A 53,679-nucleotide genomic window follows, 5' to 3' on the forward strand; every position below is an offset into this window, starting at 1 on the left:
GTCTTGCTTTGTCCACAACTCAAATATATTCAATTTACTGTCACAGAGGAGTAAAGAAACTATTCAGAAAATATTCACATTCAAGAAGCTGGAATCAGAGAACTCAAACTTATAAGTCGATTATCAAAATAGCTGGCAATTAAATAAATAGTTGAGAACTAATCGATTAATTGTTGTAGCTCTATCCATGTTTTAATCATCAGTGTCATCACACACGTACAGAGGATTGAAATCAAATGCACATAACAAAGGCTGGTTTACCAGGGAGGATTCTGGGAAAAGTTTTGTTTCATTACTCTCAAGTTTCTGTAAAACTAAATAGAAAGAAAAAAAGGCTATAGGCCTGTAGTTTCTGTTAATAAAAAGGGAACAGAAGGCTTCAACAGAATGATGATTGTGTTGAAGTCAAACTTCAATTCAATTTCAATCCAAAATCCTTTTGTCATTTTTGATCTGTTGGAGTGGTCGTACCGCTGGTTTAACAGTAAAGCATGCTGATGAAACCTTCACTAACACACAGATGACGAAGATTGTTTCCTTGTTTTACTATAATTGTCTAGAATGAATGAGTTTCGGACGCGTGATGCACGTCTGCTAATGAAATGGGACAAGAGAAACGGAGCATATGGGCGAAATGTTCTCCAGCAGAGTGGGATGGAAGTTGAGGTCACCGAGGGGAATAAAAGAGTTTGGAGAAAATGAAAACTAAATGAAAAATACAATGGCTGTGTTTGCCTTCGGGGACGTGTATGCGTGCTTGTTTCAAAATGGGATGTTTATGAAATGCTGTGTGTGTTTCCGTGTGTGTGTGTGTGTTTCTGTGTGTGTGTGTGTGTAGGAGTATAGATTAGATGCACTAAGCCTCTTATGTGCTGGTTGTCCTTAATTTGTGTCTGCTCTGGGTCCTAGTGCGTCCAAACTACCAGCAGTCCTTCAGCACGGAATAATTTCCACACGAACAACACAAAACATCACATGTCGTGCAACGATAAAATAGTGCATTAATATATAGGACTTACTCTATCTCAGGCCATGCGTATATATAATTATGCATATGCTCATATAAAAAAAATAAAAACAAGATTAAACTTTTCTAACTAAATTACTTGGAGGGGTCAAATTTCCTCTTGGGACAATAAAGAATATTATCTGATAAATAAAACTAGACAACCAATGTCTTTAATCTGTTAGACAAATTACTGTTTTATGAGAAATCATGAATGCAGAGTTGCTGATCATTCATTATAGGTGATATAAACCAAAGATTAAACAAACTAATGAATACTTTCTATACAATCTCTATATGAATTTACAGTGTGTGACTGTTTAGTGCTCATTCTACTTCCTGTAACAGTACCATTATGGGAATTTAGAGTGTAATTTAGAGTGTTACTTTTTCGGCCTACCATTATCAGAATCAGATTTATTTGCAAAGTATATACAGTGCATACAAGAAATTTAACAACAGCTGTCAGTGTGTCAGTGTGCTGACTTGACTATGACTTGCCCCAAACTGCATGTGATTATCATAAAGTGGGCATGTCTGTAAAGGGGAGACTCGTGGGTACCCATAGAACCCATTTTCATTCACATATCTTGAGGTCAGAGGTGAAAAGGACCTCTTTGAAAATGGCCACACCAGTTTTTCCACGCCAAAATTGAGCGCAAGTTGGCGTTATTTAACCTCCTTCGTGAGCTTAGGTTTCCTAGTTTCATATGATGCCAGTATCTTCTTCCAGCTTTAAAACTGAGCCCGCTACAACCTTTAAAAGATCGATTAAAAGAAGTTAGTGGCGTTAAAATGAATTTGCGTAAACGTATAATTATTACGTTAACTTTGACAGCCATAAGAAAAAGTAAACACGTCAATTGGGCCTAGCCTGTTTTTAGCTTTATTTAATAATAGGCTACAAGAACAGTAGGCCTAATACAAGACACTAAAAGATAATATATAGACTTGTATACAGACATTTTATTTTATTCCTTATTGTCGGTCATTGCTGCTTTTTATATATATGTATATTAGGGCTGTCAGAGGTCAGGGGATAATAATGCGTTCACAAAAACGCTAGAGTGAAGATGCTGGCATCGTATGAAACTAAAAAACCTAAAGAATCCACTGGTACCAACCATGTTATACTAGCTCGTTGCGAAGGAGGTTGAATAACACTCCAAACTTGTGCTAAATTTTGGCGAGGAAAAACTGTCATGGCCATTTCAACGGGGTCCCTCTGACCTCAAGATATGTGAATGGAAATGGGGTCTATGGGTACCCATGAGTCTCCCCTTTAAAGACATGCACACTTTATGATAATTAATAATTATTATTAGAATTAAGTTTGGGGCAAGTCATAGTCAAGTCAGCACACTGATACACTGACAGCTGTTGTTGCCTGTTGGGCTGCAGTTTGCCATGCTATGATTTGAGACATACATTTGCATAAAGCAGCATATTTGCCCACTCCCATGTTGATAAGAGTATTAAATACTTGACAAATCTCCCTTTAAAGGGACTGTTTGTAACTTCTTACAAGTATAAATCTACCGGGTCGGGATCCCATACGCGCTCGCATATGCGTGCTCGCATATGCGTGCTCGCATATGCGCGCTCACGTGTGGCTGGAGTCTCTGCTCCTCTGCCTGCTTGCCTTCAGTCACACACTGCGCTTGTTCTCGCTGTCTCGCTCCACCTCACGTGCATGCACGGACACTACACACTGCCGAAGACTTCGTAGCTCTGAGAATATCTAGTGAATGTACAGTGGACGTTTGTGCAGAAATAAATGCTGCAGCTCCTCCAGACCAACAGAGGTTTCCCGTGTCTTGTGAAGTGACGGAGCTCCGCAACGAGTTACGTTATCGTCTCCGACCGGGTGCCGGTGTATATCTCCCTCCGGCCGCGGTCGGGAGGCTGAAGCAGGAAAAGCCAACACTAGGATCAGCAGTGATTCATGGAGATACCTTCGTCTGGTCAGCTAACATTACTGCCAAGCAGCTGAAATACAGAGTGATATTGTGCTTTTAGCTGACGTGTGTCGCCTCACTGTTTTGAGCGATGCTCGTTCATGTCTAGGTAGAGCGAGCACAAGCTTGAGCCCAACGCTGACTTTCGTTGACTTAACGGCCACAGGTGTCGCTGTTAACAAGCATTTCTGATTCTTACAAACAGTCCCTTTAATTTATCGTGATTAAAGATTTGAATCAATTGACAGCCCTGTTTTTTATGCTAGTCTTTTAATAGCATTTAAAAAAAAATAGCACAAAACTATTAACATTGTGTGCGTGAAAATGGAGGCTGCAAAATGCTTCAGTCTGAGGGAAGCAGGTGCACGATGAAGTGTGCGCGTGCACAGCAGTGGTGCGCGCAGTGTGTCGCGCGCTCTGAGGCAGATCTGAGGTCTCTTTTTTTCCCTCTTTCTGTCAGATGGAGGTCTCGAGACTCCCCACAGTTATAGCTCCAGCATCTGTCCTGCTGTCGGATAGTTTAGCTCAAACTACAACAACAAACAAACAAACAAACAAACAAAGCATACCTGTGAGAGCAGCAGCTGAAGCGTCCAGGTATCCAAACGCACACAGGCCTCCTCATCTCCAGCAGCTCCTCACACTCACCTGAGCAGGTGAAGACAACTGTTATTGGACATTTAGAGGTTGAAACACGCCGGTAAAGTGTCTCTGTCGCTCTGTGTGTGTCTTTATATCTCCGCTTTGGCTTTACACAGCTAGATAAACCCCTTATACAGTTTGGGCTGTAGCTACATGGGTCTGTGTGTGTGTGTGTGTGTGTGTGTGTGCGTGTGTGTGTGTGTGGATTTTAAACTATAAGAAATCCGATTCAATTAACAAGCGCAGAGAATCGGCTTTGGACACTGTGAAATTGTCCTGCAGCAGTAGCAGCAGAGGAGAGAGGATGGCACAGAGCTGTGACCAATAGACAGAGAGAGGACTCTAGTGTGGATATATATACTGTATATATAGGTTATATACAACAACTAAAACACGAGGACTCTGCGAGAATATTCCCTATAGAAAGAGAGAAATTAATAAAACGAAATTACCTTTATAAATATATATGACTGCAGAGCTGTAAGGCTCAGATTCAAAATATTTTTTAGATTTTTTTTTCAATGTATTTTTAACAAATAAAACCTATATTTGTGTCCTCTCCTGCCTTAAATCATACAAAATAATTGAATTATTTAACATATTATTTTACTGGACTATTGGTTCACATGTTGCGTGTTCTATTTCAAGTACAAAACATTATGTATTATCTTTAATTCTATTTTAATGTATTTTTATTTTATTTTATCTAGTTTAAAGTAGTAGTAGAGGTATATCTTTAATTCTATTTTACTGTATTTCTTTATTCCTTTTATATAGTTCTTTTATCTAGTTTAAAGTAGTGGTAGATGTATATCTTTAAATCTATTTTACTGTATTTTTTTATTTATTTTATTTAGTTTAAAGTAGTAGTTGGTATGTTAGAGATTTGTAAATACAGTGTTTTTTGTACTTACCTCGTGTCTTTTGTGTGACTGATGCACGTTTTTGTGATGTATGTAATTTGCTGCTGTAACACCTCGATTTCCCCAAATCAATCAATCAAATCAGTAAATTATTAATGTAGGCTATATTGTCCTGTAAAACACATATAACTTGTAGCCTAAGTTTACGTTTAAATATCTATAACCTACATTTATAACAAGCGTCTTTGAGATCTATAAAAGCGCTTTATAAGTTGAATTTATTATTATTATTATTATTTATGTCAAGAATATCCACCAACAAGTTATGTAAAATAATAATAATAATAAATAAATAAAATAATAAGAAGAAATAAAACAAAGTATTATTATTATTATTATAATTATAATTATTATTATTATTATTATTATTGACTGCATTGAATGAATGGATGAATGGGCCGGAGGGAGCATGTTGGGGATCAGAAGGGGATTTAATAGCAGAACAACGAGCTCTTTGTGCTCTTAATCCGGCCTGTACCCCCTTCTCCTCCGCCTCCCGGCTGCTCTGCCTCTGCCTCCACACTCACAGGGTCGCACAATTATTCTAGGAGGCCAATTTCACAAAATGGTTCATAACAATAAAACGTCCCTTTTGGAGAAGACTCGAAAAGCCTAAAGATGGTTATTGTGGTTAAATCTGAATATTCACCATATTTGTATGAGGTGGGCCTAAACTTGCCAAGTGTCTTTATGAACTCGAAAATGTAATTATGTCTTAATTTCTTCCTTTTTTAAATTTGTTTTTAATTCATCTTCAGCTTACTAATTATATGTAGGCTATCGACAGGGTTCAGTGCTGTTTGGATCAGAGCCTGCACGTTTCAACTAATTTAAATAAAAGAGACAAATCAAATATAGCTTATCCTTTATATTGTAAGATAAGACTTATTTTATACAGTATACATATTATAGTTCCAGATCTAACTTAAGGAGCAGAATACAATATGTATACTGTATAAAATAAGTCTTTATAAAAATAAATCTAACCTTACAATATTTAGTACAACAGGCCCAACATGAATACATAATGACAGAATGTGTGTGTGTGTGTGTGTGTGTGTGTGTGTGTGTGTGTGTGTGTCTGTTTGTGTGTGTGCGTGCGTGTGTGTGCGCGTGTGTGTGTGTGTGTGTGTGAGCCCAAGAAAGAGAGAGAGAGAGAGGAGGAGAGAGAGATGGAGAGAGGAGGAGGAGAGAGAGAGAAAGAGAGGAGGAGGAGGAGGAGGAGGAGGAGAGAGAGAGAGAGAGAGAGAGAGAGAGAGGGAGGTCTCTGGGTGTCTACTTGGTAAGAAGTTACTTCTAATTAGCCAGCCTCTTCTTGCTCGCCTCACTTGTCCACCGTGCAGATCCAGATCCTCTCCTCAGAGACCAGAGACCAGGTACCTGCAGAGGTACCACGACACTTTTCAGCAACAACCCATCAGACCCAGCAGACTTTTTGTGCGAATTGCTGCTTTTGGCACCTCTCACCTGGAGACGTCTGTGCCCAATTACGCACGACTTGGATGGAAAAACTGCATCATAGCGCAGGGGATTTTTTAAGTTATCCTTTATCATATCATAATTTTTTCAATGTGGTGTCATAATTGATAGTCTTGGGTTGATTTTAGTTGTTGTTCTTCTTATTTAAGTAGAGGAAGCATCAAATAGACTCTACAATCAGCGGTTTTTACGCATCAGGTTAAAACAGGTGTAACGTTACATCTACAGTTGGAACAGCAGGTGCCTGGTTCGATAGCTCTAAGTCAGACTAACATGTAACTTTGTGACAACTAAGTGACAAGCAACCCAGGGTCTTGACCGCAGACTTTTTGTGGGAACTGCTGCTTTTGGCACCTCTCACCTGGAGACGTCTGTGCGTAATTACGCACGACTTGGATGGTTTTTACGCATCAGGTTAAAGTTAAAGTTACATCTACAGTTGGAACCACAGGTGTCTGGTTCGACTGTAAGTCAGAGTACACACAAAGGCAGTAAAGGACAACAAGAAAAACAACAACCAAGTGACAAACAACCCAGGGTGAAAGAAAAACAGAGAGGGAGGGAGTGACAGAAAAAACAGAGAGAGAAAGAGAGAGAGAGAAAGAGAGAGAGAGAGACTCCCCCTGGAGACTAGCTAGGAGACCCAGCCCCTGGTCTGAGAGAAGGAGAGAGAGAGTGAGGTAGTGAGGGAGTGTTTTTAAAGCCAGCAGGAGGCATGATGTCCTACATTAAACAACCACATTACGCAGTGAACGGGTTAACTCTGTCTGGCCCAGGGATGGATCTGCTCCACTCTGCTGTTGGATACCCCAGTAAGTATATTTACTACTTATGTTGTTTCTAATACTGTAAATCTGTCGTTTAATTGTTGTTTCAAGTGAAAAAAAATGTTTTTGTAATGAAAGAATTTACAGAAAAATGTGTGTAAAATTGGGGTTAAAAAGACATAGGCAAGACAAGGCAATTTTATTCGAACATTTAGAATACAAAAAATAAAATAAAATAAAAAATAAAGAAAAAGAATGGTCATACCAACAAGTGGACAGTCAGAATCAGGTTTATTTCCCCATTTATACAGCTACATACAGGGGATTTAACTCCAGTTTTATGCAGCTCTCTCAATTCATTTCATTTCATTTCATTTCAAAATTTATTTTGAACATGTAGAATACCAAAAAATAAAATAAAATAAAAAATAAAGAAAAAGAGCACAGCAGAGTGTATTTGTAGATAAGGCAAGGCTAGGCAGCTTTATTTGTACTTCATCTCAGCAACAGGGCAATTCAAAGTGCTTTACATAAACATTCAAGAACATTAAGACATAATTAAAACAGTTATAAAAACATTAAAGATTAGAAAATAAAAACAAGCTAAAAATAAAAGCTATAGGATAGAAGCTAAAATAGAGTATAACACACAAGAGTAAAAGCTGTAATGCAGTATAAGATCATTATCTGGTTTAATACAAGGCAGCAGCAAACAGGAAATATTTAAGCTTTGATTTAAAAGAGTTGGAGTTGGTCCTGCAGGTTTCTGGGAGCTTGTTCCAGATATTTGGTGAATAAAAACTGATTCTGCATGTTTAGCTGTGACTCTGGGGACACTAAGCAGACCTGATCCAGATGACCTGAGAGGTCTGGATGGTTCAGAACATAGCAGAAGATCAGAAATGTATTTTGGCATTAAACCATTTCGTGCTTTGTAAACCAGCAGCAGCATTATTTAAATTTAACAGTATATTATGAGTATGCATAGGTATTCTCTGATTCTTCATCCATCACAACATGTGTTCACTTGACCTATAAGTTCAGAGGATTATAGAGTCAAAAAACAATAAAATATCCTGTGTGAATGGAAATGCAGCCTGTTCTCACACAGACTTAAACTCCAATCTGTTGCTCTTATAGTGTAACCTATTTTACTAAATGAAACTCATTGTGTTTTATTTTGTGTCATTCTTATATTGTTTTAGATGATCAGCATCTGTCATCCTGGAGAGGAGAGTATGAATGAAATGATGCTGAAGGTTTTGTTGGTTACGAAGCGTGGCCTTCTTGTAGCAGATTAGTGTTAAGACTCTTTTTAATATAATATTCAGATTAGTTTGGAGTTACTTTCGTTTCTTTCCTTTGTATATTTCGATTCAAACAGTCTCAGTTATGAAAGATAAACACCAGAAGAGCAGTTATATAATTTTATTCGATCCGATAAAAACATCAAGACATTATTTTACTCATCACCACATGACACTAGAGGCCAATAGAACCGATGAAAATTACCGACTAAAATGTATTAAACTTCATCATTTTGCAGTATATGTTCAGTAAAAACAATATATAGGCCTGTACTATTAAAATCATCATTATAGGGCAGTTTATAAAATGTAGAAGTAAAGTTTTATTATTTGCAATTTCAAGAGAAAGAGCTCAAATAATAAGCAATCATTGAGATTTTATTTTGGGAATTTCCTTAGGCTATTAAAACAACTAACTGACTAACTTAATAATGTATTAACTGATAATTTAGAGTAGAATTAAGTGCTATTTCCAATATGTTGAATTATGAAGGTTTTGGAAAATGTAGCAGTAAAGTTTTATTATTTGCAATTTCAAGAGAAAGAACTCAAACTTGATTCATAAGCAATCATTGAGATTTTATTTTGTAGATTTCATTTGACTATTAAAATAGCCTCGCTTAATAATGTATTAACTGATAATTCAGAGTAGAATTTAGTGCTATTTCCAATCTGTTGAATTGTGACGTTTTTTTTTATCAAGAGTTAAATGTTTAATAGTCTTTACAGCTATAGACCATTTGGTAATGCAATTTTAGTGCAGAATCTTTTTAAATACCAACATAAAAATGCAATAATAATAATAATAATATCGACTTTTTTTTCTACTGTTAAAATCGTCATTTTTGGACAGTTTATATAATGTAGAATCGTGGTGAAGTAAAGTTTTATTATTTGCAATTTCAAGAGAAAGAACTCAAATAATTTACTCTATTCAATCATTGAGATTTTATTTTGGGGATTTCATTTGGCTATCAAAATAGCCTTAAAATAATGTATCAAAGGATAATTTAGAGTAGAATTTAGATACATAGTCTTTACAACTGAATTTCGGTGCAGAATCTTTTTAAATACAAACATAAAAATGCAATAATAATAATAATATATATTTTTTTTCTTCCTTATAGACACTCCGCGTAAACAGCGTCGGGAGCGCACAACCTTCACGCGCGCACAGCTGGACATCCTCGAGGCTCTGTTTGCCAAAACGCGCTACCCAGACATCTTCATGAGGGAGGAGGTGGCTCTCAAGATCAACCTGCCGGAGTCACGAGTCCAGGTAACACACATCACTAACAAGTATACACAGTATTGATTTAGAGTTATATTGTATAATACACTATTAAGAATTTCCCAATAAAATAACAGTAAAGAACTGGCAGCAGGGTTGCCTTCATGTTACTGTAAAATTAACATTATTATACTATCGCTGAAATTTACAGCTTTGTCCTGTTAATGAAAAATACTGTTTTTTTAATTAATTTCACAGTATTTTACAGTTAATTTACTGTTTATAGATACATTATATAGCTGTATTTCACCTTTCTTTTACATTATCTTACTGATTTGTTTTAATGCACTATTTAGGTTGTATTTTTTACATACATTTTAATAAACATTATTTTTTGCCTAGATGAATAGACTTAGCAGGTTACAGACATAGGAATAGTCACACTAAATACAATTAAAGGCACTTGTTAGGAAAAAGGCTATAATAGACTTGTTGACACTTTCCCAAAATGTCTGTCTATAGCTGCTTACAAGCACAGAATGCAAACCAGAACAACATGTGAGTGAAGAACAATAAAGCTAATTCACTGATTTTACAATCATGCACAATGTACAAGCCTCACATGTGCAGATCAGGTCCCAGAATTAAAAAAATACTGCATGAAACTGTTACTGATGATACTTTAGACAGTTGATCAGCAGTAAAGTGCTGTTTTTTAAGAATGCATTATAGTTCAGTTAAAGTAATTTAACAGGTTTTCTTTTGTATTAACAGTAAAGCACTGTTTTTATCAATAACAGGTTAATACTGTTGAAATCCTGCTGTAAATTAACAGCAATTGTTCACAGTGTACAAAATTAATTTTGATACCAAAAAAAATCACTATTGGCTCACTGAAAGAAAGAAATGTGTGAGAGCTTTTACAGTTTGACTATTTGTCTTAAGCACTGGATTTGATAATGAAGTAGTAGTGGTAAAGTGTCCTTGAGTACTATAAAAAGTGCTCTATAAATGTATTTAACCTTTATTTAACCAGTCAATTAAGAACAATTCTTATTTATAGTGGTTGCCTGGCAAAAGGCAAATCCTCTTGAGGGAAAGAAATACCAAAAGCTAAATAAAATGAATTATTATTGATTATATAATGAACCTCCTCTCTCCTCCATCCTCCAGGTCTGGTTCAAGAACCGTCGTGCCAAGTGCCGCCAGCAGCAGCAGCAGAGCACGGGCCAGTCCAAACCTCGGCCCCCTAAGAAGAAGGCGTCCCCTGCTCGGGATGCCAACTCTGAGGCCAGTGTCAACCAAACCAATGGACCCTACAGCCCTCAGCCACCTCCTCCAGGCACCTCCATCACCCCCAGCTCCAGCGCTGCCAGTGCCACGGTGTCCATCTGGAGCCCGGCCTCCATCTCCCCACTGCCAGACCCCCTGTCTGTCTCTTCCACCCCCTGCATGCAGAGGGCCTCCGCCTACCCCATGACCTACACCCAGGCCCCGGCCTACAGCCAGAGCTACGCAGGCTCCTCGTCCTACTTCACGGGCCTGGACTGCAGCTCCTACCTGTCCCCAATGCACCCACAGCTGTCGGGCACCGGAGGCGCCCTGAGCCCCATCACGGCCTCCTCGATGGGCGGGCCCCTCAGCCAGTCCCCGGCCTCGCTCGCCTCCCAGGGCTACACGGCCGCCTCGCTGGGCTTCGGAGCCGTCGACTGTCTAGACTACAAGGACCAAGCTGCCTGGAAGCTCAATTTCAATGCCACTGACTGTCTGGACTACAAGGACCAGAACTCCTGGAAGTTCCAGGTCTTGTAAATAACAAGAAGTGGGAGACGGGGAGGGAAGGGGATAGGGATAGAGGGGGAGAAATCAAAGTAGGGTGTTTTAGAAGAAGGAGGAGACCTTGGGACACTAATCAATAATCATATCAGTTGAAGAAGCTGAAATAAAGTCTTCATTTTTGGCTGTTTCATAAAAAATATGTGTGGAAGTAAACTGATCTGTTGATGCTTGTAACAAAGAGATGACAGTAGTGATGCTCCTAAGTTAAAACAACATAGAAATCAGCCTTGAAATCAATCAATGACTGGCTGAGCAAAAGGAAAACAAGATATCTGTACAATAAAATCAAATTAGAGAGAAAGAACAACAACTTTATATCTTGGTATTAGGGCTGGAATTGTCGTGATTTAAACACAGTATTAATATATTACTGATGATGAGAATTTAAAGTGAAAATGCATAAACAAAGGCGTCCACTTGTCACATGCTGAATGCATCATTTTGATGGCTGACTCAGTGGTTTTGGTTTATAGAAACTTACTGCTCGACTGGCCTCCACTTGGACCAGCAGAGCTTCACACAGCACAACAGTTTTAGTGACGTTTCCTGCATAGACAGCCTTGAAATCGACTGGAACTGACTAGAGCCCAAGCTCATGTTTATTTCTTCCTTCTAGACTTTGTCTTGTATTTTCTGTGATGTATTTCTTTTTTTAAAAAAAGCTGCTTTTCATCAGCGAGCTGACTCAAAAAGCAACTCAACTATCTGACATCTTTAATAAGTAAGGTGTCTGTCTTTACAGGGTGGCCACTAATTAAATATGTTAAAAAATGTTTAGCAGCTGATGATTCCCAGTAGCCTTGTGTGATACTGACCCTCTGCAGCCTGTGTGTGTGATACAAGCGGAGGGGGTCGAGTTGAAGTGACTGCAGTACAAACCTGTTGCCTTTGAGCATGGTTGAAATCATTAGCAGAGTGGCTCGTGCATTGTTAGTTTTAATAGGATCACTTCCAGACAATTTGTGCAACAATGGTCACATTGTGAGTACCTAACCCCCCTCCTCCCCACTCCATCTCACAGTGTTTGCATGAGGTTAGCGGATTGTTCAAGCAGTTCTCGAATCAAATGACTTTATTATAAAACTGCTCCAGTGAGGCGTTTTGATGGGAGAGAAGACTGCACCAGAGAAAGGGAAGGGACTGGGCCGCCACGCAGCAGCCCCCCTTTGCACAGAGAGCTGGGTGCCTCTCTCAACTCTGACCTGTAAAGATGTGATGGGTACCACTTTATGTGTTTGATGTATCGTTTGATTTTGTATTAGACTTAAACATGTTTCTTTTAAAAAAAAAAAATTGTGAATTCGTCGAAGTAAAAATTGTGGTAATTTGTTTATTATTATCAGTATTATTTACTATCATTAATATTATGTCTTCAGCTGACATGGACACTGCTAATATACTTCTTTGTTGTTCTTTTGTAAATATTAAAACTTGAAAAATGCAATCAAGTCTGGTATCAGCGATGAGTTGTTACGCAGGCGCTCCACCCAACAGAATCTCTCTTTCTTAATTTCTAGAAAACTGCCAACTTTTTATTTTTTTCTGTTTATATTTTCTGGTTTCTTCTTCTTTTTTTTCAAACTCAGGGGTTTATCCAATAAAAGTAGCAGTAATAGGATACAATGCTGTTTATGCTTCTTAATCATTTACTGTACTTTTATCTTTTGCATGACTATAATCTTCTCTGCTTATTTTTCTGACATGAACTATTTTGTATATTTCATTTGTCTCCTGTGTTCGAACCAGTCTCACCACTACCATGCTAGATAGCGATGATGTTTCTGAGACATTAAACAACTTCATTAAAACTCTGGCGCCAGTGTGTTCTGTAAGTCATTGGATTGTTTAAAGGGCGGGTCCATTATTTTGTTTTTTTTCCCAGTGGTGTTCCTTATGTACTCAAATCCAAACATTCAAATTTTGGTCAAAGTGTGTATGTTTTAGCATCAAAATGCTATTTTCCATTGAATTTTCCCACATGACCTGACGTAGGTTTCTGCATGATGACTCTACATGTACAGTATATAATATACGTCAGTGTATTAACGTTACATACAGTAACGTAGATGGCGGTTGGCATGCTCCCAGTTTAGTGAAGTAGACAGAAGTACCGGCACTGTACTGCTGTGTGGACCACACGTTAGTTCGGATTCACCAAAGTCACACAATAACACAAACAAACTAGCCGATCGATGCAGCAGTAGACCAGCGACTCCCGCCTTCTGCAATGTAAAATTACTGCTTTTCTGAATGGAGTCTGGTGGCTTTGAAGACAGCGATATAACGGATTCAGTTCCCCGTTGGAAAGGGCTGTCTGACGGCGAGGTAAAGCTGTGAAAATATTCTAAATATAGCGTACACTTATACTGAAATCGATTTTCTTAAGGTGGCTAAAATAAGTTTTTCTGCTGCTCCCGTCCACAGCCGCTTAACCTCGCTGTCAGACAGCCCTTTCTGAACTGAAGCTGTTATATCTCTCTCTTTAAAGCCACCAGACTACATTCTCAAAAACAGTAATTTTACCTCGCAGAACACAGGAGTATACGTACAACCCCACTTCAAAAAATTCCAAACTAACCCTTTCATTTATTTCCCAACTTAGCTAACTTTGACTGAGCTAGTACTAACGTTCACATTATTTATAACCTTGTTGAGTGCTGCAGGAATGAATCCTAAAACCTGAAAGTCAATGGAATTTTTTTAATCAGTTTTTAGTTAGATGTCTAAAATAAGGTATGTGGTTAACACAAGCTGAAGAGATTTTAACGTTTTGTTCTACGACATAAAATACGTCAGTAATTATCCCACTTATGAATTTTCTGATGATTGTATTTACGCTTCAAAAATCATAGGTGTTCATTTTGTGAAGATTATCTTGGTGAGCAAAACGTGTAAGTATCATAAATGTTTGTTTGCCACAGAGTTTATTTTTTTGCAATAATCCAAAACCCAATGGAAAAATCCCATCCGCTGTTTGTCAAGGGAACCAGGGTGATGCTAACTTCCTGGTTGGCATACGAAAATACGTCATCCCTGTAGCACACTATTGATTAGCTTACTTTGGTAACAAAAAACACCTACACCTATGACATGTGTTATCCTTCCCTTTGGGGCTCCAATAGGAGAGAAAAGGGAGTGTGGGACATCCAGAGAGGGGAGATTGGGAATCAGTTTCTGGGAGCGTCCCACTAATCCATACAAGAGGTTGAGTGGGTATAAGGCAGAGATGAGAGGGAGCCGGGCAGAGAGCACAGAAAACAGATTAGAACTAACAATAATACTGAGTCCCAAACTGAAGTACCAGAGTCGGGCAGATTATTTCGGATTGCTAAATGTTTCTGTGTTCCTGCCACCGGTAGGGCCAGAGGGTCAGCACCACGGGGGTTGTGAGGAGTGCACTGGATGAAAGGTTTTAGGGATGTTATTAGCTCATGGTGTGTTGAGATGTTTGACATCTTGAATAAAAAGGCTCAAATCACAATGATACAATACACCTGTTAGAAGAAAATGTGTCTTAATCATGATGAATGGTTCATCCCAACATGTAGCCTAATACTCGCTGCTGTCAACTGATGCTGTTATTTTTAGCCACAGTAGCAGCATGGCTCTAGGGATGTCAGCCCACCACTTTACATCTATATTTCACTATTGGATGGGTTGCCATTAACTTTTGCACAAACAATAATGTTCCCCAGAGGATGAATCTTCCTCTGGCACCATCATCAGCTCAAAATTTGAATTTGTCCAATATTTTGGTTTATGATTAAATACGAAGCGGCAACCTCCGGGTCTGAAAAGTGAAGCCAATGTTGAAGTGCCTTAAACTTGCATTCTTTCTAATAGCCAGCAGGGGGCGATTCCTCTGGTTGCAAAAAGAAGTCTGATTGTATAGAAGTCTATGAGAAAATGAGCCTACTTCTCACTTGATGTATTACCTCAGTAAACATTGTAAACATGAGTTTATGGTCTCAATCACTAGTTTCAAGTCTTCTTCAATACAGCATGATGTTCATTTAGTAAATTATGGTCCCATTTAGAGTCAAATAGACCATAAAGCAAGGTATACTCTAGGACGTGGCTACCTTGTGATTGACAGGTCGCTACCACGGAGTTGTCCGTTCTGGGAGTTGTCCGTGTTTTCGTCTTAGAACTTTAACCCTTTCAGAGTGTTTTCAGTTCATGAACGTTAATTGTAATATTTTGGTCGCCTAAAAATTTCTTATTCAGCATTCGGTTGTACTTAGCTCCACCCTCTCGTGTCACTTCTGGTTGCAAAAAAACAAGATGGCGACAACCAAAATGACGAACTCGAGGCTTTAAAACGGCAGTCCACAAACCAATGGGTGACGTCACGGTGACTACGTCCACGTCTTATATACAGTCTTTGCTAAATACCTACAAAATGAATGGCATTCCCATTAGCCTCAGTTGTACTTTTAGCAAATGCTAACATGCTAAACTGAGATGGTGAACATGGAGAACATCTTACGTGCTTAGTATCAACATGATACAGGAGCGTTGTCATTGTGTGCATGTTATCATGCTAGTACCAGCATTTAGCTCAAAGCACCGCAGAGTCGCTAGCGGCAACTGATTCGACTGTTATCAGGCTGTTAAATAGCCGTTATCGGTCGCTATAAGTACCATAGATGTGGGTCGATAGGGGCCTATTAAGCCTACTACATTGTAAAACTGAATGAAAGGTTATGTTTTGAACATGACAAAAATGCTTCTTTAGGTTTAGGCAACAAAACCACTTGCACGTCAAAGGGTGTTGCACTCGGCTGCGTCCTTCACATTGCGAACTGTGAAATGCTTAATAGGACTGTAGCTAAACACAATCAGACCTATGCTCACAGTAATGCTACAGTTAGTACTGCTTGTCTTGGCTGGTTGTTACACCATCAGCCTGCCAAGTACCAGTGAGTCTCTGCCCTCTGACTGGGATTTATCCTGAGAACACAGAGCTGGTTTCAGCCTCACGGTGACACAGCACAACGCCGGCCATGTAGCACAAAAGCTCATTACAAAGTGCAGTAGACTACGGTCACTAACAAGCTTTAGTGGGTGTTCATTCACCAAGTTTGTTGCACTGACAACTGAATATTATAGGCTACTATTGTCGCCAGTGTCGCTGATATTGTGAACAGTCGATTCAGCATCAGATAGATAGATAGATAGATGGATAGATGGATAGATGGACCCCCTCCTGTGCCCTGCAGGTTCCTGTAATCCCCCAGCAGCAGCAGCAGCATATGGACTCTGAAGCACAGAGACACAGACACAGATACACTCAGGACTTAGAAATATGATTCATTTCTTTCCTCTCTCTAATCCCCAACAAACAAGCTGGTGGCCAGCCTGCTCTGGAGGCACACTGTAATCATGCTACAGGCTGCTGCCAGAGCTGACCAGCCTCCCCTTCATCCCTCCCTCCCTCCCTCTCTTCTTCCTCCCTCCTGCCTGCCTGCAGTCCATTTTCCTCTTAATCGATTCCTAATCCCAACGCCGCCAAGCATACACGCGCTGAGCACACGCCCAAACACACGAACATCATCAAACACATCAATATGAATACAGACTCACACACACACGCAAACAGACAGTCACGATCAAACAGATAAAAGACATGTTTTTCATAGACAGTGACACACACGGTTTTAATAATTCCTAAACAATGTTGTTGTTGTTTTTTACGTGGGTTAGAATAAAATGAAAAAATAAATCCATGATGGAACAGAGTTGAAGAACATTTTGTGCTGTTGTGTGGGAAATCAGATGAGGTAAAAAACAGCAGCTGAAAACACAATAGACCTTTTCATTGCCATTCCGTTGCTAGGGCAACAGCTTTGGTCCAAGTCCACTTCCTGTCAGCTACTGCATTAACAACCATTGTAACAGGAAATACAAAGGGGCTTTATGTTGTCAAGTTTGAAAGGGTCTAAAGGTAGCCTGGTTTTGAGGGGCCAGATCATGAGTCCCAAGATTCTTTCTCAAGCTGTAAACGCCCTATAGAAATAGAATTAGCAGTAGAACGGACATTCCCATTCAAATCAATGTAGCGGTCAGAGCTGCGGCCATTTTTATGTGTACCGTTGCAATCAAGGTTTATTGAATTGAGGCTGGGACACGGTCTTGAGCTATGGGGTATAACTGGAACTGCAGTCGTGTGTTGATATTGGCTCCATTTCGGCGAGTGCGGACCAGATTTTACTGTGCATGTGTTGTACCCCAATGATGTGACACGATATGACGCTATGACATCTCTTTCAACCATGGATGTATAAAGAGAACTGGATACAGCGCTGTAGGCGGACTCCCGTTCATCCAGAGTTGCTCAGTGGCGCATGAAGCCAAAATGGCTCGACTACAGCAGGCGCAGTAGCGTTTCCTTTAACTCCGCCTCCCAGCCCTCGCTCCAGCCTCGGTCTGGGTCTCATTCACATGAACGGAGGAAGGAAAATAACTCTTGATTCGGCTATTAGTGCATTTTACAAATTTGATGACCTACTGATTTAAATAAGGGCTATTAGAGTGTTTGTACTGGGAAGTTGATTTACCTCAAAAAAAAATTATCTGCTGAGTTACACATCACGTTATACATCTCTTTCCCAATGTAATTCTATGGGAAAAAGCATCTTTGGACCCAATGGCATCACGTGACAGACATGGAAGTTGTAGAATACCACCATTTGACCAATATGAAAATGTGCTTCACAGCCCCCAAAGGTACACATTGAAATGGGCAATACTCTGACCATCCTGATACGTTGATTTGAATGGGAATGTCTGATCTCCTTCTATTCTATTTCTATGGGAATACTATATAATTATGCATATAGGTGGATCTCAGTAACCTGCTTTAACACTTATGTATTAAAATATGATAGCCATGGTGCAGTCATTCCACAATAAAATTATTCTACAATTAATTGAACACATAATTGGATGTTTTAGAGCTAAAGCACTCATTTGCAGTCAATCATTAACATCTGCTTTGAAGTCTATAAACCAGTCAAATAAATATCAAAATTGTTTTTAATTAATCTTAATAAATATATGGCTGCTGCCAAATCATTATCAAATTGATCATACATACAAAATCATTTGCATAAGTCATTAAATAAGATTTGTGACGGTGCAGTAATGCTGCTAAATCACACAGAGCTGCAGTGTAAGTAGGTGTGAGTGATCTGCAGCTAGTAGATGGTAACAGGATCAGTATTACAGTATGAATGGATCAACCAGCCACTGTCAACCTCAGCATACACTTCTGCTGAGGGTTTTACTGCAGATTACAACTTAACACCTAGTTAATATCACTAATAGTAAAAGTCAGAGTTTAGAGCCACAGATTAATGATATGTTGGACTGAAACAGACGTCTGGATTATCAAACACAAACCTGATCAGAGACACTGAGAGGCTTTTTTGCTCAGAATAGGTCTCGATAAGTTGCACTTTTCGATTTAGAGCTGCTTTGAGGTTGACTGCCTTGCTCAAGGGCACCACTGTAACATTAGATGTGTGTATTTCTTCCTGTCAAAATGATTCAAACTGCATGGCAGCAAACTTTTTACACATTTTTTCTGCTGTTTCCTCAGAGATTTCATGCCATATTCTTGATGCATGTAACCTCTCTCTTCTGTCCCAGCAGCACCCCTCCTTCGTGCCACCTTCCCTCCTTTGTGCCACCTTCCCTCCTTCATACCACCTTCCCTCCTTCATGCCACCTTCCCTCCTTCATGCCACCTCTCCCGGTGTGCCCCCTATCCCCCACCACTCCACCTCTCCTTGCAGTTTGTTATTCTTGCTGATCTAATTTAGAGAATGTCCCAAATCCTCTTAGTGTCCTGCTCCCTCAGCGCAACACTAAGTGAATTAGACAGGATTACTGTCTCCCTCTTCCTCCTCCTCCTCCTCCTCTTCCTCTTCCTCCTCCTCTTCTTCTTCTTCTTCTCCGTACTCTCTCCTCATCATCCCACTATCTATCTATCTATCTCTCCACTTGTATGTCCATCTTTCTCTGGACATTTCTCTTTTCATCGGCAGGATTAAAGCCTTCTCCCTCTCCAGATGACAAATTGGTTCCAATGTTCCCCCGGTGACAGATGCTCTCGCAGGCCCAGTGCATCATGGGACAGAAAGTATCATTAATTAAACTTTGACCTTTCGCAAATAAAAATAGAAGAAGAAAAAAACCCTGACATAACACAGATGAAGTCCACCAAACATCGGCACATACAGCTCGTATACGGGGAGAATTGGAAGTTAAAGTAAAACAGTTACTGCTCTATTTATTTCTACTTTCTCACAATAAACAATTATACCACAGGTGGAGTGCTATAGAGCCATCGCCTCGCTGTGGCTCTACGTCACCTCTGTTGGTCCGTGCTTGGCCCAGTCAGGCCACCCAGTTCCAGTTTCATGTCAGTGTGATGTAGTCTAATCTGTAGTCTGGCTCTCACAGGTCCACCCTGATCTCTGCCGTGCCAGTATACGGTCAGTTTAGTATCTCTAGTCTTCACCAGGACAAAAACACTGATGTTGTTTAATTATGTCAGATTATTTGTTCTGGATTTCTTGTTACCATCCAGGATTCTTTGTCTTTAGTTCTTTTTATTGGATTTTGTACGAGGGATGCATGTGGTACAATAAAGTTGTTAACCCCTTCCCCCCAGGAAAAAGGAAGGAAAATTAAAAGGAGAAGGACAAAGGAAATTAAAATAATAATAATAATAATAATAATTATTATTATTATTATTATTATTATTATTATTATCTTGAAATAGTCACAAATTTAATCCTTTTGATTTGTGTACATAGACACAAATTTCCCTTTTTTTTGGGACGCTCAGTCCGACTTTCAACATATTTTTCGTGCATTTTCCGACAAATGTCCAACAAGTTAAGTCAGTTATCCTGACAGCTAAAAGCCAAACTTCATTCTTGTTTTCTTGAACAAATGGATGGGACACTTTTATTTTTAGTCACTGTGCCAAAACATTTCTTTTGGAGAACGAGAATATTCCAAGTTCATTTTTTTCCATATAATGATAATGATTATTCTGCATAGCTCAATAAAGACTATATGCTATTGTATGTAATACTATAAAAAACAACTAAGAGGTACTTCCTACATTTACTCTGAAGTATAGAAACTCAATAGAAAAGCAGACACTACAGTTCAGTCTGTGAGTTCCTGCCTGAGCTGTTGAACTTTGACCCCATCACTCCACCACATTTATGTCCCTCTGCTGTTTTCTTTATCTGACCTACTGCAGGATGAATGAAAACATCTTTCACTTTCTGCAATAATGATTTTACAAATGTTTTATTCTTTCAGAGCTCCACTTTGTCAAACACACTTTAGAGCATCAGACGCGACACCAAGACCTTTGTTCAATCCCCCTTTTAGTGTAAACCGCTGAATATCTTCATCCATCCTCTGCTCCTCTTTCTTTGTCCCAATCTCTCACTATCTCTCTTTTCTTCTCTCTCTTTTCTCATCCTCTCTTCATCATGCAGGCCATCTGAACTACCCTCCTCCTCCTCCTCCTCCTCCCGCATCTCCTCCCTCACTTTCAGTAATTCCAGCGTTGCCTCTCTCGCTCGCTCGCATAGCTCGCCCTAATCCAGCTCTGACCCCAATCCCGTGATGTAACGGATCATGTGATGTGGGGAGAAAGAGAGAGAGAAATAGAAAAGAGAGAGAGAGAGAGAGAGAAAGAGAGAGAGAGAGAGAGAGGAACAGGGGACGTAAAGTGGGGAAACATGGTCTAATCCCTGATGCTGGAGCCACAGTCCAATCACAAACTGATGGGGTAGGGGGGTCACGGGGTGCCTCCATTAACTTACAAAATATTAGTCAGACACACACTGATGCACACATACACACACACACACATACCAGCACACACACACATAGGAGCACACATATACACACACATCCTTCTGGAAACAACAAGTCAACATGTTTTCATCTCTGTGACTCAGTGGCTATTTACATGCCAGTTTGTCTGCGTACTGCCAACAACAAACAACCAGTCTGTTTACGACTGCTTACATATATATTTACTGAATGAATATATATATATATATGCATTTATATACCTGTTGTTGTAGGAAAAACATGGTTTTATATGTACCAAACCACAGGCAGCAAATCTAAAGTATGTTATTATCTCGCATAATTTACAAATCTACTCTATAGATTTACATAAACGGGCCGTTACAACAGAGTGGCCATATGGCTGATCATCTAAATATCATTAAAATTGATGTAGACCTACGAAATGTACTGTATATTTTAAAATGGAAGCCCATTTCAGTGTTTTTTCATCATTATTTTTCATCAAATATGAGTTATTTGGCAGTATGTCATAAGTATAGGTATATAGAAGATAAGATAATAGGCTCATAATCATGAAATAGTATTTTTTTTTTTTTAAAAAAGGAGAAAAAAGAAACAAACTTGGGTACCTGTTTCAAGTGTCATAAATGATCTTCCATAAATAAATAAATAAATAGATAAATAGATAGATAAATAAATAAATAAAATCATAAATAAATAAACAAACATGAATAAAAGTAAACGTAAAGAAAATAAAAGTATAAATTCATGTATAGTTTGGCTTAGCAGGCAATTTCTTCCTTTCTTTCAGCTGAAATGTATTAAAACTTCTTGTATTAAGACTTCTGTCAGACAATAAGAAAAAAAAATTCTTCATTCTAATATTAAATATTTTAGCATTTTTATCATGTGTTTCTTCAGTTTTACCGTGTCTTTCCCTCCGTCATTACAGAGTCTAAACTTGACTCAACATTTAAAGACAAATAGTATATTTTGTGAACTATCAGGGATAAATTGAAAAAAAATACAACTAGTAATTTTGTGCATGTTGAAATTTGTTTAGTATTGAGTTGTAATTTTTGCCTGTACTCTCTAATGTCATAACTGGTCATTAGGGGGAGCTGTAAAGAAACAACATAACATAATGACAGAGAGACTCCTGTATGTTCTCCTCTCCCTCCCCTCTGGTTGCTGGTAGCAGTGTGACTAGAGAAGCACATGGCCGGCCAGACACTGGCACATTGGCACAGCAGCACAACTCACAGTCGTGAACTACAAGAGAGATTGAACTTTGGAATGACTTAAGTTATTTAAAGTCCCCCTCCAATCAGAAATGTGCTTTGCTAATTGTTCCTTCCTGTGATGTTTGAGCTCCACTGTACAGAACGATGTACTGTATGTGCGGAGACTATAAATCTGTTTTCACATTGAAGAGGGAATGTACGTGGGCGGTAGCCTTTATGACATCACAACCAGTTGGGAAGCCAGTGGTCCAATATGCAGCTTACACAAGTGTGATGTGTAAACCTCCAGTGAACATACAGAGAATGGACCTCATAGTGAAGTAGGAGACATCTTGTGTCCAGCCGTTACACCCCACCCTTGGGCAGCCCTATTGGGATGGCTGTGGCTCAGGGGTAGAGCGGGTCATACACCAATCATCGGTTCAATCCCCTAGTTTACATGTCAGAGTGTCCTTGGTCAAGATACTTAACCCCAAAAGACTAGAAAGGTGCTATATAAATGCAAGTCCAAATGCAAGTCCATATTGGGGCGAACAACACTCCACCACTGACCCAAATCAAGCACAGAAGACACCTTTAAAACACTCAAATCCACAGGATTTATTAACAAAGGCATACAAACAAGCCAATAAAAAATCATAGTCTGAGATGCCTCTGACTTCTGCTGCTGGGACAGGAGCTTTCAGCACCACCTTCCCAGGCCAGGTGCACCTTGTTGAGCAATGCAGCACACCTGGTCAGTGCTACCGGAGAGAGGAAAGGGACAACAACACAGGGAACACATACAGCAGTTAAACGTTTGAAATGAACAATATTCTGGATGTTTCAATGAAGAACAAGGACCAGAGGTAGGCTAACTTTAAGATTTTTTAATGGGTTATCAAACTTTGTTGTAAAAGAAAAAAACATATCAAATTATTATTCCATGCAGAGTTTTTATGTGTCTTAAAACATGTCTGGAGGGGTCTTTATTTTATTTAGGAGAGGGAGATAACTGATTACTCATTTCATGCCCCTCATGCAGGATGTTTTGCTAGTTTATTCAAATGATTTTTGTACTGTAATATGTTTAGATTTTCAACCTTGTTCCCTAAAGGCCCTACGCTGACTGGTTGCAATCAGTGGCCGTTGGGCCTTTGTTGAAAGTCTGTGGCCGAACATCGCGTCATTTTTGCACCAAGTTTCACACTGTTGAAATACAGGTATACAAACTCCTGATTTTCTTTTTCTCATGAGGCGGAACATAACTTGCATGTTGGCGGTCAACTGGCCGTTATCTTTATGGTATGTTCAAGGTTGGGTTGGGTGTTACAGATTTTTATATTTTGGTAAATCTCCAAGCCAAATCAGATATACAGTATTAGATTATGCTAGTTTAGGCCTAACTGAGCTCAGCAAAATACTACTGTAACTGGCAAGTTAGGCATCCCCTTTACTCTGTGTTGTGTTGCGGTATGTGACGAGTTGGGATGAAAATGTGTTGGAAAATATGAATCATTTTATTTTTGTTAATTAGAATGAGCTGTTTTTGAGCTATGTTTCTACAGTAGCTCAGAACGGATAAATCAAACAGTGGCTCTAGATAGGCTATAGGGTCATTCGCATTTTAACGTTTTTGCGTCGGCCACCGTAGTTCTCCTGCACACTTGGCACACGGGAGAAATTTCAGTTGGTTTCAATCTGCCAAATCCTTAATAGCCTACTTCAGGCATATCTCTCAAGAAATGGAAAAGACCAGCAGCAGCATTTAACTAAAATAAAACCTCTTCTATTGAATTTATGGAAAGTAGAATCACACTTTATAAACAGTTTTTGCCCCACAAACTCTGGGTCAGCGACAGAAACTTGCATTAAGTGATATTTTTTGCAATTACCACTGAATTAAATCGCGTCATAATGTGAAGGGGTCATTTGTTGTGCTAACCCTACACATAGTTCTAAGCATTTAGCAACTTTTAGCTTGTTGTTTTGGTTTTCCTACTGCACTTAAACTGTGGTTGTGTCTCACAGCTCTCATCATGACCCATAATACTTGTAGGCTATACATAGAATATGCTAAAACAACATGTGCTGTCGGTGTCAGTTCTTGTTAAACAGTTTGTGTGGCCCCTGCTGTGTTGCTAGTTGACAACCAGGTTGTGCTAATGGCTCAACACGGTTAATCCCTGGAGCGATGCCCGACTCCCTCCACACCCCCACCCTCGGGTCCCTCAGCCCCCCCACTCCCCATGTCTCTTTGTGCACTAGTACACTACATTAATCTCAGTGGTGCGCTCATCTAGTCTGAACCCACTCACCCCCCTCCCCCCCCCCCCCCCATCTCTCCCGCCCCTATAGGCTACATGGCCCCAGCACACTCAGAAAACACACCCCCATGTCTTTCCCATTTACTGCCAACCATCCCACTTCTTTCCGAAATCGACAATCCGACAATCACACCCATGCACTTCCTGCAGTAATCGGCCAGGTGTTTGGAGGGGTGAGTGTAAAACAGACTGTGCGTTCCAATACCCACACTACTATACTATTTAGTATGTCCGAACAATATTTTGTATGTCCCAATACATAGTACGTCAAATGTAGTATGCCGAAAATACCAGGATGTCCTACTACATCTGGTCGCATTTTGCAGTATGAAAGCCAGCATGCATTTCTGGCTATTCTGACCCACAATCCTCTGCGCAGCGGATATCATTTATGAGCAAGAGGGTCAAAGTTCAAGGTGCAATGTTATGACGAAGTAGTATGTCCCAGTTGTACGTTAATCTGTCATTTCCAGGTATGTGAAAGTGGTAAAGTAATTACAGTTTGAGCTTCCTCAAGCTCTCTTTTTTTTTTAACGAAATTACATAATTACTTTTGTCATTTTTTTGCATGTACAACTGAGTGCAACACCATCGATGCCTTTGAGGAGAGACTATCTGAAAATGTGTACCCTTATCCACATATGTGTGATTTACCCTCCAACCCATCCCGACTCCACGTACAACGCCTTCGAGTGGCCATTTGGAAGTGGTATTAGTGGTAAATGACACATAATAAGACCTAGTTTTAAGCATGCTGAGGCCTTTATGATACATTTACCTTCACCTGGGGAATATTATATTAAAGGGACAGTGTGTAGGATTTGGTGGCATCTAGTGAGTAGCCCTCCATTCACTCCTCCCAGGATATACATAAGGAATAAAAGAGAGCAGATAAGTGATATGTGTGTATATTAACTCGCTTTTACGTTACCTGGGCGACCGTAGTTCTCCGACACGTTTGTAAAACTGTGGTAACGTGAGCCGAAGAGTGCAAAACCGTGGTACCGCCAGCCGTTGGCTGACTTCTGTTGCTCCTAATGTAGTGTTATTATGGTAAGGTGGTTTTGCACTCGGCGGCTCACGTTACCGCAGTCTTGAAAAGGGAGGAGTGAACGAGAGGTACTGAGTTGGTTGCAATCTGCAACCACACCACTAGATGTTGCCAAACCCTACACATTGTATCTTTAAACATGCTTCAGTGTCTCAATCTATCTCTGTTCCTCCACTTCAACTGCACTCATACATTCTCGTCTGGTTCAGCTATGAAAAGTACCTCAGCAACTACGACCCCCATCCATCCGCCCACCCACCATATATACTGTACATCTGTCCCTCTTCCTTCTTCCCCTTCTGTCCCTCTCTACTCTATAACCCTCCTCCCTTCCCAAAGACACACACACACACACTGTACCAGTTGTGTACTAATCTGGGGTTGACCTCTCAACCCGCCCCCCCCCCACCTTCCCCCAACACACACACATCTCTCTCTCTCTTCCTCAACATCCATCCACTTCTCTCTTCCACCCACACCCCGTCTCTCCATCCCCTCATCCCCCCCTCCCCTTCCAATCCCAGCACTGTGTTAATCTGGTGCTGGTCTGACGGTCAGCACTTTGAGCGGCAGACAGACAGATTGGCTTTAATCCCCTGAGTGCCACAGATGGAGCGCCACTACGCAGACCTTGGGGAAGGCGAACGCACAGTTGTGCGCACACACACACACACATACAAACTCAACACACACATGGACAAAGACATACAATTAGGAAAAAATAACTATGCACATATCTTTTTTAGACGTATTCACATGTACGGTCCATTATGTGCTCAGCAATTAGGACAGCGTACTGCTAATGAGTATGTCACATCATCATGATGTTCCTCTAATGTAAAAGCACCATAAAGTAAATAAATACACACCGTGCTCCGTGTTTCTGATGAACAAAGCTACAAAGTGCACGTAAAGAACAAGTGGGGGTTATGTTGCAATCATTAGCATAGTGGAAAATAAAAAAGGAAGTTTAGATCATAAATAAGGTGGCAATTTAATGTAACCACAGGCCCGTTTTGCCCTCTTTTACTCAATTTGAGCTCCAGCTCCTAGTTTGCACATTAAAAAACTCAGTAGAATAGATATTTCCATATTGTCCACACAATGCAAGAAAAATGCAATCATCATAATTCATCATTCATAGGACTTATTTAGAACAATAAAAGCCTGCTCCCACATACTGGACCAGGCTTTGGGTCCAAATCCTGAAAGAAAGTATTCTTTGATATGCCGCCATGTAATCCTGCAGTTAGATTAGCTATTTCTGTTTTTTATATTTTAATCCAAAGATTGAAATAATTTCATGTATAATTATCTGGTTAACTATGTGAACCTAGTTGTCACTGTAATCTGGGAAAATGTACGTTTCTGATACAACTGAGAAGAGAACAGATTATATGAATTATTACATCTTCATAGCAGGACTGTATGTAGAACTGTAAACATTCTCAGATTACATGTAATAAATGAAACACCTTTGCAGTTATAAAAGCTAGACATATACATAACTCCAGTGATTCCCAACCAGGGGTGCTTGTATTGTACTTCAGCTGTTTCCACTCTACTTTTAGTACATACTTGAAGCTGCCCTTACAAAGTACATAATGTTGCATGCAGTATGCAATTAATTGGGACATACTACTTCCTCATAACATTGTGCCTTGAACTTTGACCCTCTTGCTCATACAGTATATTCGCTGTGCAGAGGATTGTGAGTCAGAATAGCCAGAAAAGCTGCTGCCTTATGTAACAGAAGGTCTTTCTTCTCTTTACTACCTCGAGACACAGTTCATGACGGCCCCCTGTTAACTTTGTTTTGTATCGCTGATAGCAGTGGCAGCCAACAGTCTCTGCGTTGTGTTTGATTGTAGACCGACGGCTGACGGTTGACGTTCAAGATGGATTTATTTGCTTACCTTCACCTGGGAGATACAAGCCCGGTCTCTTAGATTATACATTATACATAGACTATACATTTCATTTTTACAGATTAAAATTTACACAAACACACACTCACCTGAGAGATACAAGCCCGGTCTGACTTGTTCCCCCAGTGATGAGCTTTTATAGCTCCATCGTTACCATGGTTACTGTAGTATTAAATATTAAAGGTCCCATATCATGCTCATTTTCAGGTTCATACTTGTATTTTGTGTTTCTACTAGAGCATGTTTACATGCTGCAATGTTAAAAAAAAACTTTTTTTTTTACATCATACTGTCTGCCTGAATATACCTGTATTTACACTCTGTCTGAAACTCTCTGTTTTAGCGCATTTCAATGGAATTGCAATGGCATTGCAATGGAATTGCGTTGCTAGGCAACAGTTTGGGTCCATGTTTACTTCCTGTCAGCTGATGTCATTCACATACACTGCAGCAGGAAATGTTTAAAACTGTGTGATAATCTATATATTGTATATTTTTGACATCACAAATGGACAGAAATCCTAACGGCTTGTTTCAAACGCACAATTTCTGAATACGGGCTGTGTGTATTTCTCCGTATATTGAGCGTTTTGATAGTTTGACAGTTTGACAGTATTTATATTTCACTTAAACCTGCTTTATAATATAAAAGCCATGAAAATGTCACTTTTTCCAATATGGGACCTTTAAAACACTCAACTGGGTGGAGACGGCGCTGACCCTCACCCTGATGTTGACTGTATGTGTGTGTGTATCTACACCACTGTAGCTGTGGGTCCCATTCAAAACAACAGGATTAAAGGCTGGTGTTTGATTAGATGTTTGTTTATGTGTTTCATTATAATGAGTATAGACGAGGCCATAGTGACGTGGGTGAATGTGTGTGTATGTGTGTGTGTGTGTGTGTGTGTGTCTTTCATTGTAATGAATATGGCTGAGGGCTAGGCTTCATCCCTTTTAATCAAGGAAGTAGAAGGATGAAATGAAACACTGATGAGGGGAATGATGTCGAGCCAGAAAAGAATATTAATTGTAATGCTGGAGTCTCACATCTGTGTGTGTGTGTGTGTGTGTGTGTGTGTGTGTGTGTTTGTGTCTGTGTGTGTGTTTGTGTTTGTGGGTAACAATTTCCCAGATAGAAATAGAAAACCAGGTAGAGTCGTATATTGTATCATCAGGTGAAAAATGTGTAAAAAGGGAAATTCCTGTTAGAATTTGATCACAATCCATTAGTAGAATAACAAAGAGGGATGTGAAGAATACATGTAAGTTTGTGCCTGTTTAAGAAGGAGAAAAGCGAGGGATGAACATTTAATAATACTGTCTCCTACTTCACTCCAAGCTAAAGCCCAATTTAATATCAGCAGGAGATCCATCCCTCAGTATGAAGGAGCTGATTTTACCAACGCAAACATGGTGCTTTACTGCCATCTAGTGGTGCAACTGCTGTCAGGGTTGGATTAGAGTAAGGATGCGGAAGAGTATTAAAGAATAATTTATGGATCTAGGATTATAGATCATATTATGTTAAGGTAAAGGAATCAATCTGGGAGAGGTTGGTAATGATGTGTGAGCATATATGGGCTTGTAACATTTATTGTTAACCTCAAAATATACAATGGTGCAGTAATATCCTTTAGCTGTTCTTTTAATAGTAAACAAGAGATATGTTGAGTTTTAGGTGCTGATTTTGCATTTCCTAGGCTGTTTTTACCATTGCAATGAAATCCTAGCTTAGTTTCAGCAATGTCTCAGTTGTATATAGTCATGCACTGTTTGAATTTACTGTACTTTGTAAGAAGAACCATTTAAAATGAAACCGTGGGTCCAAAGGTGATCCATTACTGGTTATTTACCTCATATTTCTCAATGCTAGTGCCACCAAAACAAACAACGATGCAGGTAACAGAACAGTGGTGGCCTTTTTTATTTTCTATCCAAACCATCACCTTATTGTAACTTCCTTTAACTGTAGGTATCATAATAATATATTATTTTATTACACAGCCCTGTTGAATACTCGATTCTGGTTGGTCAATCTTGGTGTTGAACAAACCGTTGTTATGGACACAGGTCTGATGTCAGACTCTGGAGGACCGTTTTTGTCTCAAATTATTGATTTCATGTACAGCTAGCTGGTCATTGTTGTGCAATAAACCGCATCCTCCTGTCAGGGTTTATTTCACAACAATGACCAACTCACTGTACATTATTCCTTACATAATATCATATAGGTATTGTTATTATTATTATAAAAGTGGGTGTGATAAAACAGATAAAAGTGGAAGTGTGTATACCACTGAGACAGAGGAGTGTGTGTAACATCCATTTATTACCACCTTATATGACAAATCTGGAAATTACAAACATTATTTAATTGAAACATCATCCTCAACATTTCAAAAAAAAAAGAAAAGAAAATCAAATTGAGCAAAAAAATAAAAATTAAGTTAAAAAGGTGACGAGTCAACCTGAGAAACGGTACACAGACGATCAACTGATCCGGAGGAAAACAAAATAGAAGCAAAGGGGGGACGTATACAGAAAACAACACCAGTATTATTTGTCATGTAACACTGATTTACAACAATTTCACATTTTAATCAGTTATTTTTTTGTTTTTAAAAAAAATATTTTCACACTTTGAGAGCTTTTGGTTTTGGAGAACATTACAAACCTAGATGAACCTTTGTTATAAAAAGGTCCTTTTATTTAAAAAAATGAGCCACTGCTACAAAAGTATCTCTGCACCGTACTCGAGCTCTCAAGCTTTGGCTTTAAATAATTAGATGAAACCAATTTGAACATCACAAAAACAGGTGAGGTTAAACTCTTCTGTCAGTTAGGAAAAAGAGCGTCTACAAGAGGATCAAACTTTGGTGCCAAAACGGGTCAGTAGCTTCACATTTCAGTAGAAAAAAATCTGTTCAAATCAGTTTTTTTTGTTTTTGTTCTCTGTAGGTGTTTTAATCTGATTTATCCCCCCATCTCCACGTCATCCACAAATAGTTTGAAATGAAAACAAAAATCCTGTGCGTGAGACTCATTTGGAAGGAAAAAAAAACTAACATGATGAATGACAGCAATATGGTAATCATAAATCTCAAAAGATGCTGATGGATTGTATACAATATGCTGTGGTGATCAGAGCCAACACTCATGCAGACACATACAGGGACAGAAAATCCAGCCTCGGCCGTCACGAGAAGACCGTCGTCTCTGCACGTTTCTGAGCGAGGCTGGCAGAGGATAGAGAGCAGGAGAAGAGGACCGGGTAAGTTCTTCTAGCACCCTGCTGCAGAAAAGAGACAAGAGTCCCCCAGCAGACACATACCCGACCTCTCCTCCTGGCTGTCCCTCCCAAATTTGCATTGTTCTACGTCATGTTTTTTCCTTATTCTATCCACAAATCATCCTCTCACCCACAGAGTCCGATTAGAGACAGTGCAAACCAGGAGACGTGTGCTTGAGGAGATCTCATCACCAAAGAGTCGGTACATGCACAAAAAGAGAGTACCCTAGAAGTCTGCTGCCGAGAGCACTAAGAAAAACACAACTATACACTTTATCCATAATATAATCAGTTTTCTTCTACACACTACTAACACAGGGAGGGAGAGAGGGAGGGTGAGGGGGCAGAGGGACGGAGAGACGGACCGGTGAAGGAAGGGCAGGACGAGGTGAAAAGGAGAAATACCAAGAGGAGGAGAGAGCGTTTAAGCGCGCTCCCCACGGATACGACGTGCCAGCTGGATGTCTTTGGGCATGATGGTGACACGCTTGGCGTGGATGGCGCACAAGTTGGTGTCCTCAAACAGACCCACCAGGTAGGCCTCGCTGGCCTCCTGCAGAGAAGGAATACAGAATGTCAGTAGAGCAAAAATTATTGATAGTTTGACACTTTTTGAGATGGAAAGTAACTAATTTAGTGACAAAAATAATCAATAAATTAACTGTCATGAAATTGTCGTAAGGTAAAGCCCTAGCCATGAGTCCCTGCAGAATTGTATGAATACATTGTGTGCATGTACAGTAACGTCTTCAGTAGACCTGCTTATATGGATAGACAGGCCTTTTGCCTATTCTGTATGTATGCACATTAATAGTATTTTATAACTGCGCTTTGTCTTCTGGTCCAGCTTTTACAACATCATAGTCATGTAGAGTTTATTGATAGTAACAATTAATCATTTGCTAATGTTGCGTGCATGGTGTGGATTTGATTGTGACATTGACCTGCAGAGCTCCGATGGCTGCACTCTGGAAACGCAGATCGGTCTTGAAGTCCTGGGCGATTTCTCTCACCAGGCGCTGGAAGGGCAGCTTGCGGATCAGCAGCTCAGTGGACTTCTGATAACGACGGATCTCACGCAGAGCCACAGTACCAGGCCTAAAGAGGAGAGGCAAAAATGTACATATGCAAAATTTGAGATGGGAGCAGCTGAATTGACCTGCTTATATACAAACGTATGTTATCCTTCTTATACAACAAGGGGCATGAAACTGACGCCTCCCTTGTGTTGTTAATCTTTCCAACACAAACAGAAGAACTATGTGATCTCTCACCTGTAGCGATGGGGCTTCTTGACACCACCAGTGGACGGGGCGCTCTTGCGAGCAGCCTTTGTGGCCAGCTGTTTACGTGGGGCTTTGCCTCCAGTGGACTTACGGGCAGTCTGCTTGGTACGGGCCATGGCTACTAAAGATCACCTGAAGAAGATGAGGGAAAAGGAGGATAAACGGCTTTGGTTTATTACGTCTTCATCTGATTTCTTGTACTCTCTTTACCCTGTTCACTCAGAAAGAAAAACAAACATGATAACAGACAGAAAGTAAAATATTGTGTTCAATATATTTTGTTGGTTTGACATTACTCCTACACTTGAGGTGAAGCCACTGTTGTGGAAGAGGAGTCTTCCTTAATAGTGATTATTAATTATATAAATCTAAATAGATAGATAGATAGATAGATTTATAGTAACTTTATTGATCCTGAGGGAAATTCAAGTTTCCAGCATCACAGTTCCATAGTGCAAAACATGTTAGTAAAAAGGCAGTAAAAAAGTTAATAGTGCAAAGTACAAAAAAAATATACCAGATATAAAAATACAAGGAGATGAAGAAAACTGTTAAAACTGAATATAATGCAGGGTAACAGCTGTGATACAGGACTATTAAAAAAGTGAATATAGTGCAGAAGAGACTGTTAAAAATGAATATAGTGCAGGGTAACTCCAGTAGCTTAGTCTATGAAAGTGCACTGTGTGCATTATTATCTGTCCTGTCTCTAAAATACAGTTACAATACAGTTTTAAACTTGAATTAACTTTTTCGGGAAGTAAACATACAAGACAATCCCCATCACAATCAGTCGGACAAAAACGTCAATCAAAGACGAACGGCGATCCTATTGGCTGTTGGACCAGTGCGTTTCTAAAAAAATATACCGTCTGAGCCAATCAGCGTGCAGAGTCTTCAAAAGTGGGCGGGCTCTACAGCTGCCTTCCACTGTTGCTAGGTCCCGCCCACCACAGCTCTGATGATGGCGGCGGTTTGATGCGCAAACGGGATAAAGACTCAGAGCTAGAAGAGCGACGGAGTAGCACGTAAACAACTCCAATTTTACAAATAACCGCTGTTCAAGCGTACCGGGAAACAGCAGAGCAACACAGAAGACATCTCAAGGAACTCATACATAGTGTTAGTTGAGCGGATCGGTCCATAACGGCTGAGTAGAACCGAGCCGAACCGGAGCAGACTTTGTATTTTCAGCTCATCTGAACGGCAGCAGAGAAGAACCGCGTTTCAACCGTTTGTTATTCTCCGCAACACAACCGAGTTAAAAGCGTTTTTAACACTTTAATGCGCCTAGAAATACTATAAAAATACAACTTTAAAATCTAAAGTTCATTCATAAAACGGTGTGGTGTGTTTTGGAGGGGCTTACCTGCGGGGGAAAGTGAGTAGAAGTGCTGAGAAATGTTTCGCTTGTCTCTATTTTCTTCTTCGTTTCCACAATGAGAAGCAGCGTCCAGCGGGAAGATGGCCGCCGCGTCAATCATCCTCCCACAATGCAACAGCGGTCATAACAACACTGTTTTCACTTTGATTAATACTCTTTCTCTTTTCTTTTTAAAGTAATAATGAAAACACACATTCTCAAATTTGATTGTTTGGTGACCTGTAGATGTGTCTTTTTATTTTTAATTTTTTTTTTTTTTTTTTTAAATGTAATTTTCTACAGAAAAGTTGAATTGTTAAATTTTACAATAAAGGTGTTTCAGTTTAAGTATGCCCCTGGATTTTATTCAGATAATGTATATAAAATAAAAAATATATAATAATATAAAAAAAAATACAAAATATAAAAGAAATACCCAAATATTAATTATTACCTCAACCTTAATATTTAGTGAACAATTTGGTGTTTTAAATGGTGACCAATAGATGGGAAATACAGACGTGCTTTTTATTCAAGTCAAACCGAAAGTTTGACATTTGGCATTAAAAAGTTAGTTGTAGTTTTTACCGATAAATACAGGCATATTCGGGCCGACAGTATGAGGAAAATAAAGTTGTTTATTTTAACTTTACAGCACGTAAACATGTTCTAGTAGAAACAAAAAAATACAAGTATGATCCTGAAAAGTAGCATAATATGGGACCTTTAATATTTGGTGTTTTAAATAGTGACCAGTAGATGGGAAATACAGACGTGCTGCTGCTTTTTGGAGTGTTTTGCCTTTTTATTCAAGTCAAACCGAAAGTTTGACATTTGGCATTAAAAAGTTAGTTGTAGTTTTTACCGATAAATACAGGCATATTCAGGCCGACAGTATGAGGAAAATAAAGTGTTTTTTTTACTTTACAGCACGTAAACATGTTCTAGTAAAAACACAAAATACAAGTATGATCCTGAAAAGTAGCATAATATGGGACCTTTAATATTTGGTGTTTTAAATAGTGACCAGTAGATGGGAAATACAGACGTGCTGCTGCTTTTTGGAGTGTTTTGCCTTTCTCTTTAGGTCAAACCGAAAGTTTGACATTTGGCATTGAAAAGTTAGTCATAGTTTTTAGCGGTTGTTAAATCGGCTTTGGTTTGAAAGCGCTGCAACGGATAACAATCGTGACAACTGTTAAAAGTCTGATTAGAAGTGACTCTTTTCTCTTCTCTTTTTAAAGAAATCATGAAAACACACAGGAGCTATGTCTCAAAATGAATTGTTTGGTGAGCTGTAGATGTCTTGATTTTTTTTTTTTTTTATTAATTTTTAAAAGTAATTTTCTACAGAAAAGTTTATTAGTTTTGGATTAAATTTACAATAAAGGTGTTTAATTTTAAATTTGCCCCAGGATTTTATTCAAATATATATAAGAAATACCCAAATATTAATTATTACCTCAACCTTAAAGGTCCCATATTCTAAAAAAGTGAGATTTTCCTGTTTTTTTTTTATATAAAGCAGGCTTAAGTCCTATATAAATACTGTGAATGTATCAAAACGCTCAATCCACAGGGTAATACACAGCCCGTATTCATAAACTCTGCATTTGAAACAAGCCGATAGGATTTCTGTCCATTTGTGATGTCACAAATATACAATATTTAGACCCTTTACACAGATTTAAACGTAAACATTCTAAATGTGTCCCAGTGTATTCCTAGTTGCAGTGTATGTGAATGTCATCAGTTGACAGGAAGTACACATGCACCCAAGCTGTTGCCTAGCAACGCAATTCTGTTGCAATTAAAATATGTTGTTTTGTGACAGATATTTCCAATTCTAGTGTCTTGTCTTGATTGTGTGTATATTTATCAAGAATTGCAATGCAAATTTGAACAAAAATCTAAAAATGTTTATTGCTGGGACTTAAAAATGCCCGTAGTTGCAGAAAAATCTATCATTTTGTCTATAGAAATATTTTTTGATTTAAATATCATTAAATACCCAAATATTCATTATTATCTCAACCTTTTTTGACAAGGAATTAGTATTTATTCTTAGAAGGGTGCATGAGAACAGGAATGTACTAAATGTTTGCACAATAATGTGCATCGGAGTTGCAACTAACTATTATTCTTATTATGGATTCATCTTAAATTGCAGATAAGTTTTCTGTCCATCGAATAATCATTTTAGCTCAAGTATGAATAGTATTTTGACGTAGATATTCACTCACACATCTGATTTAACCACAAGAATCTATTTATTATGTTTGTATGTGAATTTCAGAGTACAAATATTTTGCTTTTTAAAAATGACTGAAAACATAAATCAAAAACACAGTAGAAAAAAAAAAATAGGTTATCGTATCAACCTGAGAGAGGAACAAAAAGTCAAAACATTACCTGGACATAATAACGTGGCTGAAAATCAAAATATGATCACCATAGGTCTGCTACATATACGCCGCTTGTATTCTGCCAAAAATGCAGTGTCATCATAGCACAATGACGTTCCTAATTGACAACCAGAATCAAACTTTTGTATTTCCATACATTAAACACTAACAGTAGAAAGACACCAATAAAAAAAAAGAAAAACCACTACTTTTACAACAAATCTCTATTTTAAAAAATAAAAATCAGGAGACCTATAATATCAATGTAAATGTCCGTCTGAAGATGAAAATGTCTTAACCCTAATGCGATTTCCTATGCTCTTTTCATGTCACACTATTCTTGGCCTGCAAAAACACCTTATGCATGGAGATAACAAGCACCCTGTGAGCTAGCTAGTTAGAAGTGAGGAGTGTAACTGACTCAAAGTTTCAAACATACATGAAGATATCGCTAAGGAAACTCTGCTACTAGTAGCACCAAAGGAGACATGATCACACATTTTACGGTTATCACAATCATGATATATATATATATAAGACCTCAAACCAAACTACTAACTAAGTATAGAGGGAGGAAAGAGATGAAAGAGTGGTGACGGGACAAAAGGACAGCATATAACAAATCAGAAAACATTTTAGGCGCGCTCCCCGCGGATACGACGCGCCAGCTGGATGTCTTTGGGCATGATGGTGACACGCTTGGCGTGGATGGCGCACAGGTTGGTGTCCTCAAACAGACCCACCAGGTAGGCCTCGCTGGCCTCCTGCAGAGAAGGAAAACAGAATGTCAGTAGAGCAAAAATTACTTTTTTGACTTTTATAAATGGAAAATATCTATAACAAAACATACATTTTTAGTTGGAATGATTAGAACACTAGTTTAGTAATGTTATTAATGGTGAGAGCTACTGACCTGCAGAGCCCCGATGGCTGCACTCTGGAAACGCAGATCGGTCTTGAAGTCCTGGGCGATTTCTCTCACCAGGCGCTGGAAGGGCAGCTTGCGGATCAGCAGCTCAGTGGACTTCTGGTAACGACGGATCTCACGCAGAGCCACAGTACCAGGCCTAAAGAGGAGAGGCACAAATGTACATATGCAAAATTTGAGATGGGAGCACACTGCTTTTGCTCAAACTTATGTTATCCTTCTTATACAACAAGGGGCATAACATTGCAGAAGAAACAAACAGAAGAGCCATATGACCTCTCACCTGTAGCGATGGGGCTTCTTGACACCACCAGTGGATGGGGCGCTCTTGCGAGCAGCCTTTGTGGCCAGCTGTTTACGTGGGGCTTTGCCTCCAGTGGACTTACGGGCAGTCTGCTTGGTACGGGCCATGGCTACTAAAGATCACATGAGGGCACATGACAATGTTTATTTTTTTGTAATGTAACTAAAATGCATTTTTTTGGCACATGTACAACAGAAGGATACACTGGATGTGAAGGATAAAAATTTATTTTCCAGTTGTATTTTAACTAATTTAGAAGTGTACATCAACATTGTAAACTCTACTCTTCAGAGTGGGTTATAAAAAACATAAATCAGCAGTTTTTTTTCAAATTATATCCAAGGCAGCTTATGTAATGACTATCTTTAAAGGAGACAGAGACGGCATCCAATCAGAACTGAGCTCTTTATCGTGTCAACCAATCACATTCTGTAAACAAGCCTGTGAGGCGGGATGTTGCGAACAATCCGACCAATCACAGCACGACGATCACCCGAGAAGCCCCGCCCCTTGCGCAGTGAACGTGGGTGCGTTCGTTTCGTGCTACCGTGTTCCCCCGGTTCCGCGCAAGCCTTGATTTTTTATTCAGAATGAGCTATTTCGAAGTAAAACAGAGCGAACCCGCCCACCCCGGCTGAGCGGTGTCCGCAAACGAGCACACCTTAAAGATGATGGCTGTGCTGCTGGATGGAAGAATGCAAACGGGAAGGAAAAAATCGTTGTGAAAAAGGAAGAGGTTGATGATATAAACGACGGAAGATTATAAAAACTACCGCACGAAAGTGGAATATAGTTTTTGTAAATGACACTAGACATGTCAGGGGATCTTTTCATGAACAATATTTTGTCAGATGACCCCTCACTTTAGGCGCATTTTCCGAGTCAAATTTGACCAGATCACAAGTGCTCTTCAGGTCTCCGACTCCACCGAGCAGGCAGATAACAAGCTCGACAAAGCTCTTCTTTTTCATCGAAAATAAACTAAAAAACACGTCCATCCGAGAAATAACTTAACATTAAATGAAAGATTGGAGTTTTATTGAAATGTTGCTACCTACCTTTGGGAACTTAGTGAGAGATTTGCAGCTCAGAAACGTGAATGTATTTGCTGTAGTCTCTAAAGCGTTGTTCTGTTCTCGCTATAAAATGAAGGGAGGAGAAGAAAAAAGGAAAAAGAACATAGGAGAGCAACAGGAGACGTTTCCCATGATGCATCTGGGACAAACATATTAACATGCTGCAACATGATAAACAACATGAACACACATGTGCAACAAGTTTTACACACTGATTATTGACCATTTTGTTAGTTTAGGTTAATAATATGATTATTATTAAATTTATTTAATATGGAAAGAAAAGAAAAACAAGCAACCAAAGCACTATTAATATCCGTGACAGACTATAAACTGAGTGTTTAAGACCTTTAATACCATATTCACAATTTTATTTATTATGTAATGAATATAAACAATTATAATAAAAAAAAAAAACATGACAGTCTTCTTTGTTTTGTGTATCATGCAAAACTATTTTGTTATTAATACCCTCACTCTGTGGTAAATACAAAATAGTATTTTATCCATATAAAATATGAAACAGTGAGATAAAAAACAAGTTAAAACTTTTATATACATGGAGACAGCGTTTACTCTGTCGTTCCTGCAGGTGGCGCTACCAGCGTCCCTCCAGTCCTCCAGCACAGAAGAAGAAACATGATAAACAATTGCATGACCACACACACGTGCAATGTCGTTCACCAACTTTTTCACACTGATTATTGACAATGTTGTTAGTTTAGGTTAATGATATGATCCTTAATAAGTTTATTTAAAATGGAAAGAAAAAAACAAACCAAAGCACTATTAATATCAGCGAGAGAATAATAAACTGAGTGACATTCAGTGTTTTATACTTTAATACTACTGTATATTCACAATTTTATTTATTATGTAATGAATATAAACAATTATAATTTAAAAAAACAACATGACAGTCTTCATTGTTTTGAGTATCACGCAAAACTATTTTGTTATTAATACACTCACTCTTTTGTAAATACAAAATGTTATTAAAATAAAAATGTAAAATATAAAAATATAAAATATAAAAATACAAAAATATAAAAATATAAAATATAAACATTGAAAATAATAAAAAAAAAATATATATATAAAATAAAAAATATAAAAATATAAAATATAAAAATATAAAATATAGAATATAAAAATATAAAACTTAAAATATAAAACTATAAAATATATAATATAAAAATATAAAATATAAAAATTTAAAAATATAAAATATAAAAATATAAAATATAGAATATAAAAATATAACAATATAAAATATAAAATATAGAATATAAAATATAAAATATAAAATATAAAAATATAAAATATTAAAATATAAAATATAGAATACATAAATTTAAAAATATAAAATATAAAAATATAAAATATAAAATATAAAATATAAAATATAAAAATATAAAAATATAAAATATAAAAATATAAAATATAGAATATAAAAATATAACAATATAAAATATAAAATATAAAATATAAAAATATAAAATATAAAATATAAAATATAAAATATAAAATATAAAAATATAAAAATATAAAAAATATAAAAAATAACCCAAGTTAAAACGTTTATATACATGGAGACAGCTTTTACAGTGTTTACACGGTCTGTCCTGCAGGTGGCGCTACCAGCGCCCCTCCAGTCCTCCAGCACAGAAGAAGAAGCAGAAACAGAAGAAGAAGAAGAAGAAGAGGAAGCGTGTTTCTTTTCCACGGCCTCCAACATGGCGCCGACCAGGAGGTTGAAACGCGTGGCGGCTTCTCAGCCTGGTTTTCTTAATTTAAAGTCAACTTCAGGCGCTGAAGGCTCGCTCAGCAGCGGGAGAAAACGTGTGAACAGGAATAAGAAGAAGAACTGGAACAAACACGTCGACATAGACGATGTGAACGAGTTTCTAGAGGACGTGAGGCACCAGGAGAGAACCACAGGGTGAGTTACACCAGCTGGTTAGACATCAAACAGTCAGACAAACTGTGTGATATAGTGTACCTTAAGTTAAACTAAAACACTAAGAAACGTCCAGCAGTAATCTACCTTTAATACAGGACGTTTTGTGGATGTTTTACCGTTTATGGCCTGTTGTTTGTCGTCGTCTCCACCACATAGGGGCTGTTTAAAACGCTGCCTGTCTCTTTAACAGGTTTGTTTAAGTCAGGGGTCACCAACCTTTATCATCAAAAGACATTTTAGGCAAAAAATAAACAAATAAATCTGTCTGGACCCGCAAAACATGTGATCATTGTGATGAAGATAACACACTTTATAGACTAAGTATATAGTATATAGTATATACTATAGTATATAAGTCTAATGCAGTGAGGGCCCATAAGTGCAAATGTACTACTGAGTGTTAGGGCCACATTCAGGGAAAAACATCTGAGATTTACAGAATAAAGTCATAAAATTATGACAAAAAAGTCGTAAGATAACGAGAAAAAAAGTCGTAATATTATGAGAATAAAGTCATAACTTTACAAGAAAAAAAGAAAATGACACGTGCAGAAATATAAATGAATTACTGATATAATTATCCTTATCAAAATATAAATTTGTTATCAATCCAGAATACCAATTAATTACTTATAATATAACTTAATCAAAATACCAATTCATTACTTGCATATTTAACTTAATCATATTGACTATTTGTTATCTTTTCTTATATGTACTTTACTTTGTTCTTTAATGTACTTACACAGAATGGGAGTTACAGGATAAAATAATAAAAATAATGTGTATATACAAGTGTTCTGGAAGCTGTAAATAATACAAAGGGATGGATATACATGGACTGGATGATTATGTACATGTGGATATGTGTATATACTTTATTTACACGGAGTAGGATTTATATTTATTGATGGTGATTTGTCACAAAATTAAGTTTGCTAAACAAAAAGTTAATTCAGCTAGTGATGAAGCTGAAGGTTTTGCTGATTAGGCTTGTCATGTTTCACATTAATTCCTCAATTTTTTATTTGGTTTCATATCGAAGACCTTTTTAAGGAATTAAAATAATAAAACAAATAATTTGCTGGCTCCAGATACCAAATATGAGGATCTGAATGATTTTTCTGTCTTTCGGATCATTGTAAATTGAATATCTTGAGGTTTTCGACAAAATAGATGGATAGATTTTTCGATCCCAAATTTGGAAAAAACAGCAAATATACATATCAGCACTAGAGATACATATCTATAGAACACACAATATAAAGAATGTATTAAAAATATACCAGACTCTACTACAACTTAGAAAATATAAACATAGACTGACATACTTTATACATTAGCAAAGTGTGCAAGTTCAAATTTGTTTTAAAATAGAAATTAAATGAGGTAGTAAACTGATGTGCCAATTCAACATGTGCAAGATTATTGTAGGATCAAAACAGAATGAAGTGTGGTCGAGACAGAAACTATAAACGAGAGAAAATGACCAATAAATGGTTAATAATTTCACTGGAAAATTGACTGAACAGATTTCTTGATAATGAAAATCATTGTCTGTTGTAAATAAAATGCTGGAAAAAAACAGTTTCTTTAATTCAAAGTCTATAATGGAACAATGAAAATAATTGTTAGTTGTAAATAAAAAGTTGGGAAAAGCAGCTTCTTCAACTTTACCTCTATAATGGGACATGATGGGATCTTTCTGTATTTCAGGGGTCTGCTGTCTGAGAAGTCAGATGAAAGTTTGTTCTTTTTGGATCTTGGACAACCAAAGAAAGCTGAACAGAAAGGTAAATATATTATCACATTACATATTACTGACACAAACCTGTGTAAATACATATGCATGTAAATGTGTGCTTGATGCTTAATCAAAATGATCTATATTTCCCTGTGAAGTAGAGGAACCCGTCAAGGGGAGGAAAGGGAGAGCGGCCCGTCCTCTGAGGATAGATCTGATCCTGAAGCACGACTCCCTCGTCTCGGTCCCTAAAGAGTCAGTATCCATCATCACTACCTTTTTGTGCTTTTATTTACCCTTCTTCTATGGCTACATTCAGCATCCTCAACTGTTAAGTCATTGTCAGGAGAAACGGAGCACAGTCTCCTCTCAAATGTTATTTTCGGGGTATATAGCGGTAGTGTTTCCGAGCCACAGAGTCCCTTTAGAAAACCTCTTATTTTACTGCAGCAGGGTCTGATAGTCTGCCCCGCTCAGACCTGGTTCTGGTTCTCCCGTGCGTCCTTTCCCTCCAGCGGGCCCAGCAATACAGTCTGTGTTTAGTTATGTAGGTCATATAAAGGCATCAGTATTAAACTGAGACTGCTTAATAACCAGTTAAAAGCTCCTCACAGTAACTTTAAAACTCAGTCTTGCATTTGTTTATTTTAATGTTTGAGGACGGTGCGTGTCCCGTGATGATCTCATCCTTGCGCTCACAGTATTCCCTTCATGGGAATGTGAAGACAACACATAGGAGCTCAGGAGACTGTTATGTAAACGGTGTCCTGGGATCTGAGGATATGCAAACACGCATCATGAAGTAGACGGTGTCAAATCAAAGGGGTCTAAACATCTAGTGTGCTGGTTATTGTTTTTGCGTCAACTCATGTTTCATGTTACCTGTTTCTTTGACTTCCTCCTGCTTCACATGATCACCAAATCATCTCTTCTGCCTTCCCCCCCTCAGTGTTCTGGCCTACCAGCAACCCAATGCCAAGAAACTCCGTCGCATTGCCCAGAAGGCCGAGCAGCTGGCAGCCAAAGGCGTGGTGCCACGGAGGCAGAAACAGCTGCTGAACAGACGGCCGGTCGAAAAGACAGCCAAGAAGTCCGTGACAGAGGCCAACAACTACCCAGACAGAGAATACTACGACATATGGGGACCAGAGAGTGAGTTATCGGTGTGTGTACGTGTGGGTGTGTGTCCAATGATGATCTCATCCTTGCGCTCCCAGTATTTCCTTCATGGGAATGTGAAGACAACACATAGGAGCTCAGGTGACTGTTGTGTAAACGGTCATCTGGGATCTGAGGATACACATTTAGTAGTATAGAGTTTATGTTGAGATCCACATGTGAAAGTAGGGATGGTAGTAATAAATAATTAAATCATTCATAAGAACTTTATTATTAAGAACCTGTTAAGCTACAATGTGCAAAGTCATGTCCATCCGTTGGACCTCGGGTCCTTCCACGTGGGAGTTGAAGGCTAAACCAGTTGAGGTAACTGTACAATATGTTCCACAAGCAAACGTGATCAGAACCTGAGATACATACCTAAAGATTTCTTCAGCTAAACGTAGCCTCTTGTCGCTGCCAGCTGATGGTGATCAGAGGAATCCAAAAGAGGAAGCCACCAGGGTTTTATTTTATTTTCTGAATTGGTGAATACTGGCCTATTTGGAGTGTCCATTGCAACACACATGGCCTGATGTACCCATGTGAAATGTCAATTTAGGCCATAGTCCGTTTGGCTAGTCCAAATGAAATGGGGGAAATTGATACTTTTGATTTGTTTTCTATTTAGTCTGGTTCGGTTTTACAGTGCACAAATTAAAGCGGACCAAATAAAACATTTTAGTTGCTGAGGGGCGTTTACGAAGGATTGAATTTATGTTTTTCATCTGAAGAGCTGCCACCTCTATGCAGGGAATTGTGGACTTGAAACTTTCACCTCTCCTTCAGTTTATCTTGACTGACTTTAAAAAAGTCATTATTTTTGTAGATTTGATTTAGCATATTCTGTATGTTCTCTTCGGCCCAGGTGTCAAGCAAACATCGGATTTCTGCAGAAGTCCAGGTCAATCCTCTCCCTCTCATGTTAACCTGTCGTATACCTGTGTCCATCTGCACAAATGCCCACACAGGAAGCCTGCGTTTTGGTTCACTTAGAAACATTCACTCGGACCGTTTGTTTTGGTCCACACCAGAGTACAATTACTGCGTTCACAACTGCCCAAACAAACCGCACCAGATTTAGATTAAAACGGATTAAATGTTGACTTGTGAAAGCGCTCTAAAATGTAGAAGTTGAGGAGGGAAATGCGTTATCACAGTCTCTCTCATCGTTCTTTTTAAAAGCCCAATCTTTTTGGCGTGTGTACGAACTAAAAACCTGACAACGTGGAGGATTACAGCAGGAATCACAATTGATCAGAGATTTGCAGCTACATGATTTGTAAATGATGACTTGCTGTAAGTCCTGATCAGCTGTCTTTAGTGCACTTACATACTCATATGCTTGAAACTGTTTTTTTCTTTTTAATGTAGCCAAAGACACAGCTGACCCCTGGTACCTCCAACAGACGCGCAAGAGCCGCGTCAAGGTGAGAACAAATGTTTTATTTTGTGTTAAAAAGTAAAATGTGAATCTAATGAACCGCCAGCAGGGGGCTAATATTTTATATTGTATATGTGCTGGTTTGATTTTAATGAATGTGGCTGCATCACTGTTTTGTCAGCGTCCAGCGAAGTTGAATGAGAAACCATCTGTGCTTCCTGCTGTGGAGGTGATCGCTCCTGGAGGATCCTACAACCCCGACTTCTTCTCCCATCAGGTAAGTCACAACTCTACAGCGTACTGACTAATGGCTGCAAATAGGAAGGCTGGACATCAGCATTTTAAATGTACAGTCATTTAACACAACCTTCATATGACTTCATTTTCATAATGTTGTGATTTGATGTTGAGTTTAGCTGCTCTTGTACAGGATAATTTATGCAGATTTATGTTCTGATAAAAAGGTATTTATTTGTTTATCCTGTTGTAATGACCTGCCCTAACTGACTGTTAATCTCTCCTCCTTCACTCTGTGAACACAGGCCTTGCTGCAGGAGGCCCACGAGGTGGAGGTCAAGAAACAAAAGGCGGAAGACAAACTACAGAGACAGCTTGCTGTCAACAGAGATCACATAGCAACAGAGGTGCAGATGACTGTTCCAGCTCGTCCATCATTTTCGGTTTATTCGTAATAAAGTGGAAGTTTGGATCTTCGATTTTATCGAACATGTGTTTGTGTGTTCTGCAGGAGACGGTCTTTAGCGAGCAGGTGGAAGGCCTGGTGGAAGAGGAGAATGAAGAAGATGAAGATGCTCCTAATGATGAATTCGATGGTGGGGCAGTGGGAGCCATCTCACTTGCAGTGAAGAAGACTGAGAGACAGAGGAAGAAAGAGAGGGCAGAAAAACTTAAGGTACAGGAGGTTCTATTCACAGAAATCATTCTAGTCTTCTGGAAAGTAATGAGGCGTTTTGATAAAGTGACGCAGCAAACTTAACAAAACAAGATGTATTGATCAGGTTAATTCGTATTACCTTTATTCATATCAGATTTTATATCAGATTTTTTTTGCAAAAAAAGCCCTACATTTACTGGTTGTAGCTTCACAGATGTTGGGATTTTTTTTGTCACTCACCATCTGACAATCCTCCTCACTGTTTCTCTTCCTCTTCCCGTCCCAGTGGCAACGGCGACAGGCCCACAGAGTGCGGATGGATAAGCGGCAGCAGATCTTCCAGCTTCGCAACATAAAGATCTCCATCAAACAGCAGGAGCAGGACACCCAGACCAAACAGATACAACGCAAGGCCAATCAAGAGGCCCAGAAAGCTCAACCCAGACGCCTCGGCAAACTCAAGTACGCGCCTCACACTTTCCTAACAACGGCCTCCACATGTAAACTTCGGTGATTTAGTGAAGTTGGGGGACTCACAAGAGACGGAGAAAAAAATGGTTAAACTTGATAGTGCAGAGTTTGAGATATCCTGACACTTTGTATGAGTAATGCTCCAAAAATGGAAGATCCTAGATTTCCCATAATGCAACTCAATGACATCTTTTGTTAAGACCCTCCCTGCCCCCTGAATGCCCACTTCAATCAAACTCAACACCTCTAGTTTCCTTTCTATTTAAAATAATGTAAGTTTCAAGTCCAATATGAGATAACCTTTACAGTCATATGTCGGCTAAAGGTCTCTTCTTGTTCTCACAGAAGTTAAACCCTTTAGTTTAAACTCAGTTGCTGCGTCTTGTAGAAATCCCTTAAACGCCACTAGAGGTCATCGTATGTGAAGGTTTACCTTGCTGCAGATGTGGTGTAAGACAGGAAGGTCTACATTACTCTGATCTAAACCTGAAAACGATTCAAGCCCAGCAAAATTTGACAACCCTTTATTTAGGACTATCAACATAAAAACAATTTGAGTAATTATAAAACTGGCTGGACGTGGAACCTTGAACAGCACGTGGTTGCCAGACCTGAGGGTCCTTGTTGCAGAATAATGTGTCACACTGTCGCAAATTATAAAGAACCAAGCCATACAGGGCTTTGAAAGTAACTTCAGGAATCTGAACGCTACAGGAAGCCAGTTGTAATCAAGCCAAGGGATGGCGAGATCTAGTCTCTGTGTTTTGTATTTGTCAGAATCTATGTTCACACTACGAGCGACAAAATGGCCAAGCGTGTCGTGCTACATTGTCCCAGAGTCGCCGTTTAAGTGTTGCTCGAGCGCTGGTTGACAGTTATGTCGTTATATAGCACTGGGAACTGCCTATATATTTTTTTTTGGATGGAACAGAACAGGGTGAAACAAAAACATATGATTGGTTGATGTGTACCTCAAAAAAAGTTGAGACCAGCTTTGATTTGCAGCGCCACGCCCGTCGCACAGGAACAAGTGTTGAGCGTCAGTTTATAGCTTCATGTCACCGGCTTCCATTGAAAGTGACTTGTAGCGGTGTCACCCGTAGCGTGAACAGTAGCTTGGCGGTGGTTTCTGTGCATTTCTAAATTTTTAACAGGCCTGATAATAAAGTGTAGGATATCGATGTCAAACTGGTAGCAACATTGCAAACAAACGTATTCATAAAATACAGTAGGCCGATCATGGGAGTAGTAGAATACCGTAGTTTTAAATATTTTTCCATATGTTATGTATGAAGACTCAAAATGAATACTGTGGCCGGACTACTTGATTATAATCAAGTTATTTAAACAGCATTTGTATAAGTATGATTCTATCCCAAGCTTTTTGTTCACTATAAGTGTTTTCCATTGTAATTCTGGCTACAATGTTATTATTAATGAGTCCAACAATCATGAGACCGATTGTTTTTGTTTGCTCTCCAGGGCCATTTCAGCAACACAAATTATATTTTCTGGTACTAATTTATACAGTATGTATATGTGGATGTATTTGAAACAGTAGTTCAACATGTTGTTCGTTATTTGCAGGTTTCAGGCTCAGGACATGGAGGTTCAGCTGAGTGACGAGCTGGCCGGCTCCCTGCGACAACTCAAGGTACTTCACTAGTTGTTATGATGTTTTCTCGCTCATCCACTGTGACCTTTGAGGACACAAGAGTCTTTATCTGTAATGAGTTTTGGTTCATTTGGTTGGTGTATTATCTTCAGCACTCTGTATTGTCTTATTCTAAGCTTTATCCTATTCTCTAATACTGCGACGACCCACTTCTCCCCACAGGGATCATTACAGTTTCATGCGATCTAATTGCCAGCGGAAAATTCTCTTTATCTCATTATGTCTCTGAATAATACTTTAAATCAGCCTTTGTGGTGTGAATGGGGTTTTATAATTTGGGTGGGAATTGAGTAAAAGCAGAGTGACATTTGTCTCACATGAATTTATCTCTTCCCATCTCTCGTAATGCCGCGACTCTGCAGCCAGAGGGCAGCGTCCTCAAGGACCGCTTCAAGAGTCTGCAGAAGAGGAACCTGATCGAACCCAGAGAAAGAGCCAAGTAAGGACCGCTGCCTCGCTCTTACGTAACACCTCCTCAGAGGCTCTCAGTGATGCACAGATTCATATATTGATTTTAAATGTGCCTTTCCTCCCCTCTGTTACCTCCCTCCCCCGTCTCTTAGGTTCAAGAGGAGGCTCAAAGTGAAGTACCAGGAGAAGAGGGCTTTTAGAGAGATCACTTAGTGCCGACCCACAGACCACAGGAGCTGAACACAAGAAGCCTGGTAGCATTTTAAAGCCACAAACGCAACATGATGGAACTGTGTATATATGACTTGATGCCCGTTGAGGGCCTGTTTGACCCTTTCAGACAATTACAAATTAATTAATATGTCACATCAATTATATAAACTGAAAAGTGTTGGATATCAGTGTGGTGCATTTCCTGTACTGGTGTGTCTTGCATATTTAATATTTCACACGTTTCAGTGGGCCTCATGCAGGAAGCGACATACGAACAAATGTTCTTGTTTTGTTAGTTTCTGGGATTCAACAATGTTTTCTTATTTTTGCTCTTCTCTTAAGTAAGAGAACATTTTTCAGTGGTCGAGAGCACTCTCACCAAGATAAGAAAAAAACCCATCTTGTTTTCACAGTCCACATATTGTTTAAAAACTGCATTCTCTGGTGGAATCTCTCCAATTTCTTGGGCATGTGCCAGAGTATTTGCACAATACCTGCCCTTTTTATAGTGTTTAATGGACGTTACCCTTGCTAATAAGAAACACTCTGATTAGGGCTGCATGATTGTGGAAAAAATATATAATTGCAATTACTTTGACTGATATTGCAAGTGAGAAATGATTTGCGATCTTTGAGGGAATGATCATTTTGACATCATTTTCATTGAAAAACATGATTATGGTCTGATTTGAAGGGACATGTACCAAACAAAGATGTTTTCTTAAGTCTCCTGAATATGATGTGTAGGCTGGGACATCTCTGCAGCGCCATAATATTTAATTAAAAATGGTATTTCGAATTTTGATTTCCTCCTCGTGCTGCGTTTTGGAAATTGCCGTAGGCTATATTTGGATTTCAATAAAATTGTATTCAATTGTGTAGCCCTAAGTGGGATTTATCATTCAGTACGCATAGGTATGAGCAGACTGTTGGTGGTTAAGAATATTTGCTGCATCTAGAGCTAACTTCTTTTATCACACGGCTTTGTTGAATAATCTATTCTGATTGGTCAATCAAGGTGTTCTATGGTCTGTTATTTCTTTATAACGGGCCGTTGCTATGGGCGCAGTTCTGATGTCGGACTCTGGAGGACCATTTTTGTGTCAAATTATTTACTTAAGTAAGTAGCCGTGTAATAAGCGGGATAATGTACACCTAGCAGGTCATTGTTGTGAAATAGACCCCTCCGTATCATCCTGTAAAGGTTTACTTCACAATCGCTGTACGTTATCCCTTACTTATTTTGTCTCTTAACAGAAAAGTATGGGGAAAATTTAAGAGAATGTCGCTGCATGAGGCCCAGTGTGTGCGTTATGTAATATGACCCCTATCAGGAAAAGGTTTTCTGAGGGTTTATAGTATACAGCTGAGTCTGCTGAGGCCAGGAGTCACTGTGTCACTACTCTGCTCATACATGAGTAAAGACTTACAGCTTAGGTTAATAACGGGGTCAAACACATGAAATATTTCCATCTACTGCCGGGGTATTGGTCAGGTTCACCGTATGTCGGTTATCAGCACGCCTGATAGTTCTCAAGATGACCGCAATTTCAAACATGTAAACAAGCTTGTAATATTTCCTCACCTCCTCACATCAGGAAGCAATGTTTAATAAAACATTCAGTTTTACAAGAAACTTCATCAGTGGCTTTTTTAGCTATGACAGTGATTAAAAAGTTAAGAGTAGAGGCAACAGAAATGAAAAAATAGATGTGTTTTCAATCTCCATAATTAGATTACTTCATTAAGTGGAGTTTAATTGAAGTAGATTAATGATTTTTTTTTTTTTATCTTCGGTGAAATAAACAGACAGATGGGCTTGAGGAAGTTGGCATGTGATAATTGATTCCAACCCGCTGGCTTAAAACCATAATTGCCTTCAGTGTCCTGCTGGTGTGAACAAGGACTTGCGCACACACACACACACACACACACACACACACACACACACGCACACACACTCTCTCCCTCCCATGGTGCCTGGAGCTACGCCAAAGCTTCTTATCCGTTAATCGGTGTGAAAATGTAATCTTTTACCTTCAGAAGCCCCCCCACCAATCCACCTCGCTGCCTCAATCAGTTGGTCTCCCGTTTTCTCGTCACATAACAAAGTATGTAGTGAACCCTGGGCCACTTCACATTTCAGCGGCTTATCAACGCTTTCATGCCAATTACCTGCTGATGAATTAACCTCCATAAAGCCACAGTTTGTCCCCAAGGAGCCTCATTCATTACTTTTCTACTTAAAGGATTTAGTGCAGAATACGCTTTAATACATGACGGTGAATCCTTCACAACAGCCGCCACGCTTCTATAGCAAATGTATTAACGGTGTTAAATATTGATTGAAACTCATTGGAAGACTCCCAACCCTAATGGTCAAAATGTGTATTTTTGTAAATCTGTAACACCCGATACGAACTTGTATTGTTTGTTAAAGAGGACCTATTATGCTTTTTCTCTTTAGTGTGTTTTATCATTTTTTTGTGAATGTAAAAGGGCTTCAAAAGCCCAAAGTTCAGTCCAAAGGGAGTTACTCTCCCCCACAGAAACGCTGCCTGAAACGCCTTGATTGAAGTCCCGCCTTCTCTTCTGTAACGTGGTGATGTCACCGAGTAACACATTTGCATAATACCTGCCTAGCAGCTGGTTGACAGCCCTCAAACAAAGCTAGTTAGAATGGAGCTGGACTGAAATAGTCCAAAGTCTTTGGTTTGGTTGACCAATCACAACAGAGTAGGCTTTTCAGGAGGGCAGGGCAGGAGCTCAAACATGAGAAAAAGTATGTGTTTTTTTAATGTTAAAGCATGTAAACATGTTATAATAGAAACCCCAAATACAAATATTGAACCTGAAAAAAAGCATAATAGGTCTTCTTTCATTTTTGTTTTACTAATGAAGCAGACTTTTCTGGATATCTGCATTTCTACTTCTTTATCCGTGCATAATCGGGCTTATATGGAAAGGAATAACCACAATGTTTGTTGGTTTATTAAGTGAAATGCAGCTGCAAATCTATTGGACACCGTGATAAAAACTTGCATAAGTGCTATAAGATAAAACTACAGCCGTGCAGCTCTGTGAGGCTGTACTCGCTAACATCAGCATGATAACATGCCCATAGTGAGAATGCAAACGCTGATGTTTAACATGTATAATGTTGTCGTGGTGGCGCTAGAGGAAACAATCAGAGGGTCAAGTCCTTATGATTCATCCTCTGTGGACCATGAATATCTGTACAAAATGTAATGGCAATCCATCCACTAGTTGTTGAGATATTTCAGTCTGGACCAAATATTGAGGAATAATACAGAGTTTATATATTTTGAGGTTTCTCAGGAAGAGCAGATGATTATCTTAATAGCTGAATTACAGAGCTACAAGTCTCCTTACAAGGATATTGTGAGGTCGGAGATAAATATGTTGGTGTTTTCTTGTACTCTCGTGCCAGACGGCGGCAGATTGCAGCCCGTTTGTGTTTTTCTTTTTTTCTCTCTTTTTCCTTACTCTCTTCACGTGGGAGACACGGTGCTGCCAGATTGTCTTGGCATGGGGTAGGACGGATTACATGCGTGTGTCTGTGTGTGTTCAGTCTCTCCTTACCTCCTTAAGAATAGATTACTACTCCTCCGGTCTGGGGATCCAGGGAGGGACAGAGGAAGCCACTGAAACACTCAGCTGCACTGCATGGAGATGCTGCTGCTGCTGTGTGTGAGTATTTGAGTGACTATTGTCATGTAATCCCATTTACAGCTTGTTTGCTGCAAAGTGACACAAAAATCCAATATTAACACAATAATAATCAGTTTGTTTCACTTGGTAACGAACTACTACAAATATGTACAAACTGTTGGCATTGTGTGAATGTCCAATATTCATTCTCCTTTCAGCTTTTTGGTCTCCACCAACTCCAACTCCCTCTATGAGAGCGGCGAGAGTGAACCAAACCAGTAAAGTTGCGGGCTGAAGAGAGGAGCTGCTGAGTCAGGTTATAATTCTGCATTTATAATCCATTTATAATATAAATAAATATTGATTATAGCTGCTTCAAGTCAGTTATCAAGCAAAAAATTTCCAATATTTGCTGATTTTTAATACCATTGCAAACTGAACATCATTCGTGTTTAGACCTGTTTGTAAAAAACATGCTGAAGACCAACTGAAGACCCCATCGTCGGTTCCCTAGCCCCCAACCCCCCAATGAAACATTTGACATTTCAGGATTGTCAAAATACTATTTCAAAGCTTTCCCCACAATGTCAAGAATATATGATATGATATAATTTAGGCCAAATTTATTTTGGGCCTCAAACAGTCTTTAAATTTAAAGCTAGGGTTGGTAATCTTGAGAAACTATCAAACTTAAGATATATTTTAGAAATTAACCAACTGAAAAACCAAGCCAAGTGTTGCCAACTCTCTTCCAATGAAAGTAGCAGCACTAGCTCCAAAAGACCCTAAATCTAGAGAGAAGATGTCAAGTCGGCAACTCTAGACGATTATATTCCTCAATCGCGGAAAAAGTTTTCACGCTTGGTTGAGGTGGTTTTTGCCTTTACCGAAGAAGAGTTGGTGCGCTAAATGGATCATGGAAACACCTTTGCCGAATAAGTTCTAACGTAGCGAACATTTAACTCACATGACTGATCAGCTGTTTCTGCTGCCAGCAATTTCTTGGTTATTCCCATAACGTGTGAATGCTTGTCTTCGTCTCCGGACAACATGAAACATGTCCAATACTAACAAGACGAGAAAGAACAAATAAAACTTACCCAATTGAAACAAATTCCTGAAGACCTCTCTCCATTTTTCTCTTGTAGAAATGTTAGACGGTCAAGCCGACTTGTCTTGTTTCCGGTTCACAACCTCTTCCTCTTCTACTCTGTTTACTGGTGGATTACAGACATGCAGCCAACTTCTGGCCAAACGACGCTGTAGCCGAGGTTATTCGCCCCAAATTTATGGAAATGCACCTATTTTGCATTTCTGTTTTTTTTTGCGACATTTCAAAAGTTTGCTTAAAATTTGCTTGACAATTGAATGTAAACACGGCTACTGACAGTCCGTCTCCTCTCTCCTCTCTCCAAAGCCGATCTCCCATAATTATCTTTATGAACGTAAACAACGAACAAGGCTTTATTAAAGTCCTGCGACAGCCACAGATACCAGATCTTTTTTTTGTCAGAGCATTTGATTTCTTGATTGCTGACAGGATGTAAAGAGAATTTCAACAAATACAAAATGTTTTTGAAGAAGATTACCAACCATAGCTTTAAGTATCTGAATCAAACTAAACGTGATCCGTCTCTAATTGTAGATGTCCTCAAGTGGTCCCGACCCTGGCTCCACCCAACACTAACCCAAAAACAGAGACTTTCATGATTACAGAGTGTGTGTGTGTGTGTGTGTGTGTGTGAGAGAGAGAGAGAAAGAGAGAGAGAGAGTGCATCCAACCCATCGAGCAAATTACTCTAAATCTTGATGACTGCCACTAATTCCATTTCCATCTCTCTCACACACACACACACACACACACCACACACACACCACCACACACACACGCACACACACACACACA

The 53,679-nt window shown here is 39.0% G+C and overlaps 4 protein-coding genes across 6 annotated transcripts; 2 read left to right on the plus strand and 2 right to left on the minus strand.

The window, feature by feature from the left end:
* Positions 1-5,782: 5,782 nt before the first annotated feature.
* On the plus strand, positions 5,783-12,960 carry otx5 (orthodenticle homolog 5). 2 transcript variants are annotated; one of them, XM_037776145.1, is made up of 4 exons: positions 5,783-6,820; positions 7,981-8,007; positions 9,210-9,361; positions 10,487-12,960. In XM_037776145.1, exons 1-4 carry the CDS (start codon positions 6,724-6,726, stop codon positions 11,123-11,125), a joined length of 915 nt encoding a protein of 304 aa, XP_037632073.1. In that variant the 5' UTR covers positions 5,783-6,723; the 3' UTR covers positions 11,126-12,960. The 2 variants fall into 2 exon arrangements, with proteins under 2 accessions (XP_037632073.1, XP_037632074.1); XM_037776146.1 differs by lacking the exon at positions 7,981-8,007 and having other exon boundaries at positions 5,790-6,820.
* Positions 12,961-29,846: 16,886 nt separating this feature from the next.
* On the minus strand, positions 29,847-33,618 carry LOC119491895 (histone H3.3A). The gene is made up of 4 exons (XM_037776160.1): positions 33,481-33,618; positions 32,100-32,243; positions 31,770-31,923; positions 29,847-31,378 (listed from the first exon to the last, which is right to left on the minus strand). The coding sequence occupies exons 2-4, from the start codon at positions 32,225-32,227 to the stop codon at positions 31,250-31,252; spliced, it is 411 nt and encodes a 136-aa protein (XP_037632088.1). The 5' UTR covers positions 32,228-32,243; positions 33,481-33,618; the 3' UTR covers positions 29,847-31,249.
* Positions 33,619-35,725: 2,107 nt separating this feature from the next.
* Positions 35,726-38,330, minus strand: h3f3b.1 (H3 histone, family 3B.1). Of its 2 annotated transcripts, none has more exons than XM_037776158.1 (4): positions 38,170-38,330; positions 37,091-37,223; positions 36,793-36,946; positions 35,726-36,643 (listed from the first exon to the last, which is right to left on the minus strand). In XM_037776158.1, exons 2-4 carry the CDS (start codon positions 37,216-37,218, stop codon positions 36,515-36,517), a joined length of 411 nt encoding a protein of 136 aa, XP_037632086.1. In that variant the 5' UTR covers positions 37,219-37,223; positions 38,170-38,330; the 3' UTR covers positions 35,726-36,514. The 2 variants fall into 2 exon arrangements, with proteins under 2 accessions (XP_037632086.1, XP_037632087.1); XM_037776159.1 differs by having other exon boundaries at positions 37,091-37,220; positions 38,170-38,307.
* A 1,561-nt stretch (positions 38,331-39,891) lies between these two features.
* nop53 (NOP53 ribosome biogenesis factor) lies at positions 39,892-49,737 on the plus strand. Its single transcript, XM_037776132.1, has 12 exons — positions 39,892-40,129; positions 41,867-41,943; positions 42,053-42,149; positions 42,844-43,046; positions 44,427-44,482; positions 44,618-44,713; positions 44,979-45,080; positions 45,185-45,349; positions 45,618-45,793; positions 47,390-47,456; positions 47,840-47,916; positions 48,041-49,737. Exons 1-12 carry the CDS (start codon positions 39,924-39,926, stop codon positions 48,099-48,101), a joined length of 1,383 nt encoding a protein of 460 aa, XP_037632060.1. The 5' UTR covers positions 39,892-39,923; the 3' UTR covers positions 48,102-49,737.
* Positions 49,738-53,679: the final 3,942 nt, after the last annotated feature.

This window comes from Sebastes umbrosus, chromosome 7 (genome assembly GCF_015220745.1).
Source record: "Sebastes umbrosus isolate fSebUmb1 chromosome 7, fSebUmb1.pri, whole genome shotgun sequence".
Classification (NCBI taxonomy): domain Eukaryota; kingdom Metazoa; phylum Chordata; class Actinopteri; order Perciformes; family Sebastidae; genus Sebastes; species Sebastes umbrosus.

Bases quoted from the DNA above. Each gene is read 5' to 3' on its own strand.
- LOC119491895 (XM_037776160.1), bottom strand. From the start codon at position 32,227: ATGGCCCGTACCAAGCAGACTGCCCGTAAGTCCACTGGAGGCAAAGCC. The intron at 31,924-32,099 runs GTGAGAGATCAC...TCTCCTCTTTAG, and splicing joins AAGAAGCCCCATCGCTACAG to GCCTGGTACTGTGGCTCTGC. The intron at 31,379-31,769 runs GTCAATGTCACA...CCTTCTCTGCAG, and splicing joins CAGCCATCGGAGCTCTGCAG to GAGGCCAGCGAGGCCTACCT.
- otx5 (XM_037776145.1), top strand. From the start codon at position 6,724: ATGATGTCCTACATTAAACAACCACATTACGCAGTGAACGGGTTAACT. The intron at 6,821-7,980 runs GTAAGTATATTT...ATATTGTTTTAG, and splicing joins CTCTGCTGTTGGATACCCCA to ATGATCAGCATCTGTCATCC. The intron at 9,362-10,486 runs GTAACACACATC...TCCATCCTCCAG, and splicing joins TGCCGGAGTCACGAGTCCAG to GTCTGGTTCAAGAACCGTCG.
- nop53 (XM_037776132.1), top strand. From the start codon at position 39,924: ATGGCGCCGACCAGGAGGTTGAAACGCGTGGCGGCTTCTCAGCCTGGT. The intron at 40,130-41,866 runs GTGAGTTACACC...TCTGTATTTCAG, and splicing joins CACCAGGAGAGAACCACAGG to GGGTCTGCTGTCTGAGAAGT. The intron at 41,944-42,052 runs GTAAATATATTA...TTCCCTGTGAAG, and splicing joins AAAGAAAGCTGAACAGAAAG to TAGAGGAACCCGTCAAGGGG.
- h3f3b.1 (XM_037776158.1), bottom strand. From the start codon at position 37,218: ATGGCCCGTACCAAGCAGACTGCCCGTAAGTCCACTGGAGGCAAAGCC. The intron at 36,947-37,090 runs GTGAGAGGTCAT...TCTCCTCTTTAG, and splicing joins AAGAAGCCCCATCGCTACAG to GCCTGGTACTGTGGCTCTGC. The intron at 36,644-36,792 runs GTCAGTAGCTCT...CCTTCTCTGCAG, and splicing joins CAGCCATCGGGGCTCTGCAG to GAGGCCAGCGAGGCCTACCT.